Source organism: Nannobrachium achirus, assembly GCF_963921795.1.
Source record: "Nannobrachium achirus genome assembly, chromosome: 10".
Taxonomy (NCBI): Eukaryota; Metazoa; Chordata; class Actinopteri; order Myctophiformes; family Myctophidae; genus Nannobrachium; species Nannobrachium achirus.
In genome coordinates, this window is record NC_137819.1 from 60969335 (window position 1) to 61037241 (window position 67907).

The 67907-nt window shown below is 41.8% G+C and overlaps 4 protein-coding genes across 5 annotated transcripts; 3 read left to right on the forward strand and 1 right to left on the reverse strand.

The window, feature by feature from the left end:
* The first annotated feature begins 6862 nt into the window (after positions 1–6862).
* On the forward strand, positions 6863–30163 carry cratb (carnitine O-acetyltransferase b). 2 transcript variants are annotated; one of them, XM_080735986.1, is made up of 16 exons: positions 6863–7249; positions 8479–8703; positions 10304–10422; positions 13914–13967; positions 17591–17696; positions 17761–17820; positions 18388–18562; positions 19285–19375; positions 19787–19874; positions 20871–20971; positions 22006–22125; positions 25522–25644; positions 26371–26506; positions 26902–26964; positions 27361–27498; positions 28366–30163. In XM_080735986.1, exons 1-16 carry the CDS (start codon positions 7208–7210, stop codon positions 28567–28569), a joined length of 1845 nt encoding a protein of 614 aa, XP_080592112.1. In that variant the 5' UTR covers positions 6863–7207; the 3' UTR covers positions 28570–30163. The 2 variants fall into 2 exon arrangements, with proteins under 2 accessions (XP_080592112.1, XP_080592111.1); XM_080735985.1 differs by lacking the exon at positions 17761–17820 and having other exon boundaries at positions 17591–17756.
* A 1363-nt stretch (positions 30164–31526) lies between these two features.
* On the forward strand, positions 31527–40971 carry ppt2b (palmitoyl-protein thioesterase 2b; the record flags this gene model as incomplete). Its single annotated transcript, XM_080734386.1, has 8 exons — positions 31527–31715; positions 33506–33659; positions 34559–34654; positions 35747–35854; positions 36573–36656; positions 37179–37263; positions 39720–39774; positions 40583–40971. The coding sequence occupies 8 exons, from the start codon at positions 31527–31529 to the stop codon at positions 40724–40726; spliced, it is 915 nt and encodes a 304-aa protein (XP_080590512.1). The 3' UTR covers positions 40727–40971.
* A 3012-nt stretch (positions 40972–43983) lies between these two features.
* On the forward strand, positions 43984–47691 carry LOC308292715 (small ribosomal subunit protein uS7). The gene is made up of 6 exons (XM_080735127.1): positions 43984–44036; positions 44739–44845; positions 45353–45562; positions 46032–46160; positions 46747–46845; positions 47577–47691. Coding segments are annotated over exons 1-6 (615 nt in total). The 5' UTR covers positions 43984–44035; the 3' UTR covers positions 47646–47691.
* Positions 47692–50383: 2692 nt separating this feature from the next.
* Positions 50384–58939, reverse strand: ddah2 (DDAH family member 2, ADMA-independent; the record flags this gene model as incomplete). The annotated part of the gene is made up of 5 exons (XM_080734440.1): positions 58529–58939; positions 57574–57762; positions 53118–53231; positions 51710–51853; positions 50384–50503 (listed from the first exon to the last, which is right to left on the reverse strand). Exons 1-5 carry the CDS (start codon positions 58829–58831, stop codon positions 50384–50386), a joined length of 870 nt encoding a protein of 289 aa, XP_080590566.1. The 5' UTR covers positions 58832–58939.
* Positions 58940–67907: the final 8968 nt, after the last annotated feature.

The following is a 67907-nucleotide window of genomic DNA, read 5'->3' on the forward strand; positions in this document are numbered from 1 at the left end:
GAGTATGGACCATATTTCCTTTGAATCCTCCTCCTCTCCTCTCCTCTCCTCTCCTCTCCTCTCCTCTCCTCTCCTCTGCTCTCCCTCCTGCTGTGTTGGTCTGGGTTAATCAGGTTCAGTGAGGGAGGATTATGATTCACTCAGCCTCACTCTCAAGTGCAGGTCTATTGGAGCAAAGCAGTGTGTGCCTGTGTGCGTGAGAGAGACAGAGAGAGAAAGAGAGAGAGAGAGAGAGAGAGAGAGAGAGAGAGAGAGAGAGAGAAAGAAACTAGGCCTGTTGCATTAAATTGTCTTTGCAACTAATAGCTGGGGTGTTTTCAGAGATATCGTATATATCGTGATACAACGAGGGAGCCTTATAAAAACGATTCATTGCAGAATTCATTTAAACCTGCATTTTTGTCTAAATCAGTACTTCTCAAACTTTAAAATGTCAAGGTCTCCCCTTAACTCTGACAGTATACAAATGGAACCAAATGGTCCATTTGGTTTCATTTGTTTACTGTCAGAGTTACATACTTGCAAGGCACAATTTAGACCTTCCCTAAAGGAACCCAGAGAGTCCCTGGACCCCACTTTGAGGACCACTGGTCGAAACGGTCTGTTACTCCCTTTTCTTTTAGTTTGTGTACTGTTAAGTAACTCGAAAAATAACCGTAAAAAACAACATGAAAAAAGAAGCGTGATAATATCTTGTATCGTGATACAGCTTGGGAAAATATCGTGATATTGTATTTTTCCATATCGCCCACCCTTAGGTGAAGGTGTGCTTCGACGAGAGCCAGCTGGAGCAGGTGTGCGAGTACCCGTCAGAGACCTCCATGTTGGCCTGCTCCTCGTACCCCTTTGACCCGGCGGCGGACGAGGAAGAGGAGAAGGAGCAGGAGGAAGGAGGAGAGGAGGAGCAGAGAGGAAGGTCTGTGTCCAGGAGCAGCAGGATCGTGACCTCGGTGACGGGCCGCGTGCTGACCGTGGGTCAGTACCACCCCTTCCTTAAGAAACACAAGGTGTGATGGAAGCTTTGGATGAACGGACACACCCATGTCTCTGGCCCGGAAACTGTCCAAGGAGCTGCTCTGTGGTCGCCTGCGTTTGCATTCTGGCTCAGGACGAACTGACTGACGTTTGAGCCTCTTCCCCATATCAGGGGTGTCACAAGGGGGGGAAAAGTGGGACTGAGTTACTAGGGCCCAAGGTGGAGGGGCCTTAATTATTTTATATTTTAGATATTGAAAAATAGCAGCTATACAAGCTCACAGCGCGGCTGTGAGCTTGTATATCTGGTATTTTTCAAAAGTCGTGAAAATTAGTGCAAATCTTTGAATATATAGGCTATATATCTTTCATTTGTAACTCAAATTTTGCTTCTGGGGGGGGGGGGGGGGGGGGGGGGTCCCTGGAACGAAATATTTTGAGATGGGAAACAGGTTTTTCAAAAAACCTTAGAAGGATTCGGCACAAATTTTCAAGATTTTTCAAAAATAGCAGACCTACAAGCTCACAGCGTGGCACCGAGTGCCGCACTGCAAGCTTGACTGCTATTTTTCAAGAGTTTAAGCACAAAATAATGCGTAATAATGCGCTCCCAGTCAATGAATCCTTCTACCCAGGGCCCAGAATTTGGTGCGACAGAATCCATACCACTGCTGGATAGAAAATATACAGTAAAAGTAATTCACAAGCATTACAGTAGATGACCGCTATGCGTGCAGTACATAATGCTCACTTGAGAGGTGTCTAAAGCACACAAGCCTAAGCAAAAATGCTCGAGACTAAAATGCACATATTTCAAATATATATTTGTCCCAAATATGTATTTGTAAATTGTGACGAACAGAAAACATCCGTGGGATGCAGTCGGGATAAAGGGGATGTTTTATTTTATTCTTTCCACTTCCAGCTGGTTGTCAGTATGCTTGTCACTGTCACACATGTGATCGCTGACATCTTGTCCCTGCAAGGACATTAAAGTGAAAGTTATTAAGAGAAGTTATTTTTTTTCTTCTACAGTGAATTTTTTCATCAATCATTGAAGCACTTATAGAACAACATTTTCTACGGAAATGTGATGCTTTCATTCTCACTTCAGCTGTGGGTGAACGGCTACGTGAATCGTTCTATGCTGAGAGAGGTGAAATGTATGGAACTAAGTTTTACGGAAATCAACACAGCAGCTCCTGTTCCTTTAATATATGGAACATTGCCACAATTTGCCATGGATTCATGGCTTTCAGTGCAAGTGGGGAAAGGGATGCTATTGAGAGTTTACGAACAATATACTATAATTGCGACCGTAGGTCGCACTTACTACAGAAAGCTCCACCAGGTGTCCGTGCGTCCGTCAGTCAGTCCGTCACACGTCAGACGTCACACTTTTGCCCTGCTCATATCTCCGCAACCGTTGCCCCGATCCATGCCAGATTTTGCACACACACTCCTTACCTGCCAAACTACAACCTCCAAGGACCCCCGGAGCTCCAGGGACCCCCAGCTCCCTCGGGGACCCCCAAGTGTATAAAATGAGCACATGTGCAAAAATTACCAAATGACCACCCCAACGGGGCTGCTCACAGGGAATTCCTGGGGACCACCCACTCCTGGTGCTCCAGAACGGATGCAAAAGTGGTGACGCCCCCAGTGGAGGACCCCCTCCACTGCAGCTCACATAAAATGCCGTAACTCGGCCTAGGAGCGTCCGGGAGAGCCGCGGCCGGTACCTATTCGTCCGCCAAGGCAACTCGGAGACCCCACCCCTCATTTCTCACATGGCCCTCTTCTAGCGCCACCTTCAGGCCGATTTTCACAACACATTTTTGCCCACTACTCCTACAGTTTTGGACCTAAAATCACGCAAATTGCTACACAATATGTCTCCACTCATCCCATCAACATGAATCTGTCCCATATAGCGCCACCTTCAGGCCGATTTTTAAAAACACATTTTTGGACACTGCTCCTACAGATGTTGCCCTAAAATCACGAAAATCACTACACAGTATGTCTACACTCATGTCATCAACATGGCTCAGGAAGATTTTGGAAAAACAAATTTTTGCCCTATTTGTGGAGATAAGTGACCTACGGTCGCTTATCTCCCGATTAGGGAGTCTTACTGGTAATAACCCCATTTAGATTATATCTAATAGGTTCAACACCAAAGTTGCACCGCCGATCCGACTGATATGTCTGAGTCATAGTGACGGGGGCCTTGAGACAACCCGTCTGTCTGTGTCCTTAATATGCCCATATGATCTCAGTATCTGCCTGTCTACCTGTGTCCCTTTTATGCCCATGTATGGAGATCCCTGCTGTCATCAATATATGCCCATATACTGGCATGGCCATATATTGGAATATTGGTTGGATCAGTGAATCTGCTATGATTCAATGCTTGTTTGCGACCATCAGGTCACAAGATATTATGAAAGGCTCCACCGGCTGTCTGTCAGTCTGTCCGTCACGTCACACTTTTGGCCCTACTCTTATCTCCGGCACCGTTGCCCCTATCCATGCCAAATGTTGCACACACACTCCTTGGCTGGCAAACCACAACCTCCGCCCCTGATTTCTCACATGTCCCTCTTCTAGCGCCACCATGAGTTTGCTTTTTGCAGACAACATACATGTGACCTGATGGTCACTTATCTCCCGATTAGGGAGTCTTATACTTGTTTATTTGGTTGTGTCAAGGAGTGTTTGAGTTCAATAATATTTTTTGTTTTTTATCACATTCCTAAGACAAAAAATGATTATAGTAAACTTACCCTGATGGATTCCCCTTCCAGGGCCAAGCATTTGGGTCCCCATCCGGAATCAATGGGGGTAAATTTATGAGTAATCAATAGAATAAAAGTCATTTTGGGGTGAACTACTCCTTTAAGCCAATTTTAATATAAGATAGGATAGGATAGGATATAATACTATATCAGCACAAATTGTGAGAGGTGAGTCGGGGGTTTTGGAGTGAAAATGGAATGGTGTAATCTCCATGGCCCTCTAAAGCCACACATATCATCATCTGTTATTGGAATGGACATGAGTCTACATGTAACATATTTGCATTCTATCCCCATCTCTCTGTGTTACAGATGAGACCAGTTCTCGCTAGAGGCCTGGTACCTCTCCAAATTGCCCATGTGACAATTTATTTTAGTAATATCCTGTGATTGTATATTCTCTCTTTTTTTTTAATTATGAATAATTGTAACCTTTATGGTGTAAACTTGGTTTGTCTTCTGTAGCATAAGGAAGAATGAGATTTACATCTGGATATATGTGCAGTTATGAAACATGCAGGATAGTTTTACTCTCAGAGTGACAAGAAAATGGATAAGGATTGTTAATCCAACAGCATGGTACTCTATCCACCTGTTTCCGCGAGAATTTACTGTAGAATTATCTGTAGGACACTTCCGGGTTAACAGCAGACATACAAGCTCACGGCTCGTCGCAGATGCAGCCTTTGTGAGCTTGTAGATCCACACTCGGCTGCGGCGCCGGAAGCTGCCGCATACCTTCTGCGCAATGCACGATGGGACGTTGGAAAGTTGTGGATACTGTGCAGGTGACTGTGAAACAGTGTTATTTTGACCATCCAGTTTGTGCTCCAGTCAGGTGATAAAGAAGCACTGTAGATGTTACTTGATATTATGTATTTTTTTAACTAATATATTAGTTTCTTGTGAATGTGAATTGAAGGGGTTTGTTCCAAAATGCAATAATATCCATATTAAGGGGAAATATTTCAATATCTAATAATGCTCTGAAGAGCATCTCACGTCTCAACCATTTGAGGACTGCGTGTGACTTGTTTTATAAATGGTGGGTGTGGTCTTTCTGGGATGAAACTCTTCATATCTTTTGTAACCTTTAAGTCAACACTGCCTCAGCACCATAAGATACTTGTTGATAATGATATATCATCTGGTCCTATGTGCCTGGTGGATTTGTCCATTCAGGTGAGATAAAGATCAGCTGATCTTGATATTGAATTTATTTTGTGGTATTTTCTGTCTTAGCCTTTTTGAACAACTTTCTTTGAGGTGGCGCTGTGTTCAAATCTAACAAGGATATTGCCATGTAAGACAGTAGACAGTTATGTAAGGCAGGTACGTTAGGCTATGTAAGAGAGTAGTTACTGTAGAAACACAATTCTCTTCTATTTAAGATGGATTTATCAGGTAAACTAGTAAACTCAATTCCCAAAGGGGACTCGATCAAGCCTTACAATTCATAGAACAAACAGCAATGTAAGTTCATTATATACTCAACTATAAGACAGGTATGATCCTATGTGGTATTAGTATTTTATTCTGTCTGTATTCGTATTGTGGGAAATATATTTGTCCAAAACATCCCTGAGAGGAACATGGAATAAAGGTTCAGTTCAACAATTCAATTCTTATTTCAACTCATAATCAGCATTGTTTGCATTGTGTTGATCACACCTTACCATATCATATTGTACACTTAGTTTCTATTTTGAAATGGATGTGCATGCCTGATGCCATCCTTCATACAAATTCAGCTTTGGTTTCCTTTATGTTTTCTATAAAGGTTGAAGAAGCTGGCTTAAAACAAAAAGAATAAATTATTCTGCAAACCACTTTCTTCTTGTTTGTCTCAAGCTGGTGTGCGCGCGCGCGTGTGCGTGTGCGTGTGCGTGTGTGTGTGTGTGTGTGTGTGTGTGTGTGTGTGTGTGTGTGTGTGTGTGTGTGTCAGTGTGTACACCTACTTTAATTGAGTATTTCCAATTTCAAATACTTTTACTTCTTCTCCAGGCCTACATCCCAGAGATAAATATTGTATTTTTACTCCACAACAATTATTTGAAAACTAGTTAGGCCTACAAGTTACTTTTGATTATTATTACAAAACATATTAACCACTTCAGCCCTATTCATAATCATTTCTGCCATTTGAAAATAGCCAATCTACAAGCTCACATTTGTGTTGCAGTGTGATGAATTGTGAGCTTGTAGATCTGTTATCCTACATATAATTTTAGAGATCGCTCAGTCGTAGGTCAGTCACAAATGCATTTCTACCTTTATCTCTTCAGCAACTGATCCCAATTTTCACATTTTTCATTGGCCATTAGCATTAGACAGAGGCTGACGGAGCCCGATTTCCATTTTCACCAAATTCAAGCTATTTATTCGCGTTTTTATACCACTTCTGTTCAACTCAACTTCAGCCTGTTGTCAGGGCAACGGTCCGTTCCTCCAGGCCATGGGATCTGTAACCCCACACCCACCAATCTCACAGTTAGGAATGTTGCAGTCTCTCTCTCTCTCTCTCTCTCTCTCTCTCTCTCTCTCTCTCTCTCTCTCTCTCTCATGTGGTTTGCCTGCATGCACGGGTCACTCATGCACCGGGTGCATTTGATGTGTGTCTTATCTTCCGACGGGTATGGCAAAATTATGTAGAGCAAGCGCATTCTCACGCACGCACCAGTTACAGTTACTTTCTCCATAACCCACACTCTGCACATATATTGGAGCACATATCTTCAAACGGGTAAGGTCTAGTTTTCAATAGATTTTATACGTGGAAAAGTGTGAAATGGGACATTCTGCATAATGAGTACTTCTACTTTTGGTACTTTAATTACATTTTGATACCAATACTTTTGTACTTTTACTCGAGTAAATTTTGAACTCTGGACTTTTACTTGTAAAGAGTATTTCTACATTACAGTATTGATACTTTTACTTCAACATTTCAGTACCTTTTCCACCACTTGTTGCTAGGCCTGTCAGAATGGGTCAGCAGTGACACCTTGTGGCCAAACCGTGGTATGTGTAGAAGTGTTTACGGAAGCCCCAGATAACGTCAACACATGATGCATGTGTGGTGGTAGGCCTACGTGTGGTCCATGTGTGTGAGTACGTGCACTGTTGCATGCTTCTGCCTTGAGAGCAGTGGAGGAGAGTGGAATCAGTGGATTACTCCATTTTATGTCTAATATCTTTGCAGCTCTGTCCTGCTGAACATGGGGCGACGAGAACGTTAGTTTGACGCTATAAATACATCGGTCTGAACTTGGGTTCGAGTTCGACCTCATTTGACATTACTGCAGGCTCCCGCCTGCAACAACGATCCGTGCAACCTGGCGAGCGTACAAGCGAAGAAAAGCAAGAAAGAGTTGCTTTTCTGAAGTTTTTTCCAACCCGATGCGACAAACAGCGACGGCGCTGAGGAAACAATGATTCTGAGGAAATTACAGCGAGGAACTCTCTTGTCTCGGGTGAGTAAGTTGTAGTTGTGTTCATTTTAGCTAATATACATGGCTAAATGTCAACTAAAGTCAACTAAAAGTTGATCTTGCCTCGGCATTGGACAGGCTGGAAGCAAATGACCGTAGATTGCATACGTATCTACTGTTATTGTGTTTGTTCTCAGGTGGAATCTTAACATTTTGAGAATCATTGGCCACAAAACGAAAGAATGTATTGCTAGCCTACCATGGTATCTATTATAACTCTATGTAGCCTACTACACCCATATCTTCTACTTCCTACTTTGATATGCCCTCAAATGTCCTACACTTTTAGATACCTTTATTATCTCAAGGGGGAAATTCAGTTGTCCAGTTGTAGCACAGCAGTATACTGTTATTTACAAAGTTACAGAGAAGTAAGAAAAAAGATAGATAAGAGAAGAAAAAAAAAACAAGAGCAGTACAGTACCAATAAAGAGAAGGTGCATCAAGAGAGGGGGCGAATAATATATAAGTATATACATAAAGTGACTTACAAAAAGATACCGTAGCAGTCAATGCTAGTTAGTGCAACAAGTATCTCACTGTCATTGTTAAACAAAGCAAAATACTCAGAAACCACCAACCCTAATAGTGCAATGCCAAAAATCAGTGCGAAAAAAAAAAAACAGCTCAGAGAAGAAGAAACGTTTATTTGGCATTTGGTCAGCAAACCACAGGAATGGAGTTGTGCACGCTCAGCATTCGCTCATAGTGCAGTGCACGGTCTTAACCAAAGTGCACATCAACTTTTTAACTTTACAATCAGTGCCAGTGGTGGAAAAGTTACTCATTCTTTATTAGTTTAGAAGTAAATGTGTCAATACTGTAATGTAAAAGTCTGGTATTAAAATGTACTTGAGTGAAAGTATTAGTATCAAAATCTATTTAAAGTACAAAAAGTGGAAAGTACTCATTATGCAGAATGTCCCATTTCCCACGTTTTATATAAATCTGGGTTCCCAGAAGTTTTTCCTCATTTTCACCACTAAAATATATATATATATATATATATATAAAGCTCTTTGAAAATAGCAGATTGATGCATTTCTGAGCTGGTACTTAAGTACAGTACTTAAGTAAAAGTACTTAGTTACTTACACGCCACTGACAAGCATGAGGTAGAGTTGGCACTTGAGGGCATTTCGTTTCAAAACAAAGTGACAGTGACGATGACTCTGCAAAGCCTCTCACAGACACACACACTCTTCTTCCAGGCGGTGCTGAGACAGGAGCTGTGCTTCTCCTCTGGGGTGCCCATGCAGCCAGTGCCCCCACTGGCACAGACCCTGCAGGGCTACCTGACGGCCCTGGAGCCCCTTCTGCCCCCAGAGGAGATCCAACACACGCGGAGGCTTTTGGAGCAGTTTGGGAAACCCGGGGGTCTCGGTCCGCATCTGCAGGAGGAGCTGGAGAAGAGATCCAGACACTCCAAAAACTGGGTCTGTGATATCGGTTTTGGGGGGGGGGGGGGGGGGGGGAAATGGCACACGAAAACAAATAAGACACGTCATTCCTAAGAGAATAAAGAAGCGATAAAAACGTACAGCAACAGCATAATACCCCAATTCGATTCCAGGATTAAAAATCAGTATAGGGTTCCCATGGTCATGAAATTCCTGGAAATATTTTGAAATTAGAAAAATAGTTTTCCAGTACTGGAAAGGTTTTGGAAAAAATAGCTATGCATTGTCTTTGGTTATTGATTTTGTTAATACCTCTGAAATGACAAATTAAACATGGGCCAAATTGTCAAATATTAGAGTCAGAAATTGTGAAAATAGCCGATCTAGATCTGCTATTTTCACGTTAGAACCGTGTTAAACAAAATTCCTCAACTCTTGGTGCTCGTCAGGGTGCCGGGTCCCCAGTTAAAACATGATTATTTCGGGGGTCATGGCCTGAAAAGGTTGAGAACCACTGGCATACACTACCTGTCTTTGGGCATTGCCCATAGGAGTAAGCGACCTGTTATTGAGCTGAATTATTGTTATATCGTCCTGGAAATTGGGTTAAATATTCTGGAAAAGTTTTGGAAATTAGTTGGTAAAAATGTGTGGGAACCCTGTGAATAAATCCTGATGTAGAACCCCTGTGTTGGACATTGTTCCCTAAACTTCCTGTGTCTCTCTTCATTCTTATATCTAAATTAGGGCACAGTCACACTGACTTTTAATTCTACCTTTGGGGGCTCCATCCCCACTGAAATGCATAGGAAGAATCCACTGCCATGTAAAAGTGCGGTGTGAGCGAGCGTGCCCTAAAACAGGGATACTCAGACTTCTGAACTTGTGGGCCACATTACAAAAACGTCAAGGGTGTCAGTCAGTTGATAAACTGACATGCTTGATTTCCACATAACTTATTAAGACAAGTGCAATGTGCATGTATTTATGGCTTGGAAATCCATTTATATGCTGTCAATGACACAATTTGTAATCAAAGTAATTAGCTACTTTCTCTCTCTTTTTAATAATTCTGTGCGGTTAGTATATTCCACACAAACACTGAAACAAACTAATGTACATTTGTCTGCTATCTGTCTGGGTTGATATCTCTGTCTGCCTGCTATCAAGTGGGATAACGTTAAAGATAGCTGAGCATATTTCAATTGCTTCACAATGTTATTTATGACTTGGCCCACATTCAACACAAATGGCTTTTTACAGAAAATAAACTTGTGAAAATAGATAGTTATGTTATGTCTAAGGAAAATAAAATCAAATCAAACAATCTACTTAAAATAGACTTCAAGGACATTAAGCTGGTGGGCCAGTCAAGATTGCGCCGGCCCGCGGGACGGAGTTTGACTATCACTGCCCTAACATAATCTTTATTGTATATAATAATGATAATACTTGGCTAAACCAGCTATTCAACTTCTTTACCTCACCCGAGCTGTGTTATTGTAAATAGAGATGGTGTCCTCAGTTGATCTATAGTTGATGTACATTACCTGGTTAGATTAGGTTTGTTGACTTGCGGTATGGCTGCAGGCAAGCAGCATGCTGCTTTCTGATTTACCATCTGTCTTCTCAATAGATTGCAGACTGGTGGGTTCAGTGGGCATATCTGGAGAGCAGACAGCCCCTTCCCGTGCATTCTAATCCGGCCATCTCTCTTCCCAGGAGGGACTACAATGGCTGGAGGTCACAACTTGTGTAAGTGATGGCTCTAGTACAGGGGTCTTCAACGTTTTCAGGTCAAGGACCCCGTAGTCGAGAGAGAGAGAGATGAAGCAGGGACCCCCCCCCCCCCCCCCCCCCCCCACACAACCCATAGATAGTTTCATCGTTTGACGGCACAATCATCAGTGTATTTTGGATTCACGTCAATTTGTGTTTTCAGATATTTAACCACTTGAACCGTTAAATTAACTTGACCTTTCACTCTGTACTTGGTCTGCTCTTTTTCTCCTCCAAACCAAACCTCTTTGCCGAAAATAGCTGATCTACAAGCTCACAACGCCTCGCAGCGCTAGGCGTTGTGAGCTTGTAGATCTGCTATTTTGGCCAAAGTTCTCAGAATATGGACGCTAGGGTTCAAGTGGTTAATATAAAACACAAAGATTTGGAGGACCCCCTGTGGTAACTCCAAGGACCCCCTATGGGTCCCGTTCCCCCTGTTGAAGACTCTTGCTCTAGTAGAATATATCTATAAACAATTCTAGTAAGAATATATCTACCACCTGTGATGAGGCTTAAGTCTAATTCATTTACTAGTAAGACGCCTCAGGGCGACATGCGACCCTGCCCTTATCTGGCCAGTGATGTACTGTATATTGGACCAGTTACCTATGCCCATACATGGAGATCCCTGTCTGAACCAGCCGCACTGATATAGGCTGTCTTCCTCCATATATGGGCATTCCCGTATGAAGTCTGTTAGATATGGGCTTAATATTGATGACATCAGGGATCTCCATGTATAGGCATAAAAGGGATTCTGTTTGAGTGGTTCCCATGACATCACAACATACAATATATTTTATGCCCATACATGGAGATCCCTATCTGAACCAGCCACACATATATGGGCCATGTCATGTCTAGTGGTTAGGAATAATACACAGTGGGATGAAAATGCCTTCACACATTTCTGGAATAAAGAGTGTTTTGTGTTCGTTTTCTCACTGAAACTGTTAAGCTTAAGACTGAGATTACCAAGTGAGTTAAGGGAATGAATTGGATCTGTGCATACTATACCTGTTTAATGTTCCAGTTCTGTTTGGCTTGGTGCTAGACTAGTTGGAACCGGAAACCCACATGACGCCTTCACATGTTTCCTGGTCAAATTTCTCTACTTCTAGGGCTGTCACAATTATTGCATAATCGCAATTATTTGAGGTAATCGCAATTATTTTGTATAATCGTCATAATCGTTTCCATGTTGAGAAATGTTAATATAGTTTCAAACACTTTCAAAAAGTAGTGTAAATAGCAGATCTACAAGCTCATACCGCGTCGCGATGCGACGTGTTGTGAGCTATCAATGTTCTTTTTTAAGTATTAAGTTAAATATGTCAGTCATTTATTTGTATATTTAAGTTATGTGTCATGAATGCCATGTGCAACTTCAAAGCCTAAAAGCCAAACCAATGTAACAACAAATACACATTTAAATCATTAATCGCAATTTTTTGAGTGACAATTATTCGTAAAATATAATCGTGACATCCTTCCAAATCTCCTTCCTTCCCCATAGCTTCAAACAAAGCTATGGGGAAATAAACTGGAACAGGAAAACAAAGGTTGGCCACCTTCTGAGAACTAGGACTACAGTTATGCACAGAGCACATTGATTTCACCATGGATTATAAAAAATATATGTCAAACGAGGGTAGGGCTGTCATGATTATGACATTTTACATGACGATTAATTGTCACTCAAATAATTGTGATTAACGATTTAATTGTGTTTTTGTCGTTGATAATTACATTTCTGTTTGGCTTGTAGGCTTTGAAGTTGCACATGGTAGATATGACACATAACCTAAATATACAAAGAAATGAAGGACATATTTGACAGCTTTAAAAAGAACATTGATTGTTGAAATAGCCGATCTACAAGCTCACGATCTGCTATTTCCACTATTATTTTAATATTTGAACATATATAAACAATTTTCAACATGTAAACTAAACGATTATGACGACTATCACAAAATAATTGCAATTATGTCAAATAATTGCGATTATGTCAAATAATTGCGACTAGACAATTATGTAATAATTGTGACAGCCCTTGGTCAGACTGCAGACTGACATCAAATGAATGAAGTGTTGTTTACCACACACGCACAGGCGTGCGCTAGGGCTGTGAAAATGTGCCAAAAATAGCATTCGAATATTCGCCCGAAAATCCCCCGTATATTCGAATAAATTCGAATATTCGAAAATAACGAATAATTCGAAGCATTCGCAATTCGAAGCTGTTTATTTTAGACAGTCGCTTCTATCGCTTTTTTTTTTTACTGTGTGCAGGTCCGCGTTGGTCAGGGACGTGCAAAGAATGTTAAGAGAGGCAGGGGCTGACATTTCTAAAAGGGCCTTTTGGTGGACAATTCTCTGTTAAAAGGGCAGGGGCTCAAGCCCCGTTTGATGTATGTGTGCACGTGCCTGGCTGCCTGCGTTAGAGCAGAATCGGATCGTCTTGCAAAGCGTGCCTCACTCACAGCAGCTGTGATTGAGTTGAGTTGGAACAGCCACGACATGAAATGAGCAATTATAATCAATCACACCAATGGATTATGTTTTGGTTTGAACAAGAGCAGTGTGAGTGACGGAGGAAGTTTTACCGTTACCGCGTGGCTGCGTGCGGGGAGATTGACTCGGTGAGAGAAGAAATCCATGCTTTTTTATAGTGTTTTCGGTGGGGAAGTCTCTTGTATGCCTTCCCGTCATTACTAAATGAGTCGCCCGTTTCAGCTCGACTCGTTAATCATTCTGAATCAACGTGAGCCAGTTTAAAAGCACTGTGTGTGCGCGCTGCACTGTGCACTGTCTGCGAGGCGGACGAGTGCATCTCTCCACTCCGACATGTGACGGCCAGTGACAGTGTGAGGGGAAAGTGAAGCAGCTGGAGGTTTATTCTTCGCTGTATGACGGTGTCGCTAAATAGGCACCCTCAATGTACAAGCTCACAACGTAATGAACGTATTGGATCAGCGACGTATTGTGGACTTGTAGATCAACCCACTTTTGCAGCAGCGAATGGAGACTTCTGCCTTGCGAGACCAGCCACCTTTTAACGTTCCATGCGCCCAGAATCTCGCGAGAAGTGCGGTAGATTTGTTTTAATTAAATATAAATTAATTCGAAGCTCCATTTTTTACGTTCGAATATTCTTTTATTGTTAACATTCGAACGAATCTTCGAATATAGAATATTCTTTCACACCCCTAGCGTGCGCACACACACACACACACACACACACACACACACACACACACACACACACACATTTAACTTGTGCATATTTACACCTGTTCTTAGAGGCATGACAGGAATCATCTCTGGATGTTTTCAGTTGTGTGTTGACATCTCCACAACTTAAAGGTTCTGCAAGTGTTAATGTGATCATAACTTGTTTATTACAGCACAGCTGAGCTGCATGACCTACTTTTCCACTGCTTTCATCTCTATTTGCACAGGTTTGCCTCCAAACTGATCGCTGCAGTGCTGGACTTCAAAGCCCAAATCAATACGTAAGTTTAAACCTGATTGACAGACTGACGCCAAATATCATCTTAGAACAGGGGTTCCCAAACTTTTGTCTCAGGGCACCCCATAAATATTTTTTTAATCCGAGGCACCCCTACATTATAATTTTCACTCCCAACACCTTATATTTATAGCATATCTTATAGCATAACCTTGTATGTCCAAAACCGTTCATTTTGTATTTATCATCTATAAAATGTACTAAACTAGTGAAAACAGCAGATCTACAAGCACACAAGGCGTTGTGTGCTTGTAGATCGATTGTCTTCACTAGTTTTGTGCGACAGAGGTTTCTGCCTGACAGTAATGATATTTTAGTGATTATGTTAATCACTTTTCCAAATATTATCAATTGATCTCGCGGCACCCCTGGACTGCTGTCGCGGCACCCCAGGGTGCCCGTCACCCACTTTGAAAACCCCTGTCTTAGAATACTGTTCCTGGCTTTTATCTTTCACCTTTCTATGGTGCCAGGTGGGGTCAGATACGTAGAACAATACAACTACTGGCAGCTTGATCAGAGGTCTCTTTTTGGGGGATTCAAACTGGTTTACTTTTCAGCATACTTAACCACTTTAAGGTAGCTCTCCACCACACACAATACTACTAATTACTACAGACTAGCAGTTGAATGAATTTGGTAGACCAGTCAGTTGGAAGGTGTGAAAAACCTTGCTGAATGCACCTGAGAGCTGATACTGACAGAAGGCTACTATGGTGCTAAAAATAGCTTATGGCTTCACGTCTTTTTCAACAAGCCCGCTGCTATCCGACTGATTCCGACAGTCTAACTTGCAACCTGACGCGACAGTGTACCCACCGCCCAATCAACTGCAGATTTTCGGCAACATACGTACGCTTACCGATGTCGGTGCGGTGGAGGCCATCCATTTGTTGGGCATGTCATTATACGCAGACATTTTCAACACAAATTCAAAACTATCTACAAGCTCATTGTCTATATATCGTACAATGATTAACAGCTTACTTAATGTTAAGAATCATTCTGATGTGGTACACCTTGTGTACCATAAAACATTAAAATAAATGACAATTGTTTGGTCCAGACCTGTTGCTTAGTTGATAAACATTTCTTACTCTGACAGGGCAGAGACATTTGCCAGATGCCACTGAAAAATCACTTTCTCTGTTCACCTATTTTTAGTCCTCTAACCCAGTGGTTCTCAACCTGTGGGTCGGGACCCCCAGGGGGGTCTCCAAAATATTTTGGGGGGGTCCCCAGATGAATAGCTTAATGTGCAATGTTGTCTTCTCACTCAACAGTAAACAAACCAACATAAATTTTAAGTGTATAGAGGGTATATGCACATTTCTTAAGTGACAGTTTAAGGACTTTTTAATACCTCTAAAATGACAAATTACACATTGGCCAAATTGTGAAATATTGAAGTCAGAAATTGTGAAAATAGCTGATCCACATGCTCACAACGCCTCGTGTTGTGAGTATGTAGATCTGCTATTTTCACTGTAGAACTGTGTTATACAAAATGTAATGCCTCAACTCTTAGTGCTCATCAGGGTGGCAGTTAAAATATGATTATTTTGGGGGTCACGGCCTGAAAAGGTTGAGAACCCCTGCTCTAACCTTTGGCCTTTCTTTTTGGCATCAGCATGTGTTATTATGGTGCATGAAGGTCATAATCTAAATGTATTTGGGCACGGTGCCAGTTCAGCATGTACCCGTATCATTACTACGTTTTCTGAATGCTAAACATCAGCAGCATGTTAACGACTTAAATCCTATTACTTTGTTGCCTCTTTCCATGCCATACCTGAAGGCAGCATTCAAGAGAATTGCCTTGTCCAAACTCTCCTAAACTTGAATGCAGCATCTTATGTTGAAAGAATTGCCCTCTCTGTGTAGAAATACATGCCGTTACGCCACATCTCCAGTATTGACTTGATTATGCTTAGTTTAGTGTGGTACCACACACCGAAAATAGCCGACCTCCAAGCTCACAACGCGTCGCAAAATGCGACGCGTTGTGAGCTTGGAGGTCTGCTATTTTTGATATTTCCCTTTTAAAATGTCAGCCCCTGCCTCTCTAACATTCTCTGCATGTCCCTGAACTGTGGTCTCCCTGGTCTCCACCCTTGGGCCTCCTCGTTTTCTCCCCGCACCCCAAACCTCTTCCATCGAAAACGGCTGATTTAAAAGCTCCCGTGTTGCGTTGACGAGTGTCTGCCTATTATGACATGCCCAGAAGATGGACCGTAGGGCACCGGTGGTTAAAGCCGCCCCCTCCTCTCCAATGTCACATTACACCTTTTATTCTTTTTCTCTTCTTTTGATTGGATGAAATTGTGAACAATAGTTAAGTCAGAATCCCCATGCCACCTTCCAGTCACATGGGGATGTATTGTACAATGCCATGTTATGATATGTGCCCTACAGTCAGTCAGTCAGCTAGGTCTCTCTTCACTGCACGGTACTCATTTTCAGTTGTTATCGTACTGGACTGTTTAACTTTTACAAGATTTGTGTAGATTTGGTCTGTACATACAGTATTCTGTATACACTATTTATTTTCTGTGCACCGCAACACGATTCGCATGCACACACATTTAACATCTTTATTTGCGTTCACATGTAACAAGAAATTCTTGAACACAAACACTGGGGAACTCAACAACAATATTTCATGGTACAGATCATGGGTACAGGAAGCATCGCCTACTCCATATGTGGCGACTGTCGATTATCACAGACAGTGAACAGAACTTTGCCAATGCTCTTGGATTGGGCATTCCTGCAATCTGCAGGCCTCTCACAACTGATTTATGGACATTATCGAGGCTTCCAAATATGAACACTAGCAGTTTACATTTGTAGCGAAGCCATGTAATAATAGCACCCTTAAGACGTTACTTGGTACTTAAGCACCTCGGTAAGGAATGCCTCTTCCAGACTGTGGTCAAATGTACATGCCACTTCCAAAATGGTCACTTCTCTTCTGTCCTCCTCAACAACAACAAGATCTGTTAGCTGTGACATCTGAAAAGGCATCATTTTCATTATTGTGCATGAACATGGCAGTTGAAACACACACACACTAGGGATGGGACGATATGAAAATGTCATATCACGGTTATTGTGACAGAAGAAATCGCGATTTACGATATTTATCGCAATAATCAAAATCCATTATGCTGGGGCGGAACATTTGCCCAAAAATACAAGCTCAAAATAGCTTGTAGATCGGCAATTATTTGGCAAAGACATTTGATAGAGAGTGAAAAAAAGACTATCAAGTACGTATATCATAAGTACCCTTTACCAATTATAGAGGGTTTAAATTGTACCAGATATTGATCCCACTGGTGAATTGATCCCAGTGCATGACGGAGGACGACATCACGATAAATTAAATCTCCACGATATGATTATCGTGAGTGTTTTTTATCACGATAAACGATAATATCGCGTATCGTCCTATCCCTAAAACACACACACACACACACACACACACACACACACACACACACACACACACACACACACACACACACACACACACACACACACACACACACACACACACAGAGTCTCTCTATGATAATTTCCATACTGGTCTGTCCCCATCAGAGGTCAGCTTCCCGGGGAGTTCATGCGAGGGAAGCCTTTGTGCATGGAGCTGTTTCCACTCCTCTTCTCCTCCTGCCGGATCCCGGGTCCCAAACACGACTACATCGTCCACCACGGGAAGGCGCGACGCTCTCCATCACACATCACAGTGGTCAGAAACTACCAGGTAGGACCACCACGGGAAGGCACGACGCTCTCCAATACACATCACAGTGGTCAGAAACTACCAGGTAAGACCACCACGGGAAGGCACGACGCTCTCCAACACACATCACAGTGGTCAGAAACTACCAGGTAGGACCGGCAAGTGGTTTGATGGGTCCATTACGTGACTGCATTGTCAAGGTTCGATTCCCAGCTCTGCTGTCATTTACTGCACTAGGCCACAAGGTGAACTAAGACAAAGTGTCTAAAAATGAGGGGTCTTCAACGTTTTCAGGCCAAGGACCCCTTAGTTGAGAGAGAGATGAAGCTGGGACCCCCACAACCTTCTCAGATATTCCATAGTTTAATCATTTGACAGCACAATCATCAGTGTATTTTGGATTCATGTCAATTTGTGTTTCAGATATTTAACCACTTGAGCCGTCATTACCTAATAAACTTGACCTTTTACTCTGTACTTAGGCCGGCTTTACACTGCCACTGAAATCTAGCCTGAATCAGATCTGAGTCACATCAAAAGTGGAATCGCAATTATTTGAGTGACAATTAATCGTCATGTAAAATGTCATAATTGTGACAGCCCTAGTTAGTATGATAATCATGTGTGGACATTGTTTTCTTGCTGCCTGCAGTTCTTCCAGCTGGAGGTGTACAACAGTGACGGCTCTCGGATGACAGAGAGTCAGATTCATGGTCAGCTGCTGAGGATCAGGTCTCAGTCCTGGAAGACGGACAAGGAGCCCATGGGGATTCTGACCAGTGAACACCGCCATACCTGGGGAGCAGCCTACAACCGCTTGATCAGAGGTACACTGGTTGTGACAGGGGATGGATGGGACGTTATGAAAGTTTCATATCACGATTATTGTGACAAAATAAATCGTGATTTACGATATTATCGCGAAAATCTAACTCCCATTACCCTGGGGTGTAACGTTTGCCAAAAAATTGCAGATCTACAAGCTCACAACGCGTCGCATCGCGACACGTTGTGAGCTTGTAGATTGGCTATTTTTTGGCAAAGACGTTTGATAGAGTGAAAAAAAAGACTGCATCAAGTACGTATATTATAAGTATATTATTATATTATATTATAATATAGTATATTATTACCTTTTACCAATTATAGAGGGTTTAATGGTACCGCATATGCAGCTCAGCGTTGCGAGGCGTTGTGAGCATGAAGATCTGCTATTTTCACAATAGAAAGTATTTCTTTTTTCATCTTCGACTTTCGACTTTCTCTGGTGGGAGTTGACTTGTGTAATGAAGTTGACTGAGTTGACTTGTTGACTTTTTCGTTAATGCCCCAATTTATACTGCCATTCAGAACAGCCCATGCTGGATCATAAGAGTCTGTGAGCAAACCAGTAGGATACATCCTTCAGGGAGCATATGAATACTCTCAACAAGTGTCATCAGCAATTCCAGAATGTTTAGAAAATACCACATTTTGCCAACTTCAAATGTAGCAAAATAAATGTCCCTTTAGCAACTGACTGATGTCCCCTTGTCTTTGGATGATTCAGATAAACTAAACAAAGAATCCGTGCAGACGATTGAAAAGGGACTTTTCACTCTGTGCTTGGACTCTCCAGTCATGAGGATATCTGATGAGAAGTATGCACACATACACACACACACACACACACACACACACACACACACAAGGTGCATGTTGCCAACTCCGGATACATACATATAGGTTGTCATACATGCAGGATAAAAAGCTTTATTATTGAAGTCACTTAATATTCATATGGATTGTTAAGTCAACTCTTTCAATGTGTGTCATTTAATGTAAATTTCGCCAAAGTAAGTCCAGTTTTCCATGTAAACTGTTGGCAATCCTGTGTTAAATGCTAAGGGTTTTTGGTTATGGGTTGTCTCTGCACTGCAAGCCCAGTATAACTCCTTGTACCGTATGCATTAACAGGTATGTTAACAGGTATGTTCATTAACAGGTATGCCAGTATAATTCCTTGTATCGTGTTCATTAACAGGTATGTTAACAGGTATGTTCATTAACAGGTATGCCAGTCGAAAGGCAGCCCAGATTCTGCATGGAGGAGGGACGTTCTCTAATAGTGGCAATCGCTGGTTTGACAAAACCCTGCAGGTGAACAAGTGGAATGGTCATATTTACTAATGATTAGGTTTTATTGTCGTAGACGTAGAGGCTAATTTATATTTTATCAAACAACTCGTTCTGGACAATAACAGACATAAAAATGTTTGCTTTTATAGTGGTTGTTGGGTTCACATTGCCCTTTATTAAAACCCATTTAGAACGGGTACACATTATAGTGTATTATTATTTTATGCTTTAACTATTGAAAAACAGCAGATATACAAGCTCACACCGCGCTGCGAGCTTGTAGATCTGCTATTTTTGAAAAATCTTGAAAATTAGAATTTTGACTTTTCTATAAGTGTCTTTTGAATCCTTCTAAGATTTTTTGAAAAACCCATGTTTCTATGTCAGCAATCTGGCTGGCCATCGTCAAAGAAAAGGTCCTTTTCACTTAACTGGAGCTCAGTTAGTCTGTTCTTGAGAGACTACTATGTCAGTGGTTCTCAAACCTTTTAATGTGAAGGACCCCCAAAATGATATTTATTTGGCCACGGACCCCCATCTCAAAATATTTAGTTCCAGGGACCACCCAGAAGCAAAATCTTAGTTACAAACGTTCGCTTTGAAAATACATTTATTCAAAGATTTGCACACATTTTCACAACTAAAATAGCAGATCTACATGCTCGCAGCCGCGCTGTGAGCTTGTATATCTGCTATTTTTCACTGGTTAAAGCATTCAATAATTCTAGGCCTAAATGGGTTAATATGTAAGGGTCTGTGATGCCTGATTTATACTTGATACTTTATACTTGATCAGCTACTGTAGCTGAACAAGTAGCCATGCAATGCTTTCTGATATTGTAGATCGGCTATTTTTGTTGCTTGACCCCGGCACACAACTAAGTTTAAATGAAGCATAAGTTGTATCCAGGAACACAAGCTGCAGGGAAATGGATAGTAATAGTATGAGTTGTACCTCATACAGAGGAAACGTCTAGCATCCATGATTAAGTCAATAGTTTGGTTGTGGTTGTGTAGTTCATGGTGGGTGAGGATGGATCCTGGGGTCTTCTGTATGAACAAGCTACCGCTGAAGGTCCACCCATTGCAGCTCTACTGCATCACATACTGGACTACTGGTGAGACAGTGAATGTTTTTATTTTATTTTCTTTGTGTTTGTTTATTCACTACTCCCTTTTCTTAAAGGGATCCCTGGCTAATATGACAAATATGCCTTAATACATTATAATTGTCCTCTATAACTACAATGTAAAATTAAAAACACCTCAATTATTTTATTTCTTCTAGAAATAGCTAATCTTTCACTCGATAGGGGAAAAGCCTGTCGCAAGTTGATGATGTCATAAATGTCATGTGTGATCTATCCCTATGGAATTTATGGCATGCATGTGCAAAAAAAAGACATTTGAAATATTTATTTGATGCTCATATTAACCATAGGAAGTATTATGTTTGTTTTTATTTGCACGTCATGCCATAAATTCCATAGGGATAGATTACACTTGACATTTATGACATCATCAACTTGTGACAGGCATTTCCCCTATTGAGTGAAAGATTAGCTATTTCTAGAAGAAATAAAATATTTAAGGTGTTTTTAATTTTACATTGTAGTTATAGAGGACAATTGTATTAAGGCATATTTGTCGTATTAGCCAGGGATCCCTTTAAAGATGGGGTGCGCAATGATCCAATCCCCATCAAACACTGTTCAGGGGCCTGCTGTGCCACGTTATGGCCCCCAGGGGCCACAGGTGCACCGTGGTATGAGGCTGTTCAGCGGTCTGCCATGAAAATAGTCACACCAAAAAACCTAAATTGCACATGGGGCACTATAGCACTAAGCAGTGTATAACAGTTAAAATGGCTATAACTCGTGACCATTGCTCTGATCAGCGCAATGTAGGGCTGGATTTGAAGGCCGCGTAGCCTGTCATTTTATAATATGGTACAAATACACTCATTCACATTTGGGTGAAGTTGTCAATAGAACATAATGTAAATGTACAGTATTTACATGATGCCTTACTGCGATCATAAACCATGGTGGATTTATATTCCTTACTACATTTTAATTGGATTGATTGGTTGTTCATAACCTTTACACCCCTAGTTCACGCTAATCTCATTAGATTTCCTCTATATTTCCAGTGAGAAGCCAGACCCCAAGAGAGCTCCATTAATTCCACTGCAAATGCCAAAGAAGCTTTACTTCAACATCGACCGAGATATCAAAAGGGACATCGAACATGCCAAGCAGAACCTGGATATGTAAGTTACTCTTTTCTCCACCTCACCTCACCCCACAGTCCAGTGTTAATTCTTTCAGCAAATTTTGATTTAGTCTTAGTCTTTTGAATAACACACCATTTAGTCTTAGTCATGTCTTAGTCTTCTGAAATAGTTTTAGTCTAGTCTAGTCTAGTCTAGTCTTAGTCGACTAAATATCAAAATATTTTAGTCTTAAGGTCTTTGCACACTGCTGCGTTTTTCGGGCCGAATATCGGGGTGAATTTCGGAGTGCGTAAATAAAAAAATCAACCTCACTTGATGTCAATCACGTTTGCACACTGCCGCCTGTTTCGTATTCATTTTCAGACCAGGGTTGATTTTTTTCCGATTTTCGCAAGTGTCGCCACTGGGTCCTTTGCTCTCTCTCTCTCCTCTCTCTCTTCTTGGCCTGAAAAATGCTTTTGAGGATTTCGGATTTCAAAAACGCAAAGGCTAAGTCTTTTAGGCTAAATATAACCACATAACTCTGAACTCATTGTCTCCTACTGCCTGTTACTTGGTCAAAATAAACCATACATAAAAGATGTGGTTGGCTTTAATTTCATTGCACAGTTACATACCAGTGTTAATTTTTATAGCCATTAGTTTTAGACTTAGATTTAGTCTTAGTCTTTTGAATAACACAAATAATAGTCTTAGTCTTCTGAAATAGTTTTAGTCTAGCCTAGTCTTATCGAACAAATATCAAAATCTTGTAGTCTTTTAGTCTTAGTCGACAAAATTAACACTGCCACAGTCTAGGTGTACCAGTGTATAATGAGGGGTTTGTCATACTCGGTCAAATCTTTAGTATTCTTTTAGCTCAGAAGAGTGTACAAACTGTACCAAATGTCCTTTTGGTTTAGCAAACTCCTTCGATTCAACAAAGTCAAAAGAGTGTATGAATGGAACCAAATGGACGACCAAACCTCTTTTGAATTAAATTGTTATTGATGTTACTGTGTATGATTATGTATGAATGTGTTTCAGACCAGTTTTCACGTGGGGATTGTTAAAGCGTATCTAATATCGTCGTTGTCGGGTGGAAACTTCGTATCTCCAAGTTTCACATTTGTACGTTCTTTCGCAAAGTAAAGCCCTGCTTCATCATACAAGGCTGTCGTCGCACAAAAGTAGTGAAAACAGCAGATCTACAAGCACACAACGCCTCGCACCGCGAGGCGTTGTGTGCTTGTAGATCGGCTGTTTTCACTAGTTTAAATCATTTTTAAAATGATAAATGCAAAACGAACGGTTTTGGACATTCAAGGTTTCCACCCGACAACGACGATATGATACATTTTGTGTTGGTGTAACAACATTGGCATCGGGTGAACTCAGGCCACTTGTGGCCATTAACACATCTGGTGCCAACCCCAAGTTTCCCGAGTTTGAAAAGGTACTACCCCTGTGCCAACCCCGAGTTTCCCGAGTTTGGGCCGTTTTTGAAAAAAAAAACATATTTTTTTTTTTTCAAATTTTTTTTTTCAAGATTTTTTTTTGGACCTCCAGAAATGTATTAGGCATGATCGCGATCGCGAAATTGCATGTTTAACCCCCATACCAACCCATTCTTTCAAACATGGCAGCCATGTCTGTTTAAATCTGAAGAAAACATAATGGCTGATAAATCATGAATGCCTGAACGGATTTCCAAGCGGATTTTTTTGTTTGAAAGCTGTGAACAGTGTGCACACACGTGGTGCATCATCTAGGCATGGGCGTGCACTTTTTACACAATTGCACAATTACATGGAAGTCTATGGTAACCATGGCAACGTGGGACATTGGCCGGAAAGAATCATTGCAACATAAGTGTTAAGAAGAAGCAGCCCGCCATGGTTGTAATTCTGCGTTTGGGTGTTTGACTCTAAAATCCAGCACCCGCCAAGGCGGTGGCAAAACACAGTCTATTGTTAAGCCTCACAGCCTCAATGGTATCCTTTTACTGTATCTCAAAGTCACAGAATCATATCTGAGGCTTTAGTGTGATTAGCAGTGCTATTTTTAGAAGTGGGGGAGTGCACCTCAGCACATCTTAATTTGTGTGATTACTCTGTACTTTATATAGCATATCCTGTTTATTTATAATTTACAACTTTTATATAATGTTTAATAATTAGAAATAAACAACAGATATATTAAAAAAACAATTTAATAGCTTTTTAGAACGCATATCACAGCATAATACTTCATTGTCTTTTCTGAGTATCTTTAACCCCTGTGGCTTTTCATTCATTGGACAGACCAAAAATAAACATGCAGTCATATAGTAAATCAATCATGTTTACTATATGACGGCGAACCCCTACGTAAACTAGTAGGCTACGTTGAAAGCATACCGTGAGATCCAGTTCAAATGAGGTCAAATCTGACAGCTTTGCACCTGCTATTGGTTGTCCAAAAGGGTTCAAAGCCGTAACATTTAAAGGGAGTTGGTTTTCAAAACGGTATGGCATGAATGTGAGTTTTTTTTTTCACCAGGAAGGGTTGATGATGACCATCCGCAGACAAGATCAATTGAATTAACTGACTGATTGATTGATTGATTCGATTTCTCTTTTTCAAATGAGCAACTGAATGAATTGACCAAAAGCTAAATCCTATTGTAAAGGTGTGAGGGAGTGCTGCTCCCTTGCATCCGGCCCCCACCCCTCTACAACCCTGATGATTAGAGAGAATGTCCCATAAATAAAATGTCACAGGCTAGATTACAGCAGCAGACAGTCTGTCAACAGTGTGTGTCAAATAACAGCCATGTTGTTGTTTCAAAGTGTCCTTGAGCAAGGCTCATCTAACGGCTGACTTTGTGCTGCCACCTGCTGCCATCACCATGCACATTACTACTCATACTTCACACATACTGTAAATTGACATATTGGCATTGTAGAATACCGATGTACTGACTATATCCTGACTATATCCATTTGTCCACAGTTGTCTTAAGTAGGACAACCTTTAGATAGTTTAGCTTCCACAGTCCCAAATATTCGGCTAAGCGGCAAATACACTTACACTTCGGCTAAGCGGCAAATACACTTTCAGTTTGGAAAACATTATGATTGAACAATATGGCAGCAGTTTAAAAGTGTCACAGACTCACAGCATATTACTAAACTTTTTTTTTAAGCTTGTGGGATTTGAGGTAGCTTGTTTTGTAAATGAATACAATTTTACAATTTACAATTTATGCATTTAGCACACGCTTAATCCAGAGAATATACAGGTGTATATATTCTGAGGAAATGCCTATACGTTTATAAGGAAATGTGATTGTGCACAAATGAGATCTTAAATGACTTAATCATAAACACCATGTAAACTTTACACGGTGTTACATTGTAAAGGATCCTGCCATTAATAATTAAAATGTATAATTCTTGCTATTTCCAACAGACTCATCAATGACCTTGACGTGAAGGTATTTAACTTCAAGAGGTTTGGGAAGGATCTTCCTAAACGACACAATCTCAGCCCCAATGCCTTCATCCAGATGGCTCTGCAGCTGGCTTACTACAGGTCAGTCTGTCTGTCGGAAGTCGGTACTAGGGATTGGAGCTCGAAACAAGAGTAGCCCGATAACCTGATAACAAATGTATTGAGTACCCGGTATCAATAAGCTTTGGGCCTTTCAAGCTTGTTATCGAGCATATTGGCCCATGATGTCATGTTTAAACAATCGAGACAAGAGGCGATCAAGCAATTATTACAGTACTATTCCTAATATAAAGTCATTTAACACTTATTGCACACTAATGAATGATTGTTTTGATGATATTTAATAATAATTTTTAATGATAATATTTGTTACTTTTGTCAGTTGTCATCTTCATAGAAGGTGGTCAGCCACAAACTCACATTCACAACAACTGACCAATAAAAAAAGATACCAGTTATGTCCAGAATTTTCCATGTCATATCTTTCCACAAAATATTAGAAAACGCTCAATAGTGGGCTCGATAAAAGCCCGGCTCAATAAGCAGGATCGATAAGGTGCTCATTATCAATAAAGATTAACAAGCTCCATCCGTAGTCGGGACTGCCTAATGCCTACCTATCTATGTCTGTTATCCTTCTTTATAATTCTACAAATGCACTCACTGTATACTTGAATATGATGGTTGGAATTCGGCACCTTTTATTTTATTCTGTCTTCCTTCATTCATACTCCATTCAGTGATGGTGTCACTCGCTGAAGTTAACAGATCTACAAAATGCACTCTTTGTGTTCTTCTTGTCTCCAGAGTGCACAATGAGGTCTGTCCTTCATGTGACATCGCCACCCAGAGGATGTTCAGGGCAGGACGCACAGAATATATCCGCTCCCCCACCAACCAAACACTGAAGTTCATCCTGGCCTTTGATGATGCGGAGGTTTCGGTGAGGGACAACGTCAATGAGAGCTTTAAGTCAGTGGTTCTGTAAGGACTTTTGAATGCCTCTAACATGACAAATTGTCAAATATTAGAGGCAGAAATTGTGAAAATAGCCGATCTACATAATCACAACGCCTCGCAACGCGAGGCATTGTGAGCATGTAGATCTGCTATTTTCACAATAGAAGCGTGTTATACAAAATGTAACACCTCAACTCTTAGTGATCGTCAGGGTGGGGGGGGTCCCCAGTTAAAATATGATTATTTTGGGGGTCGCAGCCTGAAAAGGTTGAGGACCACTGCTTTAAATCACAGTCACACGAGGACAAATGATCTAAATCATAAAATAACAGTGGTAAAGTACGATGAATCGTTCATGTTGAACCTGCTGTGTTGCAGCGGGAAGCAAAGCTCCAGCTGCTCCGCGAGGCTGTGGACGCCTACACCGCTCTGACACAGAAGGTAAAGAAATACGTTGGATATTGTTCTGCCCTGAATTTAGCCTTAGTGCTGTATTTAGTAGTTTATAGAAAATGCTGGCTTCTCGTTGCTGGTCACATGCCCATTTCTAACCCATGTATGTTTACTGATGTGCGCAGTCTGTCTGCACACCTTGCTGTATACATTCATACACATGCATAGGAAGACAAATACGGGTGGGCAGGTGACAGAAACAGCTGGTCTGCTACAGAAAACTATTCTAAATTATTATTTTATGTCCTGATTCCATCTGCGTTTTCCACACTATGGAAATCATAGGCCATATAGTTGCATGTACTGTACAACCAAGCCTGTCATTACTAGCTAACAGTTATTACTGCATTTTAGATATGAGGTTTGGGTTTCTGTTCTCTCCAGGCTCTGATTGGTCAGGGCATCGACCGCCACCTGTTGGGACTGAAACTTCAGGCAATTCAAGAAGGTCTCAGCATCCCTAAGATCTTCATGGACACAGGGTACGGCGTGGCAACCCACTGGAGGCTCCGAACTGGACAGGTGTGTGTGTGTGTGTGTTTGTAAAACCAATGTATTAATTCCATCTAACAAACAGATACGCATCACCAAGTGCTTTACAGAGCAGATATTGACCCATTTTTAGACTTAGGAATCTGTTGTGTTTCTTTTTTTTCCCCTTTTTTTTGACGAGAGAGGCTAACGTTTGCCCGACTGCCCAGGGCAGGTAAATAAAATGGTCGGGCAGGTTAAGTTTGCTACTAAGTGGCCATGACCCGGGGGCAAGTAGAACATGACCTGTACTTGCCCGACGGGCAAGTGCCTCTGAGACCTTAATGTCAAACCCTGCAGAGTAACAATTGATAGATACATATAGAGAACGAAGAATCAAGAAAGATACAACACGGGCGCCCGCTGGCCTACTGGTCCGGGCGCATACCACATGGGCTTTGTGTGCCTGGCGGCGTTGCCGGTTCGATTCCCGGTCCGGACAACCTTTGCCGTGTGTCGCTCCGCGTGCGTCTCCCCATTTCCTGTTGGTCTGCTGTCCTATCAAATAAAGGCATAAAAAGCCCCCAAAACAAATCTTTAAAAAAAAGAAAAGAAACATACAACACACATTTTAAAGTCTAAAAATGGGTATGTTTATGGCTATTTTATAGCACATGACTCTTGTTGTTCTATGTTTCTGTCTCAGGAAGTTCCTGCTTGAATCTAACTTCTCTGAGTGCTTCCATAAACATATAACATGTGATTTAATGATTGCCACTAACAACATTATGGCTGGAACGAGTATAAATAAAGAACATTCTATATAGCCGGTGGCTTCATAATGACCCAGTTATTTGGCCCGCACTGAAATGTCACCAACTTGCCATTCTGATGCCATTCATTCTCCTCTTTCATCAGGTGCCTGCTAACACCGACAGTGTAATGTGCTTCGGACCCCTTGTTCCTGACGGCTACGCCATTTGCTACAACCCCCAGGCAGACCATGTGCACTTCTCCATAACCGCCTTCAACTGCTGTGAGGAGACTCATGCAGAAACACTGGCATTGACCCTGAAAGACACCCTGTGTCATCTCCAAGAACTACTGCAGCCTACTGTGTAGAACTGAACTATGTGCTGCCTGTGACTATGTGCGGTGTCTGTCAGTGTTTCCCAACCTGGTGGCACCAAAATCAGAGGGTGACGTGAGGCCTTTTCTGTTTGGAGGTACCATAGTCCCAACGTTTTAAACATGTTTCACAAAATCATAGCCAGCTCCCAAATGTAACATCGTTGGGAAGCACACTAATAAATATAAAAATATTATTATTTGTATTCCTTTAAAAAAGAACTCCGCATCGCGATGCAACACATTTTGAACTTGTTGATCGTCTATTTTCGCTATTCGTCGTACAAGTATAGGGCTTAAGTGTTGAACAAAAACACAATAGCGCATGTGCGTGCATGCACTTGTAGGGGGTCTCTCTCAGCTTTGTCCGATGTAAGAAGGGGGGCTCCAGGGGAAAAGGGTTGGGAAACCACTGATCTATGTGATCTGTGCTGGGTGTCTGTGACTGACCAAATCCTACTTTAGATGTGGATGTAAAGATAGACAGGTAGACCATTATTGATCCCCATGGGGAGATTCAGGTGTCATAGCAACGCAGAAGGCATGAAACGACAAGATTCAGGTCAGAGTAGAGATGCAACTCGGATACAAATAAAAAATCTAATCAAATATGATTAAGGCAATGAATGAACCACTCATTAATTACTCAAAATGAACAAGTAGGGTACAAACAAACGGATGTAATAACTCATTATTATATAATGACTGGTAATTAGGGAATAATATACATGTAAAATAGGCACTTTTACTACTAGTCATACTATAGAAACGCTATAGTAAGGAGTGGTACTAAATAACAATGACAGTTTTTAGGTTCTAGCCACCAAATGGATATTATAATTACTCTATTTCACTCTCATACTTACAATCTTTTCTGATTGACTGGCTAAACCCTTTTTAAAGTTCTTAAATCATGGGTTTCTAGCCACAGGAACATTTACACGTTTTTCCTTTCCCCTTGACTTGAATGCTTCCTAATGCATGCCTAGTAGGCTAGTACACAACATTATTCCAGTTTTCAGAGAGCATTAAGAATGTCTGACTTCCATGTACTTGGTTCTGAGGTGCTAATGTTTCATTATGGATGTTGCTCTTTAGAAACAAACTGGTTAAAGTGTCAACATTGTTGGAGGTGCCAAAGAAGCCAACATCAGAAGCCAACATCACTCTTTTATACACTAAGCATGTCTTCATTCAAATTAACTTCAACATCTTGAAAAGCCATGAAATGACTTGTAACATATTAAATACGCAAATTGTTTTGTTTTGTTTTGCATTGCTTTTTCAGTTAGTTGGAATAATGTTCAACCAGCCATATTGTGTTGGAAATTGGACCAAATGCAAGCAAAAAGTTTGCATTGTTAAAGGTTGTAAGAAATGAGAGGTCTTTTTGTTCTGTTTTGCACTCCCTGTTGGACTACAAGAACCAGATCTTCTGGATGTTTGTGCTTCTTTATGAAATGTATGTAAACCTGCTTTTTTTTCCATGGAGAAGGATGCTGTTATACTATTCTGTATTTGCTTTGCATACTGGCCAATTAAATCTGTTGGATTTATTAAGATAACTGTGGCTTGCTTTTATTGCCCCACACACAGACCAGGGATTACATAGTCAGACTATTCAAGTAATTATAATCAGCCCAGATTAGCTACATTTGGAGCAATGTAAAAGATATAGTTACATTTTTAAGGACAATTGATTAAAAACCTGTTATATATATATATATATATATACTGTATATAGAGAGAGCGAGAGGGGTCTATATGTCAACTCCTATAATATTAAAAGACAAGGTGGTAAAGACAGTTTGCATTCGGCTGGCATAGCCTACTATCCAAATGTATTGGCACAGATACCATGGGAAGTGGGAACGCCTATGGACCATAGAGTATGCCAGTGGTTCTCAAACTGTCAAGGTCTCCCCTTAACTCGGACAGTGTACAAATGGGCCCGTTTTAGGGTTCATTTGGTTCCATTTTGTACACTGTCAGAGTTACAGTCTTGCATGGGTCAATTTAGACCCCCATAAAGCAGGGGTCTTCAACAGGGGGTCCGGGACCCCTAGGGGGTCCTCCAAATCTTTATGTGATAGAAACTTTTTTTTATACTTTTTTATATTAACCACTTGAACCCTAGTGTCCATATTCAAAGAACTTTAGCCAAAAATAGCAGACCTACAAGCTCACAATGCCTCACGTTGTGAGCTTGTAGATCGCTATTTTCGGCAAAGAGCTTTGGTGTAGAGGGGAAAAAGAGCAGACTAAGTACAGAGGGAAAGGTCAAGTTGTTTAAGTATTGATGCAGTTCAAGTGGTTAAATATCTGAAAACACAAATTTTGACATGATTCCAAAATACACTGATTGTGCTGTGAAACAATGAAACTATATGGAATCTATTAACAGGTTGTGGGGGTCCTTGCTTCATCTCTCTCTCAACTAAGGCAAGGGGTCCTTGGCCTGAACACGTTGAAGACCCCTGCCATAAAGGAACCCACAGAGTCCCTGGATGGAATCCACTTTGAGAACCACTGACTGGAGTATGCTATGTTGCATTGAAACCGGATGTGGCGTCACGTAGGGGGAAGCACGTTTCGTTCCAAACCGGAATAAACAAAGGCTTACCTGACCTGTGGAGGTGGATCCGTGGATCGAGTGATCTCAGCTGCTCGGTGTTTTCCTTCAACATTTATTCATTTATTTACACGTGGATCCAACAAGGGAATGCAAAAAAACACAAAGCGACGGGCTCATATTAGCCTCGCCTTCGAGACTTTAATTTAAGTATTTGAATATACAGTAACGCTAATGTTGCTGGAAAAACACATGGTAATAACCACAACAAACAGCAGTATATTTTATTTTTTTAGCCAGTTTTATTTCTAAACATTTTTAATTTTTTTAAAGATTTTATCTAGAAGTGCATATTATACGTTTTAACAGAGCTAGTAGTATGAAAGGTCCATATTATTGGTCCGATTCGAGCCGGAGGAGGACGAGGAGCGGGGCGACCAGGCTGCTGTGGCCGCTGCTCGGTGCGTGTCTGTGGGCTGCGGTGGTCGGCTACAAGCCGGTGATCATCATCCATGGATTGTTCGACAGCTCGGGAGAGTTTGGGACTTTACTGCGCTTCATCAACGACGTGAGTCGTGCATGTTGTTGCTGCTGCACACTGTTGTTGTTGGTCGATCATGAATACACAAGTTTGCCTAGAAAACACATGAGCATTATGACATCACGTTATCGTTTCAGGACATAATGTGCCTTGGCCAAATTTGTGATCGAGACTTTTTATGATTCATTTAATTTGCTCGCTTCTGCTTGGCAAAAAGTCTCCTTGTTAGATTAGATAGAAAACGTACTTCATTTTTTAGCCGCAAGCAACTTTTTAATAGATGCTATCTGTTTCTAGCATCAAGTTGCTTGTGGCTATTTGTTGTCAAGTGTTCATGGAGACTAGTTGTTTCGCTAGAACGTGATCTGTTGACTGACTGATCACATGGTAAAGTGATAAAACGCATCACATTCTAAACAGCCTGCTCCAGATACTAGAGCATTAATAGATTATTATCCAGTAATACACATCTCATAAAACTCTAAAGAAATCTAGTCTTGCCTGTTCAGTAACCTGCATATACATTGTAACACCCAGACATTTTCTACCTTGCTCAACATTAATTATTTCATTTAAGTCCATTATTTTCTTAGATTTCTCATCACTCTTTCACTATTGTTAGGGGAGAAATTGAGAAATGGTATTTGGTGTGGGTTGAACATTTCCATATTTAAAGACATGATTGATTGATTGATAATCAATCAAATCAAAATAAAAAATGTAATCACGCTTCCTTGACAATGTAATAATCTAATTAAAACATTTCCCGATTGTAATCTGGACTGATTATAGTTACTTTTATGGTTTGTAAACTGTTTACACACAATCCATATATTATTACATGTAGTCAGTTACTACTGAACCCTGTTATCATTCTTGCTCTTATTACATTGGTACTCACTTCCTGGAAGATGTGACTGCTGTAGATGTATTCATTCATGTTCCCATACATTTCATGCATATTTGATATCTGCTGCTATTCGATATGTTTTTCTTTTGAGCAAGAGGCTGTGGTTCACTGTTCACACATTGTATGTATATTTGATATTTGTTTTGATATTTGATATTTTTACTCTTACGTTTCAGTCTTATTCTTTTTTTAATATGTAATTGCAATTCATGCAAAGTTTTCAGAAAACTCTTTTATATTATTTAACAATAGACATGTTATGTTTGTAATGTATCTAGTTCCTATTTTTTTATACCAGAGGAAAATGTGATATTTTGAAACCCCTCCTAACTAAAATTAAATGGACACATTATCCCACTTTTTTTATTTTCCTTGAATGCACTTTATGCCATTCTTTCTCTCTCTCAGTCAAACTCAAAGCTTTTTTTTCCTTACCTAATGTCAGACCCTAATCAATCTTTAAAGCATGTAGATCAATTATCAAAACATTCCAACAGATAATGTTCCTTCAACATAAGCATCGGATCTGAGCAATCAGCTGACCATTCCTTCAAGGTTCAAGGTTTATTAGTTTCCCTCAGGAGAATTTTTTCTTGGAGACAGAGCCATACCCATGATCTTTCCTGCCGTATTCGCTAGCCTAGCTATTTGAGACTTCAGGTTACCAAACCAGCTAGACATACCATATCTCAGAATGGATTCTATACTAGCCCTGTAGAAAGTCAACATAATATTCACACTGACTCCGAAAAGCCTAAGTCTTCGAACTGTTCGAAGAAAGTGTAGGCGCTGATGTATCTTAGAACTTATGGTTGTAACATGCGTGTGCCAGCTCAATGATTATAAAATGTAATATGGCTGACCTTAACGCTGTGTCTTTATTATCCCCATACCCTCTCTTGTTCAGTCCCATCCTGGAACCAACGTATCGGTCATTGACTTGTTTGACAGAAGTGCCAGTTTGCAGCCTCTATGGAAGCAGGTTGAAGGCTTCAAGACCGCCATCGACCCTATAATGCAAAATGCACAAGACGGGGTCCACTTTATTTGCTACTCACAAGGTGTGTGTGTGTGTGTGTGTGTGTGTGTGTGTGTGTGTGTGTGTGTGTGTGTGTGTGTGTGTGTGTGTGTGTGTGTGTGTGTGTGTGTGTGTTCCGTAACAGTGCATGAGTGAGTGAAGACAGAGAAAGAGCAGTGGTTATAACACTACTGTATCTGAACAGCATTGTGTCATTTTATTGACTAGAAAAATCTATAATCTATAATTAAGTCTATTTTGACCTTTCCTAAACAGCATTTATTCTTAGAATCTAGATGTTCTACTATTCTAAGTAGGACTCTAAATGTATTCTATCTTTATATTTTATGACACACATACAATCTTAAATTCTTAATTTGTAACTCAGAGAGTGTACACAATATAACCCAGGCATTGACACTAAGGCTTTCCCACCTGCCCCTGGCAGGTAAATAAAACTTTCGGGCAGGTAAAGTTTGCTTTCAGGTTGCCCGACCGGGCAAGTGCTCATTTGAGAGGGGACGAAACCGTCTATAAACACAACACCTGATTTCTGTCTTGTCTAAACACCTGAACGTGGCCAGAGCACTCTGTCTTCTGGTCTGTGGAATGTAACAATTGTGAATCCATAGACATATTTAATGGATTTGGAGCTATTGAAGTATGAGCTTTTTTATCGCACAGACCCAGAAAGTAAAGAAATAGGTGTTACATTGAGCGGTAATTAAAATCTTACCAATCATTTTATAATGGACAATTTACTTTTCGGGGCAAGAGGCAAGTGCCTCTCAGACCTTAGTGTCAACCCCAAATGGTTGATTATTTGTACATTCTCAGAGTTAAATTACTTTACAGAGTAGTGCAGCTCACGTTTGACTTAATTTTATGCAATGTTTGACATCCTGTAGTTCATGTTTGATTTTCTGGGGTTGTTGTTTCCAGGTGGTCTGATCTGCAGAGGGATCCTCTCCACACTCCCAGACCACAACGTTCACTCCTTCATCTCACTCTCTTCACCTCAGGCTGGACAGTATGGAGGTGGGGCTCCACAACAAACCTCATGTTAAATAAAGGGGGAACTGTTTTCTACTTGTGCTCCATAAGCATGGAGGTGGATTGGGCGCTGGTGTTGGTGATTTATTATAAACTCGGCACAAAAAGATAGGAAACTTGACTTCGGTCCACTATATCTCCCCTTTAATAATACCAATTAATTTGTATTGTGTTATATATATTATATAATTTTTATTGTTGATTCGTCACCTTTACAACAAGGTACAGCTTGTAAGCATCGGGCATGATCTACACAGCCAAACGTGTGGGTAGCGCCATTCCAAAAATTACCAACATTTGGTCCATTGTATCTCCCCTTTAATTATGCCAAATGGTATTGTGTTTGATATCATTGTTATCGGTGATTTGTCACCTTTACAGCGAGGTACAGCTTGTAAGGATCTGGCATTCGTGGAATGAGCAATACAGCCTAACGTGTGGGTAGTGCCCCTCAAAAGATTGTCAACATAGCCTGGCTTTTTGTCAAAATAATCTGTGACTTTGATATACTGCCTGCCTGGGATTCAAACACGGGTCCCCCAGCCCTGCATGAGCGCTGACATTTCTACTGACAGAAAGCTTGCTTTGACAGAGGATGAATTGTGCTTTGACCTTGCAGTAGCCCTTGTCAACTAGCATTAATCTTACCTGATCGTAGGATCTAGATGTCTCAATAGAAAATCATGGAGACCCGCTATAGCCACTGTAGTTGTCTTACTTATATTGTATTAACAGGCTTTACCACACAGCTTGGTCAGAGTATAATTTTATTCCCAAGTTAAATACTGTAGCAGTTTACCTGCCCCTTTATCGTGTTGGTTAGGAATTACAATTTGAAAGAAAATAACTATTTTACAGCACTACTGACCTATCCTCTTGTTAAATATAAACACGTAATCAGAAAGCATACAGCACTATAAACAGGTTTATTTGAAACTGTGGCAGGATGTAAGGAAGATTGAAAGCCAAAGTGCATCCTCTTCAAAAATGCAGCTCATCAGTTTTGCAAACGTCAATCGGTTGTTTTGTTGCCATCAGAACTTTATCTCTTGATATTGATTGTCTTATCTCCACCAGACACCGACTATCTGAAGTACCTGTTCCCTCAGTTTATGAAATCCAACCTCTTCCATCTGTGTTACACCTCGGTGGGTCAGCGGATCTCCATCTGCAACTACTGGAATGGTGAGTCCGGGAGAGCCAAAATGTTACTTTGACAAATCTACATTGACAAGGGAAATTTTTACTGTACTGTATATGGACTATATCCTTGGTGCCCTCCCTCTACACAATTTCCACTTTGCCAAGATCTGCTATCTGCTAGATTTAGCTATTTTTTACTAATGTTCATGCCAGAATAGGGACGGTGCTAGGGTTCATGTGGTAAAAGACTACATTTTTTATCTTATTTATAATATCTTATGTATACATAACAACTACATTTTTTATTATTATTATTATTATTATTATATAACATTTCATTGCTTTTACCTGTATGTGTGAGTGATAAATAAATCTCTCTTGATTTTTTTATACTTGAGAGAAAACTCCAGGAACCATTCTGTTGTTCATTCTGACAAGTCCAAAGCCATAGGAATGGTAAATAGTTGGGTTTGAAATACCTCACGAGTGCCAAATGCTTTTGCTCCTGAGGTTTGATAAGGATTGATGCTGGAAGTACAGAATAACAAAGTTTTTTCTTCCAAGATAACTTTATCTGTGGAATCTCTTGGGGTTTGATTAGCCACTGTGCAGTGGTGCGGTAGGAGCAATGGACAATTGGACATGCAAAGTTCAGGAGTTCGATATGAGCCCAAGATGCTGATAAGTACAGTACAGTTCAGTAGATGGTATGTGTATATCTGGTGATTTGTTTGACATAATGTTTATCTTTCTCCCGTAGACCCACACCACAGGGACATGTACGTGAACAACAGTGATTATTTGGCTCTACTCAACAGCGAGAGGCCTAACCCCAATTCAACAGGTCAGCAGATATAATATAATGCATAACACGATAATACATAAATAATCATTAATAATAGAACTGTATAAATAATTAACATGTATATTAATCACTTCTATTTCAAGCCCTATTTCAACATGATTAACTCCAGACAGACAGACAGACGGACCTCTTATAGACAGCTAGCCTCCTGCACAGCCACACTGTAAAAATAGCAAGAATAGCTAATCTACAAGCTCGCAGCACGTTGTGAGCTTATAAATAGGATAAATTGGATATTTCAGTTTGAAGATGCCCTAAAAAGGTTTATATACAGTATAGTCACATGATATTTTTAGGTTTGATTGATTGAAGTATTCATTAGAAGTTTGCATTGGAAGGTACAGTTTCATGACAGTACAGTTCACTGGTACAAGATCAACTAAAAGGATACGCCCAGGAAAGCACATGGCTTATTTACATCGACTAATTTTTAACTCATATAACATTGAATAACAGACAGATAAGTGTATGTAAGTGTGTGTGTTATGATGTTTCATTCAGAGTGGAAGAAGAATTTCCTGAAGATCAGAAAGCTGGTGTTGATCGGCGGTCCAGATGATGGAGTCATCACACCCTGGCAGTCGAGGTGAGAGTCCGCCATCCAGTTCACTTTACATCTTTCTGTATATTTTGGGTTAAATTGGTTTGCCTGGTTGACCACTTTCAACCTGGTGTCACTATTTTGGATGTCATTAAAGGCAAAAATAAAATCTATGTGGCAACTAGGGCTGGGTTCGGTAACCGCCGTACCGCCGTATCGCGGTATACCGCGGCCTACCGCGGTGTCAGGGTCCTTACCGCGGTCAAAAAAGACAAAAAAATAGGCTATTTTTATTGAGAACGAGCGAGTTTTAAAACGGGGGAGAAGCGAGGACCGCATGCGCTCCATGCCGCTCTGCTCTGGGCCGTGTACCACACGTTGGAAGCCGCCCACATACGTCACTCACACACACACAGTGCACGCAGGGCAGTAGAGTACGGAGCACAACTCTATGACGGAGCAGCAATGCAGCATATACTTTCTCTGTAATCCACTCGACACAAGGATGTTAATACATACCTTGTGTTGTGGCATATCTTTTTTTATTCATACGGATTACTGGCGGAGCGCGGGCCGCGTGGACAAAACCGAAAATGAAACTATTTTACTTTCTCCAGCTCCACCGCGTCGCACGTTGTGCTCCGTCCAGCGGCGCGTCGGCGATTTTATAACCTTTTCTGTCAAGTCTTGTAACTAAAACCTGTATATAGCAGCACTCAATCACTGTGATTTGAGAGTTGAGACGTGACGTGAGTTTACAGAATCACTGTACACGATCTGACTACCCTTCCTCTTCTGGTTTGTTCACATAGCTGTTTGTGTCTGAAAAGCCCAAGTAGCTAGCCTACGTTACTATGGTAACCCGACAGTGCAGATCTAAAAGCTCAGAACGCATCGCGGATGCGATGTGGTGTGAGCTTGTAGATCTGCTCCTTTGAAAGCCAGACCCGCTGTGCTGTAGGAGAAGTATATCTCGGGCAGTCAGGCTGTGTCGCCTCTCCACTGTGGAGAGGCGACTTTTGGGAAGATGATTGCAATATTTTGGCTTATCGCCGAACCTTAATTAATAGATACGGGGGTGCGGTAATTACCGCAGTACCGGCGGTAAATGGGAAGACGGTAATCGCGGTAACAAAATGTCCATACCGCCCCAGGCCTAGTGGCAACCTTGTGATGATTGTTTTGTAACCCTGATGAAGCCACTGTACCTGAAAACCGTTTGGTTTTGATTAAATTATTCTAAAATCTACCAGCAGGTGTTGCTGAATAATTTTCCTTTCTTATGATGTGAGCGTCCTGACCTCAGGGCATCTTTGTATTTTGCTCTACATGTTAGAAATAAATACGATCTTAAGTTAAGTTTAGTTTCCCAAATTAGTGAAAAACTAGTCTCTGTTCTCTTAATTTCACCATGTGGTCTAATATTTGTCTATTTTTGAGCAGTGCTAACCGCTCCTACGTTTGACTTGTAGTGTGTAGGTATCTATGTCCCTATGTATGCAGTATCAACAGCTTAGTGTGTAGGTACCTATGTGTTACCTATGTGTGCAGTACTAGAGCTTTAATCGGGCCTAAATATGTTGGCCCGGCAGAACGTCAGCACGGGACCGACCCAAAGCCGATACATAATTGATAATTGGAGACCGACACAGCCCGCAGCCTGATTATAAACCAGCTTAATTGCTGAAGCAGGCTTTTTTCCTCATTTGGAGATTTGTTAAGAACATAGTCCTTTTCCAACTGTCTTTATATATATATAAGACAGTGTAGCAACTAATCACCGTAATAATTATGGAACATATAAACATCGGAGCCTCGCCGGGAAACACAGCTGACGGCCGCCGCTAAATCAGGCAGCAGCAGGCATACAGGCTATTATGGCTACAACATTCACACATCTATTATTATTATTAGGATATACAAAAGTGTCTGTGGACTGTTTCAACGATGTCTTCCGCTCTGCTCGACTAGTGCATGCATGCACAGATTGCACACGCCACAGCAGCCAGCCAATGCCACACACACACACACTCAAACACGCTCAACTGTCAAGTTTGGCAGCATGCAGCCATAGAGTTATGTGCTTGCGGCTTACACAGTCACTGAGACATCATGATACCGCACTGAGCTTGCCTACCGGATTAAAAAAGCCCGACCCAACCCAAAGCCCGACATATACTTGAACAATTGGCTGAAATTGTAAGCTCTATGCAGTACCCACAGCAACGGTCACACGAGACTTACGTCATAGAAAGTACACACTACACAGAGACCAAGGTCACCACAGTTGATGTCACAGACAGAGCGGCCCATACAAGGATATACTGTATATGCACATTGTGTTTGATACCATATTGTTAGTTCACAACATGCTACGAAGTATAAATAAATTATAAATTAGTTCAACTCTAACCCAACTTTTTCCTTTTTGGAGATATCTCTGGATGATGCCTCATCTTTAGGTAATCCTCTCATATGATCTCTCTCTGTTTTCATTTCAGTCAGTTCGGGTTTTACGACGACAACGAGACAGTAGTTGAGATGCAACACCAAGATGTGAGTAGAATCAACTCTACGCAATGCTGTTTTAACCACATGAAACCTACTGTCCCTATTCTGGCAAAAAGAATAGCAGATTTACAAGCTCACAACACATCACAAACCGACACATTGTGAGCTAGTAGACATTGTGAGATCCTGGGGCAACTGGGTGTTGTAGACGTAAAACACTCACCACAACTGTGCCTCCAGGCCCTCATAATGTAATGTTCACAGGTAGGGGAAGCCTGCAGGGCTTTGTGTCTTTGTCACTAGCGACATCTACTGGTTGATCAGGGTGCCCTCAGGGAGGGAACTGGGAGGGAGACACTCTTATAACTCCTCCAGTGGCAGGGGCCACTGGGGGATCAAGTACACTGGTGGATGGGGGATTTGGCAACAACTATAATTTGAGAATTGAAAAATGAAACCCCAACACATTTTGAGATCCCTTAGGTTTTCAAATCAAGAGCTTCAATCAAGTCATTCCACAGTTCAGATTACATTTAAAAGGGCCTGGCCCTGTTGTTTTCCTAAACCGTAGAACAGTGTCCTCCCTTACGTCTGATCATCTCTATCAAAACCAGCCAGAGGGTAGGAACATAGTAATTAAATGCACTGATCATTAGCTGAAGATCTGAAAGGACTGGTTGGTTGTGTGTTTACTTTGACAACCTCAGCTCAGTGAGCTTTATTTACTAAAGCTTGTTGAAATGAGATCATCACAAAAATCATCTATAATCTTTCTCTTGTCCTGTATTGCATAATGCATTTTAACAACACTATATGTGACATTCCTCCTGTATTCCTGTCTCTGTTATTCCAGTTGTACTTGAGTGACGTGTTCGGTCTGAAGACCCTGGTGGCTCGCGGTGACCTCATCATGTGTTCTATACCTGGAGTAGAGCACATCTATTGGCACTCCAATGAAACCGTGTTCCACACATGCATGGAGAAGTGGCTGGTGTAGCATGGAGCTTTGGAACACGCACGCACACACACACACACACGCACACACATGCACACACGCACACTCCCAGTGACACTTGGATTTATCTCGGAAGAGTATACAAATGTAACTACCTCTGGTTACATTGTATATATAGACATTCATAACATGATTTTGTTTTACTCAGCAGGTTGCTACGCTATTATTTCCACCATGTGTGAAACACGGCCTGCACAAACCTACATCATACCTCTCTACATCCAAACTGTACTTCCCACAGACATGCTTGGTCATCCATGTTGTGTGTTTGGACCGTCATACCTCAGTATTCTGCATAAGCTCACATCACCGGGCTCTCCCGTGGAAGAGCCTGGTTTCTATTCACTGTTCAGTGTGCAGCTCCCTGTTCTAGACTAGAGTCTGCCTATCACAAAACGGTATCTGGTCATTTGTGCACACACACACACACACACACACACACCCACACACACACACACACACACACACACACACACACACACACACACACACACGATACATACAGTACATCAGGGTTTCCCAATTAGTTTTCCCCAAGGGCCGAATTATGTCTAGGGTACCAAGCCGAGGGCCACAACATTGCAGGGGGCGACGGTGGCGTTCCCGCTACTCCAATGACAGTTCAGATATCGTCGTTGTCGCAGTCGGGTGAAAATCGTGTATCTCCAAGACTGTTCGTTTTGCATTTATCATTTTAAAAATGATTTAAACTAGTGAAAACAGCCGATCTACAAGCACACAACGCCTCGTTGTGTGCTTGTAGATCTGCTGTTTTCACTACTTTTGTGCGACGGCCTTGCATGATGAAGCAGGGCTTTACTTTGCGAAAGAACGTACACATTTGGAGATACGAGGTGTCCACCCGACAACGACGATATACTAGTGTTGTTGCTGCTCTTATACCACCATTATTACTGGGGTTGGTGGGGGCCAGACAGTTGCCCCCCGTGGGCCGCAAATGGCCTGTGGGCCGCCTATTGGGGAACCCTGCAGTACACGCAGGCGCGCACACAAATAACTTCCGCTGTTTCTCTGTAGACCTGATCTGCAACCTGCTAAGCAAAATGATCCCAGTCTAGTTTCACACAACACTAAAGAGTGCCTGAGTAACCTTTCCTTGTCATCTGGTCTATGGTACATTTACTGTACATGATGGACAGATGGCCAGCCTGATACCGCTCCCAAGAACACAGTGATTTGTACCTTTTTTAAACCACAGAGATCATGTTTCCCTGTGTTTTAAACTACCAAACCTATTTATGTTTTTAAGATTTAATTATGGATATCACCATTTTTATCATCATTGTCATGCAGTAATTTTTAACCTGTGTAACCTGTCAGTGCGGTAGACAAAGCCTTAAATTTAGAATGTTTTCCATGCATCACAGAGGTCATCTTCAAACCGAAGTGCTACGACACACTGCCTTTAGTAATGGTGCTGAAAAAGGGTGTAGGTGGGTGAGGGGTGGGATGGGATGGGTTGGGTTATAGAAAAATAGCAAAGTGGCAGTGCTATATTTATACAGCTGCACCCTTATGGCTACAGTCATAATAACTAACTTATTTTTGTAGATATAATAAGAATAACAATTATTATTTCTAAAAGACATGAAATGTTTTAACATTGCCAAATTATTTGAAATCTAAAACCTAAAATTGTGACATTATTGCTTGATTAACATTGCAGCCCTGTTGGTTTGCCTGTCCTACAAAACTGCATGTGGCATACTTCACCTTCCATCCCATTTAAATATCTCAGGTGTTCGATCAACCTTCTTTTTTCAAAAAAGGGAATAGTTTGTATTTATTACTACTTATTGTGGATATTCATGGCTGTTTGTGGTTCTACAGCGTTTTGATTAAGACAAAATTAAATAAGAATATATTCAGTGCTAAAATTAAGATTTTACAATGTACTGTAAATGATGGAAGTAGATAGAGATAGATAGAACTTGTAATGATCCCCTGAGGAAATTCAGGTCTTGTAACAGCATGAACCGTGGTACAGCTAAGAGTAGTGAGATACGAGTAAGATAAATAGGAAATAGGAATTACAATACAAGAAAATAGACTTGGGAGTCTGACCATAGCCCTCTGCACTTGGTCTGACTGGTTTCATTAAGTATTTTCTATCAAATACATATAAGTAAAATGTATCACCAATATGCATTGCACAAAGAGGTTACAAAGTTAACCTGAAGGGAAGGTATTGATGGTGAATGTGTTTGCTTAATATTCAGTATAAACATTTTAAAGCTGTTGGATTTTGAGTATTGTGTAGGCTATGTCTATTTTAATATTGTTGAAGTTTTTTTGCTTTATGTCCGCTTGTACAAAGAAAAAGGGAAAATATTAATGAATTGTAGAAGCTTATATGGAATCAAGGGAAATCTTTGTTCAGTTGTATCAGCGGCTATAAGTTAGTCATGCACATGGACAGCTGCTGTTTCAAGTGTTGCAAATGAAAGAAATGCAATTGTGAGTGTGCTCTACAATTTCTACAGTATCCAAAGTATGTGGTCTGTAAATGTTTCATTGTCATTAATACATTTTCCGATTAAAGCGTCCTCTTTGCTACATTTTGTGTGTGTGTGTAATCTCTCAAGAACAGATTCCATGAAAAGGAACAACAGCAGAGGGCGCTGTTTTTGGATGATGCGTCCCCAGATTGGGGTGTGTGTAAATTAAATGGTAAATGTTTTACATGTTAATATAATGTTCATCTATCATTGTTGAGACCTTAAGTTATTCTTACATGCTCCAAAGTGTGTAGCCAATATACAAAATAAAAAACTAGTCATGAATTCTGAACTGCCAGAGAAAACTACATTTTGAAATACTACAGAATCACTGTTGATAGCCGGTTAATTTAGACTTAATTTAGGCCGTGTAAAGTGTGTATGTATAATATAAACTTAATCTAGGCAGCTCACAACGAGGTGAGGTATTAGATCGGCTATTTTCACGTTTTCTAATTTATGGAATTTCTTCAACTTTTATTTTATTTATTAATGAAATTATAGTTTTTGTTTTTCATGAAAATCTATTGCTTTTTGTGGAATGTTTTTGGAAAATGTTTTAAATTATAATAATTAAAAACAAAATGTAGGAGGAAAACAAAAACCCACCCCAAGTGCTGTTTAGGAAAACTGGGTCAGTTGAAAAAGACTACAATTCCATAAACGCCCCGCAAACCGGAAACATTCCGCCGAGCCACCGGATATTAGCACGAGGCGCCTCGGAAAGGCCCTTTTCCGTCTCTGAGAAGTGTGGTGCAAGCTGGCAGACACAAGTAAGTGACAAAAATCACAATATAAGTCCCTCGTACGTCTTAAAAACTAGTATTTCCCCATGGATAGTGGAGACACACAACGTTAGTTAACGGCCAGTAAGAGTAACTCGACCCAAAACGCTCCTATATTCGTTTTATTTGTATAAAAATGCCGACATCGAACACTGCGGCACCTAGCGCTAGCATGTGGCTAATCTGTTCGCTAGCCACATGGGGAAAGAAAGCAGCATGGAGGAGTCTCAACGTAATTATTTCGCCTCTTTATTCTCAATGTGTTCTGTTTCACGGGCATTTTAATCGGGGAGGGAGTGCGTTTAAGGTGCAGTTGGAATAATTGGGCGGTGGAACACGTTTGTTTGGAACGCGTGTATGTTAGCTGGGCCATGATGGGTAGCCGAGGCACAGTGAGTGTATCGTTTAACGTTAGCTTTGGGCCCTTACTGTTGAGTCTCCTTGTCCGGTTGACATCAGGTCATATCAGAGGTGTTTTGAACTGACCACCAGTTACACTCATACACAGCCCTGTCCATCTCCATCTTTCTATAGTTTATTATAAATCGCAGTTAAGGCTGTCTCGGTTGGTCTGACAAATGGACGTAACGTTGCCACACTTCAAACTTTGCCAACTAGCAGCCTTTGTTAGGCTTAAATGTTTATTTTTATATGACAAATGAGTTGATTGAATGTGTGATTTTCCTGCAGTGACTGAGAACTGGGAGACCGCGCCCGCCGTGGCCGAGACCCCAGAAATCAAGCTCTTTGGGAAATGGAGCACCGATGATGTCCAGATCAATGACATCTCCCTGCAGGTTGGTGACCGTACATGAAAGCTAGAAAGAATTTTTAGGTTTATATAACGTTTTTACTGATTAGGTGCTTGGTCTACGTTATTTATTTTACTAAATTGATATTTCTATGCATTTGATGTATTAATAATGTATTGATGTATTACCTTGCTTATTGTATTGATGTATTACCTGCTTATTGTAAATCGCTCTGAATTAAGAGCCTCTGCTAAATGCCTAAATTGTAAATTGGTGGTTTTCTAAATGTATTAAAATGATCAAAAGCGAGGCTAGAGTCACGCCTAGACATTGTCCTGTTGTCCTGGTGTGCTTGAGTGCTCGCAGATTAAAGATCTTTGTTTATTCATTGGCTGTAGTCTTATAATGACCTAGTCAATCACCAACTCAGAGACATTACTTTAACCCTGTTCGGTGTTTTTATTTTTAGTATTTTCCAAGTGTTACTTGACAGCGCATTATAACGACCAGATTCATTTATAATTTTGTACACCCCACCTCATTCCCATCCAGGATTACATCGCTGTGAAAGAGAAGTACGCTAAGTACCTGCCCCACTCTGGTGGACGTTATGCCGCCAAGCGCTTTCGTAAGGCCCAGTGTCCCATCGTGGAGCGCCTCACCAACTCCATGATGATGCACGGCCGCAACAACGGCAAGAAGCTGATGACCGTGCGCATCGTCAAGCACGCCTTCGAGATCATCCACCTGCTGACCGGAGAGGTGTGTATTGATGGAGTGATGTCTGTCTGTCCAGTGTTGTAGAGACCAGTGTCAGAATATTGTCCTACATTATCCTACACTTAAGCGAGGCTCAGAGTCACTTCTGGACATTCCCCTGTTGTCTTGGTGTGCTAGAGTACTCGTAGAGAAAATCTTTGTTTATTCATTGGCTGACCGTCTTTCATGGTTCAGTCAATCACCAACTAAGAGACATTTGTTTCACTAACATGTTCATATTTCATTGCGATGTGAGCTTGTAGATATGCTAATTTAATAGTAATGGGTAAAAAGGGGTTAACCCATTTAGACCTGAGACGGATTCTAAAAACGTCTTCTAAATCCTGACCTAAGTTCTCAAAAATTACAAAACAATGATGTTGCCAAATACTGTACATGGCAACAACCCCAAAGGGGGTTCCTGGATTGAAAGGTATAGTTAAGCATCTGGTGTATTTTCTATTCTGCTCAGAACCCCCTCCAGGTGTTGGTCAACGCCATCATAAACAGCGGACCACGTGAGGACTCCACTCGTATTGGTCGCGCTGGCACAGTGAGGCGACAGGCTGTGGATGTGTCCCCACTTCGCAGAGTCAACCAGGTACGTATTTAACCCTCTGTCCAGTATCACAGCTGCTGCATCCAGTGTTGACAAAGAGGACCAATGTTGCAGTGATCCTCTTCTGAGAATATCAGCAACACTTCCTTACAGTACTGTAGGAAAACCACTTTGTAAACCAGTAAACATGTGGCCTTCAAGTTCCTCATGAAGAATCATGGGCTGAAACGTGTCAAAGTTGTTTCCTTTGCTCCAGTTCTCCACCTTGACTTATGCTAGTGAGTGAAGTTGCGTCAGAATCCGTGAATAAATCCTTTGAAATTAAACTAACCCGATGAGATTACTAGCTCTACATCTGCCACCAGGGTGCCTGTAGGGGGGAATCATGGCACAGAAATCCAGATATAGATTATCTTACACAAAGCGAGGCTCAGAGTCACTTCTGGACATTCCCCTGTTGTCTTGGTGTGCTAGAGTACTCGTAGAGAAAATCTTTGTTTATTCATTGGCTGACCGTCTGTCATGTTTCAGTCAATCACCTACTCAGAGACATTTTATTTACAATAACATGTTTTTATTCCATCTAAAGCTTTTATTCCTTATCTAATGCTGTTCTCTTGTTTCTCAGGCCATCTGGCTGCTGTGCACAGGAGCAAGAGAAGCTGCTTTCAGGAACATCAAGACCATCGCCGAGTGCCTGGCTGATGAACTGATCAACGCAGCCAAGGTACATTTTAATAAAATAAAGAATACCTGACTTTATTTCCTTTTTAAAATATTTTGAAAATGTTTCAATATATAACATGCCCAAAAATGGGCCACTTATTACCCCGCTTTACCACTGACATGGTGTAAAACACCTATTGTTGAGCCACCTATGGAAGGCCTACTTACTACACTAAGCGAGGCTCAGAGTCACTTCTGGACATTCCCCTGTTGTCTTGGTGTGCTAGAGTACTCGTAGAGAAAAATCTTTGTTTATTCATTGGCTGACCGTCTGTCATGTTTCAGTCAATCACCAACTCAGAGACATTTCTGTTTCACGAACATGTTCATTGCGATGTGGCACCGTGTGAGCTTGTAGAAAAGCTAATATTTTTTTTTCATCGTATACATTTAATTTACACAACATATAAGCAATCCCCCTTTTATTGCTAAGGAGTAGAGAAGCAATTTATTTTCAGGCCTACTGCACATGATAACCTTCCCCACTCGTCTTTATTCAGTTGTTCATTGAATATCTGTAATTTTATATCTGATCAGTAACAACAGGCCATGTTTTATCGAATCTATAATGATTAAGAATGTATTTTTAGTTGCTAAATGTATTCCCTTGTTCGAGTATCTGCAATTTTATATCTGATCAGTAACAGCAGGCCATGTTTTATCGAATCTATGATTAAGAATGTATTTTTAGTTGATATAAATGTATTAAAGTCGATGTTTTTCTGTCTTCAGGGTTCATCCAACTCCTATGCCATCAAGAAGAAAGACGAGTTGGAGAGAGTCGCCAAGTCCAACCGTTAAGATGTTTGCTTTCTAAAAAAAACACGGAATAAATTCCAGAAATCTATTGGTTTCATGAGTTTGTGTGTCTTTGCTAACCATGATGCATTATTGTTGTTTAAAAAAACGATTAACCAAAGCTGCAAGTTTATACCTTTCAATGCAAGTGTTGAGATGATAAACAGTGGGAAATCCTCAAACAATTCTGGCTTTATCAACTGGATTTATTGATGTACTGTTATCTACATTTGATACAAAGTCAAACATACAAAAGCTAAACTGTAAATGTTGAAAAAAAGAAGGGAAAAAAAAACAATCTGCATTTCTACACTTTAGTAGTTCTGTGTACCGTATAGGAGACTATGCGAGTGTCATTGTACAGCTTTAGAAAAATAATTAGTGGTCCTTACGGATGCCCTTTGTCCTGAATGAATATCCTATGACTTTCCCAACTCTCGCTCTTAGTTTCCCTGGTACTGCTGGCTTTTTCATCCTACCCGGAAATTAATGCTTTCGCCTACATTGGTAATTCTATTGTAATCTTGGATTAACTGGACCTGGTAGGGTGGGGAACCGGCAGTGTCAGAGTGAATCAGAAGTTCCATGATGATTGTGGCAGGGCGACCGCAATTTTCCCGGTGAACCTAAGCAGAACGGTTGGGCATGGGAGTGTGGGGAACACAATACCACTGACTATTGCCGATGATGGAGAGATTATATAGCTTCATGTATTGAGAGCAGGGCAGGAATTTCGGGGAGGCCATGAAGGCCATGGCCGTCCTTGCCCCTCAGTTTGGCCTTGTGCCCCTTCAAAAAATGGCATGACCCGAGGCCACAGTTGCCTTAATGCACCAGCTGACTGTACCACTTTCTCCTCTTAATACCTGCTCAAGGCCCCCTGAACTTTGAGAACCACTGGCCACTGGTGCCAGTACGCCCAGAAACGCCATCGCGGAGAACCATACCAAAACATGTCTTCCAAGGCAATGTGAACAGTTTAAGAGCTGCGTTTCTCAAATGCCATTTGACATTAACACTCTAATAAAGAACCCAGGTTTTTAAAGCAAATGAATAATGTGGATGATGTCCATATGACAATTCTTCTCTAATTGCCTTTAGTGCTTTGAAAAGTTCAAAGCTATCACTTTGGAAAAATTAGAGGTAAGAAAGTAATAAAAGGTTCAGAGATGGCCATGTAAATAATAACAATAATACACTTGACTTTTAAAGCATCTTTTCAAAATGGATTATAAATTGCTCTATCTACACCTTCCCTCTCAGCTTTCCTACTTTCCTACTATAAAATAAAGTTCAAAGGGATGACTAACCACTCTCCCTCTTTAAAAACACAGCATGTGTTCTCCATCAACACAGCATGTGTTCTCCATCATGTCTACTGGACTATTGACCACTCCTTTTGTAAGTCCGTGGCAAAAATATATTTTTTGGGTTGATGACCAATGCAGTAAGTTTGATTTGTGCAGGGCTGAGATTTCACTGCAGATAGTCTACATTTCAAAATCATCCTAACTCTTAAATTCAATTATTTCTTTCAATGGACTAAACCTTGTTTTATTTGATGGCCTTCCTGCCCTAGCATTTGGCCTTTGTGCCCTCCCAAAATTGACAACAACAAAGGCCAATTGGCCTTGCCCCTGAAACGACGAAATTCTAGGCATGATTGAGAGGCACTCTTGCCGATTTCGTAAGACTCGTTGCCAATTGCAAGATATTGAAAAGTTATTTGGGGCCATGATGATAACCCCTTCTTCCCACTACTAGACTTAAGGATTTATATTAAGTAAAATATTATATTAATTAAAATTTATATTATTGTTTACAACTAGCCTTACATTAAAAGAGGAGCGTCTTAATGTAAGGCTAGTTTACAAATTACAACCACAATTATTCACGTGTGACAAGATCGTGGTTCTACTAGTTTTAGAGAAGTTAATTTAATGTTTTCCATTTAATGATTTAGTTTATCATCTAATCTTCCGCTAATGCACGCAACTGTTTTCGCCAGGTTTTAAGGCCTAGTAGGCTTTTGAAGTTAATTGAATGTTTTCCATTTAATGATTTCCTTTATCGTCATCTTGCGCTAATGCACACAACTGTTTAAGCCAGGTTTTAAGGTCTTGTTATAGTTGTTTCTCATCAGCCCCCACTGTTGTGCTTAGTTTCACCAGGAAAACTGTGGTCGCGGTGGCAGGAAAAGTAATTGTGTCCCTGACTTGCATTGCAACAGTGTGGTCAATACAGGTTTAAGCCCAGAGCCCCTCACCCAAACCATGCTTTAACCTTTACTAACCCACATCAAGCACAATTTTATAGATCATGTGTTGTCTTATTTCTACACAAGCTGGGATTTACACTTTACCAACTATAACTGCAATCGATGTCATGAAGTATGGGATGATGTCTCACTGTTGTACATACATTGCTTTTATCTCACCAGCAGTGGCATGTGTGCAAATGTCAGCATACTGGGTTCCCAAGGCTGGCATACTGATGGCACTTCTGCCTCAGCTAAGCAAGTTACTATCAAACATATTCACATTGTAGCTACATCATATTGTACAAATATTGTATTTGTGTCTACTGTTATATGAGAGGGCCACTTTGCCAAAAGGAAGGTGATATGTAATGGGATTTAAACGGAATGTGTTGTAAGATTGTATAAAGGCCCTTTCTACCTGGGTATGAACGTACGTTTACAGAGGGGCGCACTGCAGGGTACAAACAGGATTAAGGTGTTTTTAGAAGTATGTGTGCTTTCTATTGATGAGGAGGCAGAGTGAAGATAGGGAGGCTCCCAGCTTGGACACTTCGCTGCAGGCAGTGGGTAGGAGGGTGTAGTCCTGTAGCTTCTGGAAGGCCTGGAGAAGAAGGGTGGGTGGAAATATGACACGTTAATGCTTATCGTTTCACATAATCACATCACTGGAAACTAGAGCACATGCTTGAAGTCTGAAATAACACACCATGGCCAATAAATACATGGGAGGAGTGTTTAGAGAACGCACTGCATCACGAACCCGGAGCATAAGCAAAATATTACATGGATGGTGGGGGTCTTTCTACTGTTCACATTCACAAGAAAACGTAATTATGAGTTGTGGTCCAGCGAGAGCTCCACTGTTCTGGTAGGCAGATGGAGAAGTACAGACACTCAATGCTTGTCTCCGGCAGCTTTTTTGTAAACAATCTACTGTATACATTTTATGAGCAGCCGCTCAATCTTGATTGATTTCACATCAGTAACATGTCATTAGGTCGAACACCCTTTGGATCGCCCACCAAACTCTAACCCAAACCCTAATCCCAACCTCAGTAAAACTATGCCTAACTCTAACCCTAAACTTAACCTCAGTAACTGACGCGGGTGATTATCTAACCTGCCGACGCTGTTCGACCCAACGGGAGTTCGACCTATGGGGCAGTCCCCTTTCACATCTACAATATTTTGTAGTAGGTACTTTCCATATAGTTGTACGTTTAGTGTGTAGTAAGCCTTGTCCATGCCTATTTCAGACCACAGCACACTTCTGGTTGGCTGCAACTCTGTCCCGCCATAATGTGGCAGCGAAAAAAGTTGAACTTTTCTCAACACTGACACTGCTGCTGCTCTGCCTCCTGCTGTAGAGGCGAAAGCATTCTTCGCTCCTCAGTATAAATAATGCATTGAACTTTAGATGACTTTAGAGATCTGTGTACCGCTTTGCGTGGTTTTAGGGAAAAAATCTGTAAAAGTGTAAAAAGTGTCCAAAAATGTGTTTTGCAAGAAATGGCCTCATGGTGGCGGTAGAAGAGGGCATGTGAGAAATGAGGGTACTTCTTCCACCATTCTGTTTTCCTGACATAGTGTCCCAATTGGGGCTGACAAAAATAGCAAATCTACAAGCTCACAACATGCTGTAATATGTGTTGTGAGCTTTTAGATGAGCTTGTTTCAGAGAGTTGGTGTAGACACCAACTCTAGTATAGTCTATACTAGCGGACTATGGGGGACTTCAGTCAACGTGTTTGGCACCTACTCTAGCGCTGACATGGAGGTGGGAGACACGACTCAGCGTTGTACTTACAGCGATGCTGTCAGGACACTCGTCCGCGGGCCGGTGAAGAAGGAAGTCCACTTTGGACGGACTCTGGACATAGACACAGTTTGCTGCTGCGTCCTCGGGGACAGTGAGCATGTCATAGTGGTGATCAGTCAGCTGTTCCATCATCTGAGAAAAGGCACACAGCGGAATGTTATTATTACGCATGACTCATACACATACACACACACACGCCTTACTAAAGATGCAGCACTAATGCTATTAGCATGACATGAGTCAGCAGACAGGAGAGTGCAGCTCTCATTAGAGCAAACAGAAGAAACCAGAGACACAAGGAGACTCTCCTGGGATGCAGGGACGTGCTGGCCATTGGGAAAAGCGGGACAACTCCCGAACGGCCGGTTCATTCCTGGCCGGTCCAGGCCGCCCATTAGGAAAAAAATATATCCATTTTGGGGGCTGGGCGGCCAACAAAGTAAATCGTCACTGTCGGGCAGAAACCTTGTATCTCCAAGTTTCAAATTTGTACTTTTTTTCACAAAGCAAAGCCCTGCTTCATCATGCACAAAAGTAGTGAAAACAACAGATCTACAAGCACACAACGCCTCGCGGTGCGAGGCGTTGTGTGCTTGTAGATCGGCTGTTTTCACTAGTTTAAATCATTTTTAAAATGATAAATACAAAACAAACGGTTTTGGACATACAAGGTTTCACTTTCCACCCGACAACAACGAAATATAACTCATGTAATTGGCCCACTGGCTTGTCACTTGTCATGATCTGAAATGGCAAATCTTTGAGTAGCAGCAGTGCGCATAATGAGGGCCTCTCCAACTCTTTTTCCCGGGCTGAATCAGGCGCCCAGCATGTCCCTGATGTGAGAACACATCTGGAGGAGACAGGAAGATAAATGGTAACAGGGATAATGAAGGGGCTAATGTATACACTTTAATATACATCATGTATAACGTATTCTCTAATGTGTATACAAATTCTGTTAGTTATTAAAATGTTTCTGGCAAAGATGTTGAGATAGCAATTAAAGACAGTTTACAGTCGTAAACACTTTTTGTTCAATCCTGCTTCACGTTCACCCACTCTTGTCCACAGAGCTAGCCTAGTTCCAGACCCTGAATCGCTAGCCACACCCCTTTAATTTTTTGAAGTGAAACGAAATGTCAATTCAGGCTGAGTGTCAGGCTAGGTACTTCCAACACTGGGGAGAGTGTTGCTAAATCACTTCCCCTCCCAGATTTCTCCTGCCAACCTGGGGTGTCGAACCAGCAACCCACACAAGCACTCTCCTCTGACCTTTAGGCCACCACATTCCCAAATATTTAAAGTTCACCCTGGTTGCACACGCACACACACACACACACACACACACACACACACACACACACACACACACACACACAGCACACACACTAACCCGTAGCGTCTTCCTAGCCTTCTCAGAGTTGCTGATGATGATGGTGTCTGGTCCTCCCATGGAACAGATCAGTCGAGCTCCACCACACACTGGGACAGTGGACACAGCAAAGTCCTGCACGCACACACACACACGCACACACACACACGCACACACACACACACGCACGCACGCACGCACGCACGCACACACACACACACAGTCAAATTTAAAATGATGAAGCACAATGGTGTAGACAGGGTTCGGTTTGTAAAAAATAATAATTAATTAATCACACCCAGAGTGAAGGGAGCTGTGCTTAGAGTTAATTTCATTAAGCGTCCTGTGAAGCTTTGCCAATGAACGAATCACTCATGAACGACCCATCACTATATGGGACATCCTGTACGATACATACGTACAAACAGACAAATACAGAGTTGTTGGCTTTGCTCAAAAACTGAGCTGAGGGGGAAGTTTTTAACCACTAAGCAATGTGTTGTATAACAAAACATTGCAGCGCTACACTGGTGAATACAGACCTGATAATGATTGTGTTGAAGTTAATCTTTTAAAATGGTCCATTTAATCCATTAGTGAATGAAAGCTTCAGTGCAGTCTTTGTTAATATTTCATATTCACGTTAAAAACATGACCGTAACCAAGGCTACAAGCTGAAGCACGTTGGAGGAAGATGTTTTTAAAACTGAAGTCCTCTGTGGACATGCCATATGTCACTTTCACAAATCATATGCTGTATATTAGCATTTTTATGGTGTATCTACTATCTATTCTGCATCTAGCTTGAGGCACATCTATTCTGCATCTAGCATGAGGCAAAATGTTTAACCAGCTCTGTGTGTGTGTGTGTGTGTGTGTGTGTGTGTGTGTGTGTGTGTGTGTGTGTGTGTGTGTGTGTGTGTGTGTGTGTGTGTGTGTGTGTGTGTGTGTGCAGGCAGGCGGGTGTGTGTGCAGGCGGGTGGGTAGGCGGGCTGGGGGGGGGGGGGGGGGGGACAGTATCTCTGTAGCCATTAAACGAAACGGGTTTCTTACATTGATGCTCCTACAGTACATCATGCAAGCACCAGTTAAAGTTACTTTCCATCCCTCATATACTGTGTGCACAGTGCACATCCCATAACCCACACACTGCACATCATTTTGGAGCTCATATCTTTGAACGGGTAAGGGCTAGTTAATAAAGAGTTAGATAGTAGTATACATTTAAAGGGATATTCCACTTTCAAAAAAACCTTTTGTCATTGCATGGTCTATTCAGGCTTGTATGAACACCCTGAACAGTTTTTAATTTTCTTCATTCAGTATTTAGATATTTGATGTAAATGTTATCAGGCCCTCCAGGCTCAGGGCCTCTCTCCACACACAACCATTGTAACTTCAAACTCCATTTTAACCATGATAGATTCATTAAAAACACCCATTATTGTTTCTGGTGACTCATAATACCCTCCTAATACGTGAGCAGGCTGTGTTTTTTCCATAACGTTTTTTCATGTATTTTTAATAATTCTTTGGGAAAATGGAACAAATTAAATACAATAAAAATATATAAAAAATAAATGAAAAACATTATGGAAAAAAACACAGTCTGCTCACGTATTATGGGGTATTATGAGTCACCAGAAAAAATAATGGGTGTTTTTAATGAATCTATCATGGTTAAAATGGAGTTTGAAGTTACAATGGGTGTGTGTGGGGAGAGGCCCTGGGCCTGGAGGGCCAGATAACATTTACATCAAATATTTAAATACTGAATGAAGAAAATTAAAAACTGTTCAGGGTGTTCATACAAGCCTGATTAGACCATACAATGACAAAAAGTTTTTTGAAAGTGGAATATCCCTTTAAGTACTATACTAAGTACTATAGGCCTACAAATACAATTTATTATAATTTATTATTGTTTAATGAAGCATGAGGAAGTATAACCGTTCTTTAATACAGAGCACCTTGAATATGTCTTTCAACAACACATCTGTCATGTCTCAAACTCTTTCATCCACTTATATTTATGATGAACAAACATGATTTTATGCCAGAAGAACAGCAGAAAGACACAAATACAGGAAAACACACATTTGTGCAACATGACAAGGCAGCAGAATGTGTTCTGTGCTCAGCTGCACATGTGCACACACACGCCACGCACTCACAAAAGAGAACGGAAGCGTCCTAAATGCACTTAGCGGGGCGGAGGTAATCAATACTGCTGCCCGGTCTGTGTCACCCCTAAGGGGAGTTCCTGTGTGGTCTCCTTCATTTAGCCAATAGAATGCCATCATTTATCACAGTTTACAAGGTTCATTCTCTAAAGCGCCACCTGCTCACCACTGCTACTGGTCCCAGTTACAGTACAAACACCTGCTCACCACTGCTACTGGTCCCAGTTACAGTACAAACAGCACTTGAGTGCCACATCTACTAGTCTCCATGGTACTGTTTACTGTGATTCTCAAAACCTTTTAAAGTTCAAGGACCCCCAGTTCTACATGCATTTGGCCAGTGACCACCATTTGATATGATTTTTATCTCTGGGATCCCAGTCTAAACTGTAAAATCCAAGTTAGATTATTTTTCATTTCGCCCTAGAAATGTATTTTAATCGTGTGGTGGAGGGCTCAGACTGCGTCCACTAAGTAGAGTAAGCTTTCAACTGTCCACTGATACCTTTGGTTTGGTGAGGGGTGAAACCGTTTTTGTTATTTTCGGACCAGACGGCGGTGAACATAGCGTTATGGAGAACTCAACTAACGCTAAATTAGAGGCAGAAACTGTTAACTCTCCCAGAGCATCCCCAAAGAATTTCCTCTCTCTCAGTCCCCCCCCCCCCCCCCCCCCCCTTATCCGTTTGTCATACCACACCCAAGAACAGTCAGGCCTCCTGCAGTGAGCCTCAAGTCCTGGGAACTGTGGCATGGCTGGACATGACAGGACGAACCCCCATCCACAGCTAGCCTTGTATGATAGTAATCTTTACACACACACACCTATCTCATTAAACGGCAGTAAAGCTTAGGGCCTGGGCTGGTCATGTAAAGAATGTTTATACAACAACTGTATCTCTCAACAATGTCAGGGCGTATAAAGGACTAGCAATGCCCACAGGCTTAGAGAAACACAGCAGGGGGTTACGGTGAGAGTGTCTCTCAAACAGCCCCAATAAACAGAGGAAACACAGTCTCCAACACACAAGTAGGGCTGTCACAATTATCGCGATGCGACGCGTTGTGAGCTTGTAGATCGGCTATTTCCACTATCAATGTTATTTTTATAAAGTTGTCAAATATGTCAGTAATTTCTTTGTATATTTAGGTTATGTGTCATATCTGCCATGTGCAACTTCAAAGCCTAAAAGCCAAACAGAAATGTAATTGTCAACGACAAAAACACAATTAAATGGTTAATCGCAGTGTGAACGGGTCTACTCGCACAACGGGACACACAACCCAATAACCTTCAAGAAAGAGGATTGTCTAGAGTAAATGCTCATACGACCCATTTAAATAATTATGAAATCGGGTTGTAAGCGAAGTCTTGTAGTCTACTGCAGGGGTCTTCAACAGGGGGTCCGGGACCCCCAGGGGGTCCTCAGAGTTACTACAGGGGATCCTCAAAATCTTTGTGTGATAGAAGCTTTTTTTCTCCTTTTTTATATTAACCACTTGAACCCTAGCGTCCATATTCTGAGAACATCGCACTGCAAGGCATTGTGAGCTTGTAGATCCGCTATTTTTGGCAAAGAGGATTCGTTTAGAGGGGAAAAGAGCAGACTAAGTACACAGTTGAAAGGTCAAGTTTATACGGTAATGACGGTTCAAGTGGTTAGATATCTGAAAACAAACACAAAATACACTGATGATTGTGCTGTCAAACGATGAAACTATATGGAATCAATGAAAAGATTGTGGGGGTCCCTGCTTCATCTCTCTCTCAACTAAGGGGTCCTTGGCCTGAATACGTTGGAAGACCCCTGGTCTACTGAGGCTTAAGGCAGATATAAAATGACTTTGGAGCTAAAAGGGTTTGGAAAAAACGTTTCCCCAGGTACTGATGTTTTCTTTCTGCGGTAAACCCTTAGCACTACAGAAAAATCAGTGACCATACATGAAGCTAGTTAGCATTAGTTTTTTGTCTTTAGGTTTTTAGAACTTTGATTTTACTGTGTTTTTTCTAGATAGATAACCATTTGCATTTGTTATATTGTTGATGATGTTCTGACATATTATCTTGTTCATTATTGTGATGTTATTTGCTTATTGTAAGTCGCTTTGGATTAAAAGCGTCTGCTAAATGCCTAAACTGTAACTGTAAACTGGTGCGTCTGTCAGAACGTATTTATGTCTCCCCTCTCTGGTTCATTCATTAATCCTGTATTTATGTATATTTATGTCTCCCCTCTCTGGTTCATTCATTAATCCTGCATCATTTATCCTCCCATCCTGTCCGTGCTGCTCACCCTGAACGTATCTGCCAGGACCTCGGCTCCCCTGTGGTTGGTGTGCGAGGAGATGCCCACGAAGAACTCCCTCCCCGTGAACAGGACGTCGCTGCCCTCCAGCGTCGCCCCTCCGGAGCCCCCTTCCTCCACCCCCATCTCCACCACCGTCAGGTTGAGCTCCGACATCACCCTTCTCACGGCCTCCGCCTGGAAGATGAGCAGACAGACAGACAGACGAGTAGACAGACAGACAGACGAGTAGACAGACAGACAGACAGACAGACAGACAGACAGACAGACAGACAGAGAGATCAGAATCAGTTTTATTGTCACAACCAAAGAAAACAAACAAATCGAGGGATCGATCGAGTGATTGACTGATAAGTGATTCAGTACAGTAGGCCAGTGGTTCTCAACCTGTGGGTCTGGACACCCAGGGGGGTCCCCACATTATTTTGGCAGGTCCCCAGATGATTAACTTCATGTGAAACATTGTTTTGTCACAAACAGTAAACAAACTAACATACAGTTTAAGTGTATATGGGGGTATCTGCACATTTCTAAAGTGGCAGAAAATTGAGCATTGTGAGTTGTGAGCGTTGCGAGGCGTTGCGAGCATGTAGATCTGCTATTTTCACAATAGAACCGGGTTATACAAAATGTAATGCCTCAACTCTTAGTGCTCGTCAGTGTGGGGGAGTCCCCAGTTAAAATATTGATTGTTTTGTGGGCGCCCGCTGGCCTACTGGTCCGGGTGCATGCCACTTAGGCATTGCCACATAGGCATGGATGCCTGGCGGCGGCGCCGGATCGATTCCCGATCCGTACGACCTTTGCCACATGTCACTCACCATGTCTCTCCCCCCCATTTCCTGTCAGTCTACTGTCCTATCAATAAAGGCATAAAAAGCCCAAAAAGAAATCTTAAAAAATATATAGGAAAAGGTTGAGAACCCCTGTCGTACAGTAGTACCTCAGAGCGTCTCTGCTGCTTGAAAGGTCTGGTGATGAGCGCCGTGTCTCCCTGGACGACGGCCACGTCTTCGATCCTCCAGCTCTCGGGGAGGTCCTGGTCCGGCGGGATCTCGATCAGCTGCAGGCCCACCTTCTGCCTCAGGGCTCCGGTCAGGACCCCGAACTGACGCTGAGCCTTGGCCAGTTCCACGTCTGACCCCTTCTCCTTGTTGTCCTGGCCGTCCGCCGCCTTCCCCAAACTCTCGGGGACGCCTCGCACCACGGCGTGCGTGAAACGCCCATATGGAGATATGTTGGCCATTATGTCACTTTGTGTGTGAGCGTGTGTGCGGCTGTGCGTGTGTGTGTGTATGAATTATAGAAGTCTGTTTTGATTTTCGGTAAGAGATGTGCGTACGTTCCCGCCTTCTCGGCAGTGTCTGTGACTGTGGGGAGTCTTGTCATTCAAGGCAAGCGGAGGAATACACTGGAGGATGTCTGCGTGCCTTTCCCCTCTTCTCCATTCACAAATGTTGGTTCTGCTTCAACTGTCCATGTCCACTCACGCCATGGAGCGGAGGAGGAGATTCACTCTGATGATCACACAGGATGAGAGAGAGAGAGAGAGAGAGATGTTCACAACACAATGACAGCAAGCTTTGTTTTGTGAATGGGTTCACTGGGCCAACACCCAAAACTAGCCATCAATTATCTCAAGCTCCGGTGCACACATCTCCCCGACCCATGTCGTGTGTAAAACAGGAATGGGATGATAATCGTTTTCATCGTTTCATTGCGATGAAAAACACTGACAATAATCATATTGCTGAGATTCAAATTTAGCGTGAAATCGTCCTATCTACACCACATATCTTCCGCAAAAATAGCCAATCTACAAACTTAGAATGCCTTGATGAGTTGTGAGCTTGTATATCTGCTATTTTTGGGATAATGATCCCCCCAGAATATGGATACTGTGCTGTAAGTGGTTGAATTGGAAATGTAAGAGTTTATAGCAGGGGTCTTCAACAGGGGGTCCGGGACCCCTAAGGGGTCCTCAGACTTACTACAGGGAGGGGGTCCTCCAAATCTTTGTGACTTTTTTATATTAAGCACTTGCACCCTAGCATTCATATTCAGAGATCTTTAGCCAATAGCAGATCTACAGCAGATCTACAAGCTCACAACGCCTCGCGCTGAGAGGTTTGGTGTAGAGGAGAAAAAGAGCTGACTACAGAGTGAAAGGTCAAGTTTATTAAAGGGGAAGACCACCCATTTTCAATATTGAACTATGTCATTAATATACCTTAGAGGAGTTGTGTGGAAATAGAAAAAAAGTTCCCCCCCTTCTGTGTTGCCTAGAACTGGAGGATTGATTTTGGGGTTTGTATTGTAAAGTACAATGTGTGATGTCATCAAGTTGTAATTTACAATACAAACCCCAAAATCAATCCTCCAGTTCTAGGCAACACAGAAGAGCGGGAACTTTTTTTCTATTTCCACACAACTCCTCTAAGGTATTTTAATGACATAGTTCAATATTGAAAATGGGTGGTCTTCCCCTTTAAGTATTTTACGGTTCAAGTGGTTAAATATCTGAAAATACAAATTGACATGAATCCAAAATACACTGATGATTGTGCTGTCATACAATGAAACAATATGGAATCTAAGACTATGAGAAGGTTGTGGGGGGGTCCCTGCTTCATCTCTCTCTCAACTAAGGGGTCCTTGGCCTGAAAACGCTGAAGACCCCTGGTTTATAGTATATTTTGATTATCATAATAATATGTTCCAACTATAGTTTCAACTATAGTTTCAACTGAGCAAGTTTGGCCAGAGTGTATGGAAAAGAACTCATACTTTTGAATCATATGTCACAATGACAATAGTATGAGTCGACCCTATTTGGCAGTGGGCATAATAACTGAGATAACAAGTTGCCAACAAGGCATTCATTGTCCACGGCTGGATTATCTTTTACAATGACCAAGCAATGTGTTGCAGAGACCTTCCATATTTAGACAAGGTTTGAGACAATTGTCTCTTTATCATCTTTCTTCTGAACTCACAGCTGCCTGCGCTGCACTGAGGCTGCTGCTGCAAGGACCACCACCACTTCTATACGTGTTCTTAAAAGCGGTCCAAATTCGGCTATGGGTAGGCCTACGATCTCGCTCTCTTTCTGTTCTTCACATTTATTACGCAACAAGTGTTGAGCTTTGCCTTGGCTTTATATTGTGCGTTAATATATGCAACGATAACCCCGCAAAACGGATCTGAGAAGTAATAGTCTATCATCACCGAGAGTTGGCACAGACATCAGTAGCCAGACAAGCCAGTTAGGCTGTAGCCCGTATATTATATACAGAGTTCATGTAGTCTACATTACAAGGCTGCTTAAGCGTGTGTTATATTCACGAGAAAACGCGCTGAAGCTGTAATCCATCTAACGGTAGCCTCGTCAATCTGAAATAGTAATCCATTCGTAGAACAAACACAACACGAAGTGTCTGTCTGTCCGCAGAGCGCATGCACGCCCAGCACTTCTCAAACTACTCCTGATGACGGCTTTCTTTGTAGAAGTTGCACATATATAGAGTTCACCTACCTGTGTTAGAAGAATGGAGACTGTTTTACGCGTCGCCCGTTCGTTCTCGCCGTTTATTCTTAATTCCCAGATTCCCGTTATTCTGTTTGTTCCGCTCCGTCCAGTCAGTTCACCCCGGCGCCCCTTCCATCCATCTGCCTCCTCTCTCTTCCTCCTCCCCTCCTCCTCCCCTTTCATCCCTCACTTCCCCTCCCCATCCCCCACACGTCCTGTTCGGATGGATTCAGTTCAGTTCAGCCCCCCCCCCCTCTTCTTTCTCTTCCAGGGTGAAAGCACGCACACGCGCGCACGCACGCACGCACACACACCGGTCCATTTACCTTGTGAATGTGATCTGATGACCGACTTTTGTGCACGCGCGCGCACACGCACGCACGCACGCACGCACGCACGCACGCACGCACGCACGCACGCACGCACACGCACACACACACACACACACACACACACACACACACACACACACACACACACACACACACAGTCCCCCTTACCTTGTGGGAGGAGAGGAGGATTCAAACAAACACAAAAAAATCTGACTTTTGTGTGTGCGCCAACAATGAAAAGGTATCTCTTCTGCAGAATGCTATACTTTCCCTGCATCTCTTCTTTCTTTCTGTGTGCAAGGTGTAAGACAAGAGCAGCATAATATCTTCTCTAAGAGGTCATCTCAGTACATTTATGGATTGAATATGTTCCTCCTGATGCGTTGTTTCCAAAGCAGACACACACTGACACACCCCTCTCCCTCTTGGATATGGATGGTTACTGTCAGTGTCACGTGAGCTGAGCTCAGTGTTATTTTCTCTCCTTCTGGAGTTCCTTCACACATATCTAAATACACTGTTCGCTGATTTGTTCCACTCGGCTGTCCAAATAACACTGCGAAGACCAGGCACGTGCACACATAGACATCAAAGGGGGCTTGAGCCCCTGCCCTTGCAGTTTTTACTATGGTGAAAGAAATGAAAATGCCCTCTTTCCATGCCATACCTGAAGGCAGCATTCAAGACAATTGCCTTGTCCAAACTCTCCTGAACTTGAATGCAGCATCTTGAAAGAATAACCCTCTCTGTGTAGAAATCCATGCCGTACGTCACATCTCCAGTATTGACTTCATTATGCTTAGTTCAGTGGGTGTTGACTGCTCTCCATTCCGACATGTCGCCACTCCGACATTGACTTCTTATTGTCGGAGTGGCAGCACTTCCATAGAGGTTAGGTTTAGGGTTAGGGTTAGAGATAGGGTTAGTGTCGGAATGGAGACCTGTCGGAAAGGAGTGTGGTCTAAAGCACCGAAAATAGCCGACCTCCAACGCGTCGCAGTGCGACGCGTTGTGAGCTTGGAGGTCTGCTATTTTCGATATTTTCACCAAAAGGCCCTTTTAGAAATTTCAGCCCCTGCCTCTCTAACATTCTCTGCACGTCCCTGGTGAAGACTGACCTTCAACTTTCTGGGACCCGCATCAAATGTTCTGAAACTCACCTCTCTCTCCCTCGCCCTCTCCCTCTCTCTCTCTCCTTCTCTGATTTTCTCTGTCCCTCTCTCTTACACTGTCTTGGGTGGGTCTATATCCATCCTCTCTTACCCACAATTCTATCTTTGAGTGTGTGTGCGACTGTGTGTGTGTGTGTGTGTGTGTGTGTGCGTGCGTGCGTGCGTGCGTGCAGAGAGGCCATACATTAAGGCCTATGCTATATAAAGTGAAGCCTATTGTTAGTGTGTGTGCTGGCATTGTCTGTGCGACACCAGAGAGGAAAATTAATCTCCTGGCTTTTCCTGAAATATGGGTCAGAGGTGTAATCTGACAGCAGCAGCGACTCTAATCAACAACACCCATTCCCATCACCGGGGGCGTCGTACCAAATTCTGGGCCCTGGGCACAAGGATTCACTGTGGCTGGGGCCCCTGTGCTTTAACTATTGAAAAATAGCAGATATACAAGCTCACAGCGCGGCACCGAGTGCCGCGCTGCGACCTCGTAGATCTGCTATTTTTGAGAAATCGTGAAAATCTGTGCAAGTCTTTGAAGGTTTTTTGAAAAACCTATGTTTCTATGTCAGTGGTGGTACTGGTGCCTCAAACCTTTTCATGTGAAGGACCCCCAAAATGATATGCATTTGGCCATGGACCTCCATCTCAAAATATTTAGTTCCAGGAATGCCCCCAGAAGCAAAATCTTAGTGACAAATGTTCACTTAAATACAGTACATATATTCAAAGATTTGCACACATTTTCATGACTTTTCAAAAATAGCAGATCTACAAGCTCGCAGCGCTGTGAGCTTGTAGATCTGCTATTTTTGAATAGCTTAAAGTGTAAAATAATTAAGGCCCCTCCACCTTGGGCCCTAGTAACTCAGTCCCACTCCCCCCCCCCCCCTTGTGACGCCCCTGGTTACTTTAATCAGCAACACCCATTCACACCACATAGCGTCAAACATTCATCAACTCACAACAAGTCCTGATCAGCACCAAATATGTAATTTATTATTATTTATGGGCTCTGGCTGTGCCGAGGATTCAAACACGTTTCAGGCTTTGGGCCACTGCAATGTAAACACACATAAACACACACTAGGCAACAGATGGCTGTGTGTGTGTGTGTGTGTGTGTGTGTGTGTGTGTGTGTGTGTGTGTGTGTGTGTGTGTGTGTGTGTGTGTGTGTGTGTGTGTGTGTGTGTGTGTGTGTGTGTGTGTGTGTGTGTGTGTGTGTGGCGCGCGCGTGTGTGTGTGTGTGTGTGTGTGTGTGTCAGACTATACACTGTCAGACTCCTAGAGTAAGACAATGTTCCCTTCTACTGACCAATGTGAGTTACTGCAACCACATGTAGTTCATCAATAACTTGATACAGCAGTGGAGGAGAGAGATTGAGAGAGATATGATACAGTGGAGGATAGAGAGATTTCCATCTTCTTTGCCCTGAAGTCTAACACACTAAATCATGTGGATGTGTGTGTCTCTCTATACCTGTCGTTCCCAAATTTTTTAGCCTGTGACCCAAAAGAGAATTTTTGACTTTCACTCTGGACCCAAACTAATGGAAATAGCAGATCTGCAAGCTCACAACGCGTCTCTTCGTGCCATGTTGCGAGCTTGCAGATCTGTTATTTTCACTACTTCTTAATTAGGCTATTATTATTATTTATGTATGGATGAATACATGAATACATGGATGAATGGATGATTAGATGTGTGTGTTTGTTTGTTTGAAAATGTAAACAAATCTTATTCTTCTTCTTCTTATCTTTTTGGGAAGGGGAAATCTTTTGAAATATATATGTTTTGTTTTTAGGAAAATCAAATGTTTTCTTTTTTTGTTATGTTTTTACTTGAATCGTGACCCATAAAAATCGGTCCCAAACACAAATGTGTTTTGGAACCAGTAGCCTATTCTATATTCTAGTTATCTGTTGTGCATGTGGGAGAACATGAGAGATTGACAGTACGAAGGAGAAAGAGAGAGACAGAGGAGGGAGGCATGGAGAGAGAGAGAGAGAGAGAGAGAGAGAGCTTGGATGGGTGGAGGCCACAGACAGGATTAAAGAACACACCATCTGTCCACCAGTCTCCTCCAGTCAACACAGCACATCTCTGTCAAACACACTTCAACACGTTACTCTTCACTACCACTGCTGTATATTTAGTGAGATTGCCCGACAGGGCAACACACTCTAGTCCTAGGGAAACTTTATTCGTCTTCTAGATAAACTTTATTAGAGTTGCAATTGGAATTCAATGGGGGAGTGGTGGACCAATGGAGGATTGGTCTGGCTTCACATGACAGTGAGCTTGCTGCAGAATGTAGTCACAGCAACCACACTTGCAATTTCCAGTTTCATCTTTCTAGTATGGCATTAACGACTTGTGATTTTTGCAAGTCGACTCGACTCAGTAAAACGTTGAGTTGAAGTCGACTTTATCGCTTGATGACGTCATCACATCACACACGACCCCCCAATTATTTTGGGGGGTCCCCAGATGATTAACTTAATGTGCAACATTGTTTTCTCACTCAACTGTAAACAAACCAACATAAAGTTTAAGTATATAGAGGGTATCTGCACATTTCTAAAGTGCCATTTTAAGGACTTTTTAAGACCTCTAAAATGACAAATTAAACATTGTCCAAATTGTCAAATATATAGAGGCAGAATGCGAGGCGTTGTGAGCATGTAGATCTGCTATTTTCACAATAGAACCATGTTATACCAAATGTAATGTAGCACTGTAATATTGGATCATTCCGTCCTTGACAATAAGCAATCCTATACTGTTTGAATGCTGTACAGACGCACGCATGGAGCAAAAATAATGATAGAAAAAAATACAAAAGGATTTTCTTTTTTCAACTTCGACTTTCTCTGGGGGAGTCGACTTGTGTAATGAAGTCGACTCAGTCGACTTGTCGACTTTTTGGTTAATGCCCTACTTTCTAGTTAGTGTGGTTGCCCGACACACTGTAGTCCTGGGGAAACTTTGTTTTCTCCACTAAATAAACTTTTTTGTGAATCAGATGCCATTGGAAATTGAAGGAAAAACATTTGAGGAGTGGTGCTAGCTCGAGTATTGGTTGAGCTTCACACGACAGTTAACTGATCGAGGCGTTTTGAGCATATAGATCGGCTATTTTCACAATTTCTGCCTCTAATATTTAACAATTTGGCCAATGTTTAAGACTAAGTTGTCATTTTAGAGGTATTAAAAAGTCCTTAAATTGTCACTTTAGAATGTTTGTTTACTGTTGAGAGAAAACAATGTTGCACATTAAGTAATCATCTGGGGACCCCCCAAAATAATTTGGGGGGTCCCGACCCACAGGTTGAGAACCACTGACTGTTGAAGACTTGATTCACGAGGGCAGTTAAGTTGATGGCATTGGTTCAGCCTCTCATCTCTGCAGTCACGCACGCTGGTCTGCTGAATCCAACTGGTAGACTTCTGCCTGTGTCGCTTGTATTCCTCTCAGCTTTTTCAACAGGCTGTCTCTTCTACACTGTCTACTTCTCAGCCTTTCTACTGTTTGTCACGCCTATACCCTATCTTCCTTTCAGCTTTCTTGCTGGCTGTCCGTCAGGGGAGTTGGCTACCCATAAAATAAACACACTGTGGCTGAATTGTTCTGCTGCAATATTAACTGTAGTTGCCTTCATTCTGGTCGAGTTTTGTGAAATCTAATTTGTCCCGAAATATGCCAGAGTTGTTGAGTTACTCACCTAGACACTGATCTTTGGTCATCTTGGTTGATTTATCTTTTTTTGGCATTAATTTGGGGCATGGAAAAAGATTCCAAGCCTGCACTAAACGGGACATGCTATGTCACCCTGTAACATGTCTGCATCTTGGCCTGTGTGTCAGACCTGGGGTAAATAATTCAGTATTTATTTATTGTTTACCCTCAGGTGGAGTCCCTGTCACTGCTGCCAACCCCTACAATAAAACAGGTTTCACCAGGCTTCACTGCTTTTTTCCCACCAGATAGTGAGACCGAGAGGACTCAACGCAAGCAGACTTACACACTATTCCTCTCTGCTAAACAGGCGTCCTGGTCAACCTGTATGAGTTGCTAATGCAGCAGTCACTTGGCCTCCCCAACCACAAATGCAGCTAATTGTGTTGGTTGGAGCGCCCGGCCAAGCTGGATGCACTTCAGCGGATTTAAAGGAGTAGTTCACCTCCAAAATGCCTTTTTTTCTGTTGATTACTCACGTGCCATGGAGACTTGAGTTCAATGTTTTTGTGATTTTGTCTCATTCCTAATGCTGCATTCACACTGAGTGAAGCCAAGCTAATGATTGGCTTGGATAATTCAATGTAATCTCTATGCAAACCAGCTTTTAAAATTTCCATGCTCGAAAAAAAAGCTTGGAAATGACATTGAATTACCAAGCCAACCATTAGCTTGGCTTCTCTCAGTGTGAATGCAGCATTAGACAATACTTTGATTACAATACATTTACCCCCATTGATTCTGGATGGGGACCTAAATGCATTTGGGTCCCCAATCCATCCAGAAAATGTGCTATAATCAAATGTTTGTGTTGGAATGCGACAAATACAAAAAAGAATATTATTGAACTCAAGTCATCAATAGAAAAAAAAGTTATTTTGGGGGTGAACTACTCCTTTAAACCCTGCTTCCCATGGTGGTTGGTTGGAACCTTACCCTTGCACCACCTGGACACCCATCCCATCCCTACCTTTATGACAAGGAACATTACAGGTAAATATCCCCTCATAGGCCCACCTGAGACCATTTAGACACTCTCAGAGTCAAACGGACACTGAGGGCTTTACTGCGGGTGTGGTCCGGTTGGGCAGTGAGCCACGTTAGTAAACAGCTTATTCAGTCTGACGTGACGCTACAACCCTCGGTCACAAGACTGCTGTCAGCAGACCGCCCTGCCTCAGGCCTGCACGTCTTCCATTAGATCCTAATAGATAATTCACTTATACCTGCTATCTCTCCAGCTGGACATCTCTCTGTCTCTCACTCTCTGTCTCTGTCTCTTGCTGACTTGGTTTCTATTCGCCCCACCAAGCCGACTCTCTCTGAGTTTTGACTGTCTGTTTCTCTCTTCTCTCCATTTCTCTCCAGCTGCCCCTCCATTTCTCTCTCTGTTTTTCATCGACAGTATATTTTGTCTGTCTTTCCCCGGTATCTCTACGTCGCTCTGTCTGTCTCCTCCTTCTCTCAACCTCCCAAACGCTGCAGTACCCACAGACACGTCTCATTTTGTTATTGTTTGTCATTCTGATTACACAAACAACAAGAGCGAGAAAGG

Excerpts from the sequence above, each read along its gene's own strand:
- LOC308292715 (XM_080735127.1), top strand. Across the intron at positions 46,161-46,746 it reads CACTTCGCAGAGTCAACCAG|GCCATCTGGCTGCTGTGCAC; the intron begins GTACGTATTTAA and ends CTTGTTTCTCAG. Across the intron at positions 46,846-47,576 it reads AACTGATCAACGCAGCCAAG|GGTTCATCCAACTCCTATGC; the intron begins GTACATTTTAAT and ends TTCTGTCTTCAG.
- cratb (XM_080735985.1), top strand. The coding sequence starts at position 7,208 with ATGATTCTGAGGAAATTACAGCGAGGAACTCTCTTGTCTCGG. Across the intron at positions 19,875-20,870 it reads GGTTTGACAAAACCCTGCAG|TTCATGGTGGGTGAGGATGG; the intron begins GTGAACAAGTGG and ends GTGGTTGTGTAG. Across the intron at positions 26,965-27,360 it reads ACACCGCTCTGACACAGAAG|GCTCTGATTGGTCAGGGCAT; the intron begins GTAAAGAAATAC and ends TGTTCTCTCCAG.